We start from the raw sequence: 72,089 nt of genomic DNA, 5'->3' as shown, positions 1-72,089 counted from the left end.
AAGAAATGGCAAAAAGAGATTTGAATTTACATTTTATTGATTTTATTTTCTTTTCCTTTTTTTGCCGGATTTGCCTCCCATAACACCGGTGGGTTTCTTCCATGCAGTGTTCTGATAAATGTTTTTTCTACTATTTTCCCCTTGTGTTGAAAATGAAAAACTACTTTACAGCTGTTTTGTCTGGAATATAAATAAATGAAGGGTACTGTACAGGACATGCAGGGATTAAAAGTTTAAAATGCTGCATTACTGAGCTGGACTGTGTTGTAGCTAATGGACACTATGCAGACTGGAAATAAATTTACCACCATGCTAGTAATATAAACATTACAAACATTACAAAAACCTGATCTATCCTGCCACTGTGACCTTGCACAAGCACAGCAGGGGTGGCAATCTCTAAGCACCTCATGATTTGATTTGATTTCACTTCAGGGTGCCAAGAGGCAATTATCAAAGGTTCTCAGTGCATTCTGAAGTGTTAGATCAACTACTGATGTGGATCATTCTACTACTGAATTGGTTCAAATTCAGAGTTGAAAACAACATTTAAACTGCCTAAATCCTTTTGCTGTGAGTGACTTAATGCCTTAATTATTTCCATTTTATTAAAATAAATGATTGAGCATTTTATTTTTTTATAATACTACCAAAATTGTACTACAATCCCAATTCCAGTGAAGTTGGGACATTGTCCATCCATCCATCCATCCATTTTCCAAGCCGCTTCTCCGTCAGGGTGTTGGGACATTGTGTAAAACATAAATAAAAACAGAATACAATGATTTTCAAATCCTTTTCAACCTATATTCAAATGAGTACACTACAAAGACAAGATATTTAATGTTCAAAAGGATAAACTTTATTGTTTTTGTAACAATAGCTACAATACAATAATACAAAGCTTCAAAACAATAAAGTTTATCCGTTTGAACATTAAATATCTTGTCTTTGTAGTGTACTCATTTGAATATAGGTTGAAAAGGATTTGCAAATCATTGTTTTCTGTTTTTATTTATGTTTTACACAACGTCCAAACGTCATTGGAATTGGGGTTGTAAATGCTTACTTAGCAACCACTTTAGATCATTTTTAGAGGAACTCAAAAACACTAGTCAGTACATGTCTAGGAAACACAGCTTTTAACAGTTATATAGATAAATTCATAAGATTTTTCATTAAAACACAAGTTACTTTATTTGCCAAAAATATGTGATAATTCTTCATGTTACAGACTTTGGGACACATTTACTTCAAAATAATGCACACCATGTGGCAATGAGGGAGGGACAGGGATGCAGTCTCACTTCTTGCTCTAAATGTAGGGGTGTGGCTACAATAAGGCTCCACCTAAAACTCTGTGTTTCGGTAATGACATGAAAACATATAGTTTATTAATGTCTCAGTTCATGCCTTTGGATTAAATAGATCATAACACAATCCTTGTCAATATCAAAAGTCTGAATACTTAATTGTTATTCCAATAAACACACAGATACAAACACACCACACATATACACACGCAATTTCTAAACCAATTATCTTTCTGGGTCACATGTGGTGATGGAGCCTATCCAAGCTATCGTTGAGCAGAAGGCAGGATTCACATTAGACAGGTTGCCAGTCCATCACATGGCTGTTTTTCCAATAGTTATATATAATAACTAAATTTAAAGTAAATTATGAAATGTGCTATATTTTTTCATTAGGTTGAATGGGATTATTGCCAACCTACTGTAAAGCCTGTCCAAACTTGAAAGGGACGCTGTGGAAGACTATATGAGAACTATATATGGAGCATTATATGTTTCTTCCTTACTCTACCATTACAGAGTCAGCTTGGGTAATTACAAAGACATTCATTGAACTGGGAGTGACAGAGCAGCGGACAGTGACATGTCTGAGTGGTAGAGTTCTCTGCACTGGCTAGTAATGCATTAGTCATCAGGCCAGCCCACTCCAGTTCTGCTCTAGGGTGAGGGAGTGAATAAAATTGGTGGAAGGAGTAGAGAGAAAGAGAGAGAGAGAGAGAGAGAGAGAGAGTGATGGGGAGAATAGAAAGTATCATTTATAAGAATATAGAATATATAAGAATAGAATATATAATTCTAACATGGCACACAAAGTCAACACCTTTTGGCAAATAAGACATCTCATGGACATCTTGGCTTAAATCCCTCCATCCCAGGATTCATAGAATAGTCACATGACTCATCTCAACTGAGCTTTACACACGATTACAAGTGGATACAGCTGAATTCAACATAGTTGTGAGATGTCAAAACTTAGTGCAACTAGGAGAAGCTTCAATACAGGCTATTTTTCAATCTGTTTGTGATTCCACAGTTTCTCTGCCACACAAACAACACTTACCCCATTGTTGTAGGCCATGACAGACGTCCCAACAGCAGATGAGTGGAGCAGAAATCCATATGTTTTGAGCTGTTCTCCACATGCAGCTACAGGGACCAGGATGTCTCACAGCAGATATGCTGGGCCATATCAGTAAGCCAGTGGCAGCAGGAACATCAACTCGAGGCCATTAAGGCTACATTACAGCCTGCACAGACAGCAAAATGGTCAGAGCAGGAAACTCATTTTAGCGTTTTGAGGCTATCAAATTAACCAGGGAGTCCACCCCGATTGAGAATAACATCAGCAACAAAAACAAGCTTTGGATTACCACCAAATCAAGTTCTACTGGAAAGAGATGAGCTGACAGGAGTGAGGCAAATCCACTGAGACCTTTCTGAACACAGGGATCAGAAATGCAAGAGGTGATGTAAAGAAATGAGGACTAGATGTCTTGATGTCTCTCCACTCCCTTGAGAATACAAACTAAGGAAGAGGGATATCATTACTAGAATGGCCATTTTGAACTTGAAGCTGTGTGATGGAGGATAACAAACAAGGGGACAATAGGGCATAATCTAATACGGGGTCAAATGTAATGGATGCTTTCTGTAGTTAATCAGGTTAAAGTAGAACATTCCGTCTGCATGTAATTTTAATTTTAATCTTTGATTGCTGTGTTGTGTGTAGGAGTCACAGAACTGACACCTACATTATTTAATCACTCTCTTGGTGGCTACACTGCAAAAAAAAAGTATATTGTCAAATAAAATGATCTTAAGTCTAATTGATAAAACAATTACAAAATGTCTGGAAAAAAGCTAAATAATCATATAATAAGTGCACAACCATCTCAAAATAAGAAATATTAGATATATTGGCCAGAATTAAGATTATTTCACTTGACAAGATATAATTTTTTATAGTGTGTAATGTTTTAAGCACCATTTTTCTCAAATGTAAGGAGCTCACAGTAAGAGCTAGCCATGGCAGGGTTGGTTGAAACATGTAGGTTGCTTGTTTTAAAATGGTTGATGTTCAAAATGGTTCTTAGCTTGGATGTATGGTTCCAGAAAAAACCTTTGATTGGCACAGAACCATTACATCATGTAAAGGCTCTTTAAACCTCAAAATGGTGTTCACATCCACACATCTCATTTATAAAAACAGGCCTTCAACCAACCATTTATTGAAAGGTTCTTTAAGCATCACTGTAAAATAAAAAAATACAATTCTGCACAACACACAACATACAAACAACAACCTAGCAAGATGAGGGTGCCTACACACTATACACTGCAAGGACGGAGCAGTAGATGCATATGCATGATCTTGTCTGTCTACAAGGCCTGTATTCAAATGAAAAGGGGTGGAGTTTGTCCTTTTCAAATCCAGTAGGAAAACCAAATAATTTGGACCAGAAACACAGAAATATGGGTTTTGGCGATGGCCATATACAGAGCCAAGCAGATAATAGTCACGAAGGCAACAAATTTACATAGAACAGGAAAAGTGTATCCTGCCTTCCACCCGAAGACTGCTGGGATAGGCTCCAGCACCCCAACCGCGACCCTGACGGAGAAGCGGCTTAGAATATGGATGGATGGATGGATGGATGGATGGATGGATGGATGGATGGATGGATGGATGGAGGAAAAGAGTACACAGCATCGCTGCTGTGCTCCATCTTGGATTTTCATACGTTTTCTGCCTGAGCCTTTCCATTGGTGGATGTGCCTCCATGTCAGAATCCATCTCAGCAAAAGCTGAAATGGTTTGAACTTTTCTCATGCTTGATGAAGCATCTTTTCATTGCATACAGGCACGTTTCTACTCCAACAGAGCTAACGCAGCATCCTAGCTGAAATACCCTGGGCCAGCTTCTAGTATATAGGCACCCTAACACACAAATAAAAGCTCCTAATAAAAATTCCTCCAAATTTAGGATCACTTACAAAATCCTCATCTGAGTCACACCATCACTAAACCTCCACCAAACACAAACCCTTTTCATAAAACCTTGGAGGATTTGTCTCTTAGCCTGTGGATGGATTTCTTGTATGGTGGGTATCTGTGCTAATTGGTTTTGATTTTCCACAGTGGAGGCTTGACTAATGGCTTCACTTGGGAGACTTTTATATGACGTGTGCTTACTCTTCCCCCTTCACATCCTGTGAGCTTTCATTATTTTTCATCACCATGCTGTCAGAAGGGGGATCTAAATGGTTCCAATGGATCTATTCGCTGTTACTTTAGGGAGTTCCAACATTATTATTTTATGTGTACATCCATACACTTGTACAGGCTTTTCTCTTCTCATGAAAAACTGAATTCCACAGGAGTTCCACAGGAGAGAGGGCAAACAGGAAAGACCATGTCTTCTTAGTGGTAAAAACTGGTTTTATTAAAGCTTTATATATTACAGGTACTAAATGATAGACTTTTGGTACCCTTCTAAAACAATTCATCTTCCTACCGAGGTTTTTACAGTTATCAATAACATAATCATGCATATTAAACCTTAATCACTTATCTAGATGATGGAACATAATGGTGTAAGACACTAACCATTCCATGTCACTCCATATATAGCCTACAGTCATCCTGACCTTCTTCAAGATTACTCCAAATGTGTATCTTGGCTCCACACTGAGGAATGCTTTGGCTTTGTGGCCTGTATCTAAAGCACTCAAACACTTTCAGGGTTCTTCTTGATGCTGGCTTCTTGGCAGAAAGCATTACATGCCATAACCCATCAGATTTAAACACACAGAATCTTTTGTGCACAGGTTCTATTTTCTGATCCCAGCTAATGGCAAGAATAAGCGAGGTGTGAGGATGAGCAAAGCACAACTGCCTGAATCCTCTAAAGTAGTCATTCCGAAGGTCATGCTAGGCAGAGCTTATTCACTGAGATGACTGTCAGTGACACTAAATCTTTCAGATCAGCACAGCTTGATGGCGCACACAAACGTACAGTCTGCACCACCTCCCTATTACTCTCTAGTGTCAGATCAATCTCAAGGTGATTCTTTCAACCGCAGAAATAATGCTGTGCTTTCAAAATCACCCCCAGGTTCTTTCTGTATTCGCTCATTGAAATAATGCGGTTCCATCAGCACAAGCGCACGACTTTGTAATGAGAAACTCAGTGAGAGGAATAAAAAGCTTGTGCCGGCTGCCATTTTTACGCTGATCTGAGAATGACAGTGGAATGTCTTTTAGAATGGGTGAAGAGAAAGACTCAGGCAGAGACTGATCTGAGGTCAGGGTTAAAGGAGGACCCCTATCTAGACCACTCAACTCTTTTTGTCATTTTCTTTGGGCACAGGGCCAGGTCAGTGGATCATCCATATTCCCTTCCATTATTCAGCTAGCCCTCCTGAGCACAGTGGGCTGTTTGTCATGAGCCAAATTACTTCATAAAAGTCAGAGCCCATATTACAGAATCAGAGTAATCAGTACTGTCCCTCTGATCAGCATTTTGAGGCCTGTACACTGCAACAATTATCTGCCAGTATGCTGAGATCATTTTACTTTAATTAAATTACTTAAAACTGGTAAAAATAATTTGAAATAAGCTAAATAATCTTATAAGTACACAAACATCTCAGTATAAGAAATATTAGATATTGTTGTTGTAGGGAGAAAACCTCATATCTCCAAAATTGGTCCATTCATCATGAACTTTACAAACAATGTGAAGGACAACAGGTATTTTCAAATTATGCCAAAAACTGAAAAACGTAAAAAATGGAGATACAAGGTTTTATTCCGTCAACAGCGATATGTTTACTAGAATTAAGATGATTTCACTTAACAAGGTACTGTGTTTTGCAGTGTATAAAATTTTGAACATAATTTTGCTCAAACGTAGGGAACTCACAGTAAGAGCTAGCCATTCTAAAGTACAGCCTCCACACGATGGGGTCAGTTGAAAGATGTAGGTTGCTTGTATTAAAAAGATTGATGGTGCTCCTAAAGATACTCCTAAAGATGCATAAATGGTTCTTAGCTTGGATGTATGGTTCTGGGAAAAACCTTTGGTACAGATCCTTTACATTATGTAGAGGTTCTTTAAAACAAAAATGATGTCCTTGAAAGTGTAAACCTCGTAAATGTAGTCCATTTATCTAATATTTCTCATTTATGTTACAAGATTATTATCAGACTGTTCACCTTATTTCTGCTTGTTTGTTACTTGCTGTAAGTAATGTTATATAAAGATGTATTCTGGGGTCTGGGATGAAAAGGGGGTGGGGGGGAGTCTTTAAATGGGAAATAATAAATGAATCCCCAAGAAAACTTGAAGATAATTTCAAAAATTAACCCTTGAAACAAGCAAACTTATCTGCTAATGGAACAAGACAATGTCTCTAGATAACAGGATTTAAATCAAGTAAAATTGCCCAGAAATAGAGTAATGTGAACACACATCACCCTTTCATTTTAAATTTGGAAATTTCATTTTAAACTCAGGAAAACATACGGCTTGAATACAAGGGTTATCGAGAGACAGGCAGAAACACAGCTGGGAACAATCAGGGGCGGAGTCACAAAACAAGGGGCCGGACTGAAAACCAAAACAAAGAAGCACATGGACAGGACTGGGAAGTAAACAAAAATGAGCACATGGACAGGACAGGGAGGGGCCAATTGTGGCACAAGTTATTTAAGTTCATTTACACATATCATCAGTATCCAAATAAAAGCAAGTATCTCCAAAATAGTATGTTTACAGGAGAAAACAAAAACACTCAAAGTAGGTTAGAGTAAGTTAAAGTAAAGGGATTTCATTCCAAGTGTATTTAGAGCATTTCTATTGGTCCATTTGTCATGAAATTTTCATACAATGTAAAGGACAGCTAGTGTGTTGAAATGATGTAGAAAAATAAAAATAGACAACAAAATTGAGATACATGTTTTTCTGTGGACAGCAATATTATATTAATATAAAAATTACGTAAAGCTCCCAACACTTAATATCAAATCTATCAGTATTTAATTTGTCCTCTCTTACTGTTGTTCAAGCTGGGTCCTTCCAAAAAAGCTGTTTCCATAGGAGTTACTGACATTATGTTCAGTATGTATGTCACATTTACACAAGCCACTCCAAAAAACACCTCAACTACCAGGCAGATTTCTTTCTTGTGTGGCTAAAACTGCTAAAGGAGATATTTCTGAGGAGGTTAGATATATACGATTATATGTTTCCTTAATAGAATGGAAGCTTTAATAGAGGCAGAGTCCCAATATCATTATGAAAATTATTGAACATTTATGATGATTAAGATATATTTTACCATGTATGATTCTGTCAAAACAGTAAAAGAGACACAGGACTGTCCTTTATACCTGACAACCAGTGTTTTGCAATGAGCATCATTGTGTAAGAACCTGGGGTGGTAAAACACATATCACATGTCAATGTGCAAGCAACACTGTAGGTAACACTGTTTTAATCTGCTTTCAGCATGTAATCTGATTAGCATTTAATAAGGTGGAATTAATTAGGCAGTTTATTAATGGTGCACAAATAAATGCTACCAGAATATTACCCATCCATTAGAGGCAGAGATAGAACAGAACAATAGAAAGGAAAAATAGAGAAAGAGAAATAGAAATGTAGTAGAATGAAATTCTGCACCTACTTTCAGTATCTATGTTTTTGTCATTTGTATGTTTTTGATCTTTTTCTGCAACCAACCTATTGCTCTTTCATGCGGGCATGGCTTGCTTATACTGTAGGCCATTTGTCCAATCAAAGGTCAGAGAGATGTGCAACATGCAGAAGTTGTTGCTGCAGATTCAGACACAAATTGTGAATATTCTGGAGGGACAATTTGATGATTGTCTTGCATTTACGATAAGTGAATAGACCACAAATAACATATGTGATGGCCTTTGACATAAGCCTAGTCACATTTATAATGCATGCTAAAACATTTGTGAACAGTGGATGTGCAGCATGTCCTTGTCCTGCACGTAGTGCAAATAAGAAACTATTCCCACTCAGGAAGATTTTTTATGCATGAATGTCATAATTCTTTCAATGTGAGGACCACTTCACTCCCCCAACCATTGCAAAGTGTGAAGCAGTGAGCGCTTGAAACCAACCCCAGATCACTGTTTCATGAGGACCATGGAACAGCTTTCACACTTGCTCCTATATGATGATCTCTTGCAGCCTTGGGACTGTGAACGTACTCTTAGTCTAACTATTTGAAAATAGAAAACTTCTTCTTAGATCAGCTTAAACAGGCACCTGGCCCATTCCAAAGCAAGTGTAAATTCAACCAAGAAACAAATCACATCCCTCAAAACACTTCAGGTGTTGCATTTTTGGCAGATGTTATATATATGTAATGTTGTGTTCAGACGGCAGGGCCATCAAAAAACCAGGATGCAGTTTTCACCATTGATGGCATTTTATTCCAATGTGGGTCTTCATGGACTGAACTGAAAAATGTTTAGCTTAAGATGACAAGCTCCACCTGTCATGTGTCACGTTTCACTAGATAACCATTTTAAAAAGAGAGTGGGCAAAAAGACACTTGCTAAGGTTGTTAATGTTTAAAATAGCTGAGAGGAAGACTGTCCTCACAAAAACAGCAGAATAAGTGTTCGTTTCCTTAGTCTACACCAGGGGTCAAATCAAACCACCTTGGGAGTCACAATATTTTATGTACATTTTACCATCTTGGCTGAACATAAGTCTCAGTGTCCTAGTACAAGCTAATATAAACAAAACTGCAGACTTACTTTGCTCTGCTTTAAGCCTTAGCTCAGCTGTGGCTGCATTTCTCACATCTCCAGCAGGACATTTTTCTTCTTAAGTGGAATAGTTTCTTGTAAAATGTCTCTCAGTGTTCAATTTTTTCTTTTTAGGTTGAACATTCACCAGCTTCTTGATCGAATTTTCCCATTCCACCTTAAATGATTATAATTTTTGCACCATTTAAGATGGAATGAGAAAATTCAAATGAGAAACTGGTAAATGAGAAGCTGGCGTCAGCCTTGTGACTTTTTAGTGTTTGGTTTGACAGCTTCTTGCTGCAGATTAAACGTATCAGAAAACCACCTTAAATTTTTCTCTTTGCCATTTCTTTAGCTACTAGCTAGGCAAGATTGTTATCTGCATTGCTGTGACCAGCAGTCTGAGTGCCGCTACTCAGGGTTAAAAAGTGAATTAGCAGTTATACATTAACTCCAGCGTTTAAGACCATTTATTCCTAAAACTGTGTTACAACGATCGCCAGAGCTTTATTTTACTGCAAAGTAGGATTATTTTTTTACTTTGAAATCTAATACTGCTGTGGAACTACAACAGGGCAGTAAAAGAGCTGCATGTTGCCGACCCCTGGTTTTAGTGTGAAGTGCGATGTGCATTGAATTTTCCACCCTTAACACCACCCATTAAGATCCACTTTGCTCTTTCTGCTTTTGGAAAACTTCTCACAAATGGATTCCTCAAGGTTCAGATGCAGATTGTTAACGGAATATGCTCTGTCTGTCTGAGCATACCTTATGCATCCATCTCTTATGCAGCCACCCTCTGCTGTTTAGCATATGGGGAAAGAAAAAGCCCACTTGGCTGTCACAGCCAACGACAGGCTGGTTTCTTCTTTATCTTCATTCTTTCTCTACATTGAATACTGTATATTAATTGTAAAATCAAACGCTCTATTTAGATTGCCCCTGTGTTATTGTTTTTCATTGCATTGTTTAGAGGAGGATGGGTTACCCTTTTGAGTCCTGACTACCCTTAAGATTCCTTCCTCTTGCTTTGCTTTGCCTGGTACCTGTCAGCCTTGGCTTATTCACTGAGGCTTGGACTTGGATTTTCATTAAAGCTGCGTTGCATTAACACCTGTTGTAAAAAGCACTATATAAATAAACATTAACTTAACTTGAACATTCAGAACTGTTGATGTTAGTTTCTCCTCTGAGTTTAATTCTGTAGCCTCCAGGAGCCCAAACCTCTTAAAATAAAGAACCAGTTGGTTAATCATTCCTTCAACCTGTCTTTATTCACAGACTCACCACAATATAATTTCATGTTTGCAATTACTAATACAAGAGGCAAATATTCTACATATCCATCTTCTTGCAAACCTCTTGTAAGGACACCCCATGCAAAACCACTGTGATTTTCAAGGTTAAAATGTGTTTAAAGCCTTATCACGATGTGATCCAGATATAAGTCACATGAAACGACCAGATGTAAAGAGGATCTCTCAGTTGCTTATCAATAATCGACTTCCTGTTCATCTCACTGCCCACATTATTAAGCTCATAAACATGTCAGTGTGTGTCTCAGCAATTTGATGTCCAGAGGAGTTCTGCGGAAGTGCTACAGCACTTGGGTTTCCCGCTGAAATGGTAATAAAACAGCTGAAATCAGCACCAGATCTGCACAGCAAGAGATAATGAGAACAAACATACAGACACAAACACAGTGTGAATAATGTATGAGCAGGACTGAGGGTAGCACAAACTGACACCCACACTTCTCCAGCATCCTTGAAGATGCCGTAAGACGTAGGTTTATTAAGCGGAATTGAACATCGAACAGAACACGGGAATTGTCTATTGCCCACTCACTCACTCACTCACTCACTCACTCACTCATATACACACCTCTGTCACACACAAATACACACTCCTGCTGTGATTCCATCTGACCGCTGGCCTGTGGTCACTCCACAGCAGCTCCTGACAGAAGCGGTGGAACGTTATCAGCAGGATGGACGTTTCCCACAGTTTCCATCAGCGTCAAGCCATCAGAGAGAAGCGGGAGTGGAGGTGCGGGCGAGGGGAAGGGACGCGAGCTGCTGCAGGAGGAAGACGAGCAGAAACACCATTACCGGAAGAAGATGTGGGGGTGGAGGAGGGACGATGAGATGCAGGCTGACAACACTGCTCCAAGAGGAGGCAAAGTTAGGAAAATATTTCGTCTGAAAATGGTGTACAGATTCCTTCATTTTTATCAAGTAAAGTTACATAAATAAAATCATTGTTGTGTTTTTGTTGTTCATGGAAATTCTTGACATGACCTGCCAGGCCCTAGGTGAGTGACGATGAAACCCGCTCTGTCATATCAACTCATGACAGCACATGACATCTGCCATGACATGTTTATGACATATTTACATCAATGTTTCATAGCAGGATTCAAGTAAAGCTTTTGTCTTAAATGTGACATAACTGTGAAGCTAAGTAGGTTTAGCATTTTTCACCGCCCCACTGTTCAGACATCCTCTTTAAGTACTACATTAAGTAGTTAGCCGATGGTCAACTGATTAAACCCTTAAAATCTCAGACATTATTATGTAGTAAGGCTTATTATTCAGTAACTACATGGATGTCAATGCAAACTGGCTGGCTATTTTTAGGTTATAGAAGTGTGTAATAAAACCTGCCACTGAAGGGGTTAACTGATTACTCCGTTGAAGTGGAACAGGAAATGATAATAAGATAGCTTCAACTTCATCTAATCTCTATTCTCTGTATGAAGCGCAGTGAAAATCAGTAAACTGGGTCTGTAATACCTGAGGAGGGCCACTGGTTTAACAGATACACGCTTAAATGTAACTTTTATAGTTTGTCTGAGCGGTATTGTGCTTCCATGCATGGGTTTATAGATCAAAGTAACTGGCAAAAAATGCTACCAGCCCCCAGGAATTCTCTCTACTCTCTCCACTCTGGCATTCAGTGTTACCAATAATTTTATAGTGGAATTAAATAAGTATAAAATAAATTTTGAAGATGAAATCAAATACACTAGATGGTTCTTCTCAGCTTTTTGGAAAATCATCATGTCATGTCCTGTGGTAAACTAAATTGATCCTAAGCCTTTGTTTGCTGTACACACAGTTTTTCCTCTGAGCATTGCTAGATCTGCTGAATAATGAGGTTATTAAGGAGCCAAAACAGGAATATTGGTACATGCAAGGCAACACTGGTACTCATTAAATTGGCATTATAAGTTAAGTGATACTTTTTTAATCCCACAAACGGGGAAATTCTACCTCCACATTTAACCCATCTGTGAAGTGAAACATCACATACACACTAGTGAATACACACACACTAGGTGGCAGTGAGCACACTTGCCCAGAGTGGGGGGCAGCCCTATTCACGGCGCCTGGGGAGCAATTGGGGGTTAAGTGTCTTGGACACCTCAGTCATGGACTGTCGGCACTGGGGATTGAACCGGCAACCTTCCGGTCACAGGGCCAGTTCCCTAACCTCCAGCCCACGAATGCCCCCCATAAATAAGTAAGCTTTATCAAATGTGCTAGTTTCAGAGTGTTGGCACTTTTAGTACACACACACACACACACACACACACACACTTACACATACAATATCTAAGGCACTTGTCCTCTTAGGTCACAGGAGGGTGTTTTACAAAGAGTAAGACTACTGCTCACCTAATCTGACATATATGTGACACATCTTTGCAGATCAGAGTCAATAAACCAAACAATCAACATACAGGGAGTAGCTTTACTATGAGAGTTCTGTAGTTTATGTACTTCAAATCAGAATTTGGAACAAAATCCAAAAATAAACCGACAAATGCTCTGTTTCAGTGTTTGAGGGATGATCGAGGAAAAGTTAAGACTGTGTGGAAAAGTGAGTTGGGTGTCATCATGAATGAAAAGTGGGACAGATCCTTCTCTGGCTCCCCTGGTGAGGGTTTGGCCCACCGTTAATCGGTGGGTCTGTGCTTAAGGCACAGCCTGAAGGCAACGTCTCAACCCTCATCTCTGTCACATGCACACACACCACACACACAAACATCAGCACTGCGGGGAGACTGCTGTACATGTTATTAAAGGAATAGTTTATGTAAATTAAAGCTAATGTTGCAAACAATAAATGAAAACAAACTATCATCAGTTATCATTATGCAAATGATGTCATGCTAACAGGGGGCTCCTAGGTGTCATTCACTGTTAGCCACATTAGTATGTTTAGCCTTACTAAAAGGCACAATAATCTAAAGTTAAGTGCATGTGTGTGTGAGTGTGTGTGTGCGTGTATGTAGTGTGTATGAGAGAGAGAGAGAGAGAGAGAGAAGAGAGAGAGAGAGAAGAGAGAGAGAGAGAGAGAGAGAGAGAGAGAGAGAGAGAGAGAGAGAGAAGAGAGAGAGAGAGAGAGAGAGAGAGAGAGAGAGAGAGAGAGAGAGAGAGAGAGAGCGCAACAGCACAAAAAACAACACTGAAAAAATCTCTGTTCAATCTTCGCCTCACCACTAAAAGCACAGTGTTTTATCTCAAACTGATTCCATCCACTTTCACTGCAAACAACTTCAGACAAAATTGGTTGAAAATCCATCAAAATGTATGAATAAACACCCAAAACGTACAAGTATCAAAAACAGCTGAAACAGTCAGGATTTAAACCATAATGTTAACACAACTTGTCATTGATTATAAATCATTGGCTACGTTCACAGGCTAAATAAGTGGATGTACATATGTGTTGGTTTCATAATGTCACAAAACAATAACTAGGTTACTATGGAGCCTTATTACAAAGTGTTACCATCCAGGGAATTTAAAACAGGTTGTTTTTACAGCTTAGTTTCCATATTTTCTGGGGAGTAAATGGTACAATTTGAAACTTTTTCAGTATTTATTTACTGCATCAATCTCTTTTATTTAAAAACATTTACATTTTGTTTTCCATGGTATTGGGCTCTTTAAGTAATGTTTGGATTTCCTGTCAAATGGTTTCTAACCTAAGAAACACCTGGCCAAAAAAAATACACATAATTTTAATAATCACTTGCATAATTTGCAGATGTCTCCTGATGTGACACCATCGCATCAATGTTTTTTTGAAGGTAAGTAACATTTTTTGTAAGTGCACTACATATTATTTAATGCAACTGTAATTAAACAATGTAATTCATTCATTTAAAATACTTTTTAAAACCAGCCAAAATAGTGATAAACCAGCTCAAATTCTGACAACCTGCCAAAGCACTTCAACCTGCCCAATCCAAGCAAAGTCCACTCCAAAGTGCACTCCTGTATCTCCCCCATAGTCTCCACTACTTTGCACACATCCTTTAAAGATTTGCTTTGTCTTTATCCCCCACACTCCACCTCCCACACACACACACACATACACACCGCTGCAGCCTGTCCACACTGACTGGCTGCTAAAAGCAGCTCTGACCACACAGTATCTGCATCAGCTCTAACAGCACCCTATTGCTCTCTGTGAGCATGAATTTTTTTTTGTTTCACAGCCATCAAAGCTATGAAGTCTCCGGTTCATCGTTAATTTATAGGAATTAAACAGATTTTTTCTCCATCACAGATGCAGTAATTAGTAACACTAATAATAATGGGCAAGAGGGGTTCATTTTTTATTGTCAAATAAAATCTTCTAAAATCATACTTTCTGCATTTTTGTTGCTTTTTTATCCCCTAGAACAGCTTTCAGGAATAATAATATGCTTCTGCACCAACCATTAGCAGTGAGCCTGCAGGCTGTATTGATTGTTGCTGGTGGAAAGACTGTGAAGTAAGACATTCGCACAGTCAATTAGAGAGAGAGAGAGAGAGAGTCATAATGAGAGAGAGAGAGAGAGAAAGAGAGAGACAGAGAGAGAGAGAAATAATTATATATAATTGTGAACTGAATACAGTGTACATTGTGAACCTCTGAAATCAATTAATGGTATTAATGGGGAGTTTGTTCCCTCTACTCTTCTGGAAAGGCTTTAAACAAGGCAAGGTGAGTTTATTTATGTAGCGCAAAGAAAAATGGTAAATATAGTAACGTGCTTAAGATTTAGAATGAATAAGAATTAAAATAAAGTGCTAAAAAGAAAATTAAATGGAAGTAAAAACTGAGACTTATTAATATTAGCTTATTAAAGGTAATGTAAAAAGAAAGCACATGAGAAGAGTAATGGTTTAAACCTGAATTTAAAAATCTCTGCATTTGGAGCTCAACTAAGATCTTCCGTCAGTTTCAGTTCCATCTCCAGCAGCAGCATAACAGCTAAATGCTGCTTCATCATGTATCCACGGATCTGAGAGACCTGCTCAGTTTCTATTCTTTAAACATATCAGAGATGTGTTCTGGGCCTAAAGCATGCAGTGATTTGTAGCCTAGTAGCAGCACTTTAAAATCTATTCTGTAAGTAACTGGAAGCCATTGTAAAGCTTTTAGAACTGAAGTAATGCAGCCTGTTCTCCTGGTCCTGGTTAAAACTGCAGCAGTCCACCCTGCTGTATTAAAGAATGGATGAAATTGTCAAGATCTCCTCGGAACTACAAATCTTTGATTCTGGCGATATTTTAACATGTTAAAGATGACAATAGTTGTTGGAAGGAGGATTTGATTGCATTTAGTCACAAGAGCATTAGTGATGTTGGATGATCAGTTTGGGATCTTATCATCCCAAAGGTATTGGATGGAGCCCCATCACTCCAGAGAACACAGTTCCACGACTCCACAGCCCAGCACTTCATTTATGCTTCATTTGCCGTTGTGTGTAGTGGGTACTTGGCCAGGTAAGGTGTTATAATGTAATAATGTAGCTGTAGTATTTCAGAGGGCCTATCCTGAAAGGCACCCTAAGCTATGCAGTCCACCTCCAAACCTACACTTTTGTGATGTCACCAACATGTGGACCTAAAGTCCTCTAGGGTGCTAAGTTTAAAAGCACACATTTGGGAGAAATTCACGTGGCGTATTGTGCATGCACCATACTTGTGAAATTATGTTATTGATCATATCCATCTTTTAATGTGCTAATTAGCCTACATACAGTGGCAGTGGCGCAAAAAGGGGGTATGCAGCGTATGCGGTGCATATGGGCGCTGCACTAGAGGGGCGCCAAAACGATGCCGGAAAATTATATCTAGTCTGCATTTTCTGTAAGAGCTGTTTGTTCCAGTAGGATAATACACATCAAAAAACAGCACAGCACTAATCAGGCGCCCATCCACTTCTCAAAGTGGTTGAAAGACAGCAGGTTGGTCAGTTTATACGCTTTATTCACCTACGTCACCTTTGTCTACCAAAACGAGACTGTAGGGTACGAAAGTAGCGCTGGACCACTGGGTTCTAGCAAAGCTGCCTCACTGCTGCGTTCCCAAATGCACTTATTCAAAAATAAAGGAATCTAATAGAGGTCAAACATTCCATAGTTTCCCCAAAGATCCCGTACTTCACCGTGAATAGATTCACACAATCAGAAGAGATCGCCTTTTCAGTTTAAGATGTATGTTACTGTGCTAGCTAAGGCTAGCCATATTAATATTACCCAGCCAGCCAGATGAATGATAGCAGTGAGGCAGCAAGCTAACGTTAAAGCTAAACTTGGTTCTCCAGCTACGACCTGATTAACCCTGAACTGGTTATTTTCTCGGTTTAACTTCAAAACGAGTGACATTAGTCAAGCCATAGCTCTTTATAGTAGCCTGTTTAGCTAGCTAACCTAGCTAGTCAACATTCTAGTTAGTATCCTAACCGTGGTAGCCTGGTCTAAAGCTCAGCTCGCTGGTGTCACTAAATCATCTTAAACTCTTAGTTTCTAGCCACATTCAGACACATTCAGCCTGTAACTGTTTTAGTTGAGTTTTCCTTTACATTTTTATTTATTTTGTCCTTTTATTTATTTAATTTTCTGTTATACCTTTTTATTTATTTTATTCCATACTTTTCGCTTTTACCTTTTTATTTCATTTATTTCTTCCTTTTATTTATTCTGTCTTCTGTTTTACTTAGGCCTGTCACGATAACAAAATTTTCAGAACGATATATTGTCCCAGAAATTATTGCGATAAACGATAATATTGTCATTTTAAAGTGCCATTATAGAATTTTTTCTTGCTTCTGGGCTCCCCAAAGGAGCTTTAAGACGATGTGCCACAATAATAATATAGTAGCATAATAATACAATTACACCATTTTAACGTGAAATTAACTTTTTTATTATTAAGAACAGACATTTGGCTTCCAATATGAAAATATTTTAATATCCCAAATAAATAAAACAAATAAAATACAACCACACTTGGGCTCTGTGGATTCTGAGAAAATTGCACAAAATATTAAACAGGCCTTTATAACAAAATTAACTCTTTAACAAAAAGTGCAAAAGAATGGCATTGCAACATTAAGTAATAACATAAATATTAAAGTAACATTTACATTAATTCAACTTTTTTAAACTCTGAACATAACACAAAGGTACTTGGAGTCTCTCTTATCTGATCATATATGTATATGCTATAAATCACAGTGATACGAATCACAAATTCACAAAAAGTTTATAAATGTTTGATTTTCCACCAGATTTAACAGCAGCATCTCTTTGGCTGTATAGCGAGTTACACTATCTGTGGGTGTGCGCCATTTTGCGCTATCGCGTTTGTATTTACACTGCCGAGCAAAGGCGTCCGTAATAGCCACCTGACGGGAAGACCCCTCTCCAGCTCGGGAAGACCCCTCTCCAGCTGAAGTTTTTGTTTTCAGCTCGGAAAACTGGGCTGGATGGTTGTGCTTTAAATGTGACCTTTTTCAGTCACTTTAAGTTAAGGGGCGGGGTTTGGGGGGGGGGGGGGGGGTGCCGATAATATGTTTGCATCCACCTCAGAAATTATGTAGTTGCACCCCTGTACAGTGGCTCAATATACAAATATAAAGCAGTTCAATCAAGAAATGCCTGAATATATTATTCTCTGCCAAGGTTGTCAGGTGGCTGTATATAAAGTAAATAAATAAATAAACAATAACATACTTTGATTGGCCTTAGTCTTAGTATATGCTAGGCTGCAGCCAAGAAAGGTGAGAGCTTGGTAGGACTGTCCCATGAAGGCTCTTCGATTGTACTCCATATTGTAAAACAGAATAAATCATCAGAAAGGAACAGGTGCACAAAATGCGATTGAGAAAATGCTATTGGTGACATGCAAAACTATTTGGTTTTACTTAAATGCTGTAAAAAATGCAAATGTTCAACTGAACTCAACTGAAAACAGGTGCCTTGTACAGCCTGCATTTTACATCATCTTAAATACAAACACATGAAAAAAGTCATTCTTTATATTTTGTACATTTTATTAATCCTCTTAAACGATGTGTAGCAGTCGGTTTCTGAGTGTGCTGGTACATGTTATCATTTAGAAAACCACCAAATAATAAGTCTTATTATTGCCTCTAATAAAAATGGCAATCAGGACATAAATATTGAATGATTGACAATTGCATCGATTATATCCTTGTTCTGATGCTTGGTATTATGACCTCCATCAGTTGTCAGCAGATATTAAATCAAAACCCGACTGATTCAGCCTGGAAGCTTACACTGGGCCATGTTCCAAAGCACACCTCAAAATCAACACAAAAATTGTTCACTGACCACAGATACAAGGTTTTGCTATGGCGACCCCACTACCCTGACCTAACACCATAGAAAACCTGTGTGATGAACTGAAGAGGAGAGTCCACAAGTATTGTTCTTTGAATCTGACGGATCTTCAGAGGTTCTGCATGGAGGAATGGTCTTAGATCCCTGGGAGTGTGTTCTCTATTCTCAATAAGCACTACAGAACAAGACTTATAGTTGTTATTGTTGCAAACGGAGGCTGAAGGGGTGCTAAGATTTGGCACATATAAATTTGGCCAAAATATTTATTTAATAAATGATTAAACGGATAAGCACTAAAGAATGTTTTTACAGCTGTTTTTGCTCATGTTTATCAGGGAAGTCAATATTTTATTAGATTTGATAAACTATAATGATCCAAGTGATACACACAGACATCAGACAGGCATCAAAGAACACATTCTGCAGTCTGGAGTAAATGAAGTTGTTTGTGATTGGCAATTTGGCTCTGGGTCAAGGCTTTGCTCACGGTTAGTGTGTTAGCTCACATTTATCGCATTCGCTCACATTTAGCATGCCAGCTTGTGGTTAGCTTCTCTGTCAGTCAGTGGAACTAGATCAGGGGCATCACCAGCTGGGTCAGACTGCATATGATGGACCTGACTAACCAAAAGCCTCTGAAATACATTCATTGTGGTTTCTAATTTTGATACTCTGTGTTGTTATGGAAATAAATAATACTGCATCTTTCATGGTACGTTCTGCCTCTCTGCCTGTTGATTCCTTCGTTCACAAGTTCCTGACCAAGGCAGTAATCAGAATAGAACTTCCTTATTTTAGTAGAACACTTTCAGAATACTTATTCACCAATGATATTATATGTTTATGTATAACATTTTAAAAAGAAAGACGATGCTTGTTAAACCACAATCCTTGTTTATTAACTAGGCAAAGACATACTCTGAAGAACAGAGGTGGATTTAGTGAGTCAGGAACTCCAAAAACAGGAATGGGGCCCCCTGAATGTACATTTTTAAAGTAGTTGAGGCTCTGGGCACATTTCTCTACACTTCAAAAAAGTCCTGAAATAATGAAATCATCTTAAATCTAGTCAAAATATCTAAAATATTATATATTATATATATGATATATATATAAGTGTAAGGGGGAGCGAGGAGGTGGACGCACACGCCGAGATAAGCAAGATTTATTATGGGCAAATCCAGGGTCGTGGTCATAACAGTCCAGGGTCATATAGCCGACACGGACAGACATGACAAAAACCAGAATCAACACATCAAACAAAGACCAATACAAAGACCGGCAAGCACAAGGGGCAAACACAGGGCTTAAATACACAGGACAATGAGGGACAGGTGAACACAATCAAGGGCGGAGTTACAAAACGAAAACAAACGCACATGGAGTGGGAGGAGCCAATCGTGACAATAAGATATAAAAATATCTAAAAGTTGTAAGAACATCATGAAATTATTTAACTAATTCTAGACATTCTTTACTCATGTTAAGTAATTTTATTAAATGAAATTATCTCACTATATTGGCATATCATATGCTTTGCTTGTTTTACAAATTACGCTATCTGCCAATATAGTGAAATGATTAGAAATAAAGTAATGAGTAATGAGATTATTTTTCCCAAGAAGTAGTGTGTAATGTAATCCAATTATAGTCTGAGAGAACTTGTGATTCTTTTTTTAATAGATAGACACTGGACCTATCAACACAAACATTAATTCTAGTTTAATGTACAATCTGCTGGGTCTAGATAAGTGTAGATTATTGCTTAAATGCCTTGGACATACCAGCCAACAACATGGAATAGTCCACTATAACCATGACTGAGGGTTGGGGCTTAAAATGACTGAAAATAATTTTATATTAATAAATAAAATAAAAGTAAAAATAAAAGATTATTTTCAGTCATTTTGAGCCCCAACCCTTAATATTGACATTAATCAGATATTACATTACATTGGAACTGAACACTCTCTCAGTAGTGAACATGATCATGAGGGATAAGCTGAGCATCAGTGTTGTATTGGACTTTTGAATGCATTTTGTGGCAAGTTGCATACATGCCATGAACTGAAAATCACATAGCTACCCACATCATAGCCACATTTGCAAATTGTGTGATTGCTTCTGGAAGAATGTTCAAAAATTCTCATAAACACACTCCTACACCTTGTGGAAGGCCTTCCTAGAAGAGTTGAAGCTGTTATAGCTCCAACGGGTGGGCCGACATCATATTAATCCCTATGGATTAAGAATGGGATGTCACTCAAGTTCATATGGGTGTGAAGGCAGACGAGCGAACACTTTTGGAAATATGGTGTATATATGCCACAACATGACAATGCTACTAATAACCATGACAGTCACAAACACGCTGCTACTAACAGTCTGAACAGATCAGGCCAAACTCCACTGTGCCTTTTTACAAGGTCAAGATACAAAGCTCAAAAACAACGGATGATAGTATGTACAAGGTTCTTCATTGGACAGATTACCATGTCTGGTTGAAAGACAAAGTCTATCGTTATAGAACCATAACTGAAATATTTCATGATTATAATTCATGAGCAGTACAATGTGCCTTGGTCCTGGTTTTGGTGATCAATAAATAAGTAATTTATCCAAAACGAACAATGTGATTTTAAGGTTTGGAATGCACAATTATATGAAACTGAATACTGTGTACAAAATTATGTAACTTATATACTTATAAATTATATACTTCTTCTGGATGCTGTACTTTATCCTGAACTGGCTCACTCGTTCTTTCATGTTTGCCTCTCCATCATGCAATTCTTTCAATCCCCTTTTCCATTTGTTCTTTCACTTTTTTGCTGAGCCCCCCATCTCTTTATGTAAGCCTCTATCAGTTGTACACGAGTACACATGATCAAATTTGGGTTATCATGAAAACCGAGGCCTTTAAAACTGAATAGCATCCATAAGTTCAAGAAATGCAACAAATAGTACAGTGATGCAAGCATTGTGGTCTCTTTAACTTCAGCAGACAAAGTTTGCTATTTGTTCTATTTTTTATGCCAGCTATTAATTTAAAGACCTCGTATGACACTGCCTATTTGAAGGAACCTTTGTGTTTTTTGCTTGTTTCTGGCTATTGGTAGTCCTGCACACCTGCTAATATATAATTGAGGCCAATAGTTTAGCTAGAAAGACAGTCATGCAAGGAAAAAGCTCTTACTCCAAGACCAGCATAAAAATGCCAAAGTAAAATTTGAGGTGATCCAGAGGACAAAGACCCAGCCTTTTGGAGAAGTGTTCTCTGGTCAGATGAAAGAAAATTGTAACTGATTGGCCATAATGATCCGTGCTAAAAGAATTCCATAAAGTTAAAACTTGGTCAGCACTACAGTGATACTAAGTGCTTCTCCAAAGTTGTGACAAAATGGCTTAAAGACAACAAAGTGAAAGTATTGGAGTGGCCATCACAAAGCCTGGACCTGATTCTCATAGAAAATTTGTGGACTGAATTAAACAAGCATGTCTGCACAAGAAGGTCCCATATTACCTGAGTCATCTCAGTTCTGTCAGTAGGAATGAGCAAAGCTTTCAGCCAAGTATTATGAGAAACTTGTGGAAGGCTACCCCAAACATTTTATTCAAGCTAAGCAATTAAAAGGAAATGCCACCAAATTCTAATGACATATACATAATTTTTTGACGCACTGAAAATCTGATACAGTGAATAAAATCTGAAATAAATCTGTTGTTGTGAAAAGTTGTGAAAAAAAAATGTTTGAATGTTTTTAGCCAAGGCGTACGTAAAATGTTGGCCTTACCTTTACATATGCACACTGGCAGCCCATTGAGCCTGAACTGAGAACCTTTATTCAGGGGTAACGATGTATTTCCTTCCTGACCACATCATTCTCTCATTGAGAGTCCTTTCCCCAGAGCAACACTGCCCTGGACTGGTATGATGACTAATACATCAGGAGTGAAGGGTGTCTCCCTCTCTGCCTGGGCATCTCTTTCTTTCTGTCTGTGCTGCTGATGTAGATGGATTGGTAAGGCTGAACAGCTCTAATGAGGAGAAATCCAACACCTTCACAACAAAGAACCACAATAACACCCTGCAGGAGGATTAAAGAAACGGTTCAGCTAACAACTTAAATTAACAGTTTTCCCCTTACCCCAAATGTAGTCAGTCATCAGTAATGTAGTCAGTGGTGGAGCTAAGAGGCTAATGTAGGTAACAATTAGTGGAAATTTATAGTCCACCAACTATCATCATGCAAATAGCAAGCCTAACTCTTCATTCGCTAACCTTGACAATTGAGTTAATTCACTTCAAATGGATTTGTTTATGTGGTTTCTGAGAGCGTACAGCATACTGGTATTCATTAAAATGGACAAGAGCAAATTATATAGATAAAAGCCTAGCATCATTCAGCATTAATGCAGAATTTTCTCCTTTTTTTGCACATTTGAAGTATGGAGCAAATTGTGTAAATATGACTATTTCTTCAAGTAAAGAGAAAGAGAAGAGTAAGAAAGAGAGATAGGAAGGTATGATTATGGCCTCATGTTAAAACTAGAGGTGCAGTGAAGAACCAAGTGAGTGCTGCATAGAAAAACATTGTGTTCAAAGTTTAGTGGAATCGTTCATTGGTGAATAAGAGGACTTGGTAAAAATTAAAATTCTGAAACATTCTAAAAAAACTCCAGACTGTTTTAAATTACAGCAGGTGGCTGGAAGATGCTGAACAGAAATGACTTATAAATGACCCTCTTTTTCCAAGAGTGAAAGTCTGACAGAAATTGACGAGGTACCAGAGCGGCGAGAGAACTGCGGACAGAGAAAATGATGGGTAATAAATGTAGGTAAGGAGGTGGGAAAGAAGGTCAGCAGGGTGAAAAGGACTGAACAAAGTGAAAGCAGCAGTGTTAAGTTGCCTTAAGTTACCTTAAGGTGCTCATCAGAGTTCAAATGAGATCTGTGAGAGCTGTACTCGAAAAAGAGAAGAAGACATAGATACAAAGGCGTTAAAGAAATAGTTCTGCAAAAAAATCAAGTCACAGGAGTAAAGTTTGCTTCTTTAGATTTGTACTACAGCAACAAGACTAATGGAAATTGTATTAGTGCAGTTGTTCCTGTACTCTTGTATTTCTAAAGTGTTCATATATACTCTTATGTGAAGTCACAGTATTATCACATTGTGTAATACATCAACATATACAACCAGGCAAATCTCTCTAATGTTCATGCATACTGATACACAGTTTATGAGTTCAGACTGTGCCTTTAACATGGTGGTAGTATGAGGGAAGACCAATTGAGGGAGGGAAGAGAACTCTGAGAACTTGGGCTGGGCTTGGGGAGAACTTGGGCTGCTTCTGCCTGTAGCTAGAAAGCCAGATGATAGCTAGAAGGCCTCATAGCTGTAGTAGGACTGATATAGGACTAAGGAACAGGAAGGAGATAGGGCGGCAGTGGGGACTGCAAATCCTTCGTCATGGGCACGTAGGGTGAGGATGTGAATTTATAGGGCATAATATTGGAAGGAGAAGGGGTTCAGGCATGTTCCTCCCTTCAAACTTCAGTTATAATATAACTACAAAGTGGTACCACTATTCTTCACAAATGTAGAACTGCTTATTAACAAGACCTAAACATCATATCCCTGCAGTTACTGCACTTACACCAGTCATTAAGACTACAAAAACGGCAATAACCAAATATCTATTAACAATTAAAACATCACAAGATACACTAGCCAACTGAAGCAGATAACACCATCATGATTAGAGTAACAAATTAAAAATTTATTCAAATGTGTATTTGCAGTTAGAATAACATGTTAACATATAAACCTGTGAAATGAACTGTAAATGAAAAAATAAAAGCAGATTAACAAAAAAATCACTACAATATTTAGAGAGGCTGCTCAAGACTATACAAAGAAGTAGCTTTTCAAAGTTCCCATTTGCTTTGCAAATGATTACTTATTACGCTAAAAATCAACATTTTAACTTCTTTAACGAAACAATTGTCCCCTTTCTTCTATACAGTGAACTGCTGCTAAAATACATCAATTAAACTATGTCAGTGTCAGGATAAAGTAGGATGAGCTTTAGTTTGTTCTGAATGATGTTCCAAGTTACTAGTGCACCATGAGCAAGCTTACATAAAAGAAGGTTCTATTTAGAACCATGAGTCTATATCGAACCGTTTCATGCGTAAATGGAGATTTGCATGATGATATCATTGTTTAAATTGGTTCTACATAGCACCAAAAAGGGTTCTTCTATTGTTACAAGCTTGACACTGTAACAATAGCAGAACTCTTTTTGGTGGTATAATAAAGCAAGCACCATCATATTCACTCGTTTTACATTTGTTCTAAGTAGACCCATTGCCTTTACTAAAGAAGCCTTGAAGAACCAGGTTTTTAAAGTGTGTAGTAAAAACAAGGGAACTTGTCATAATCCAGTCTGATAAGGACCCTTATTAAAAGTCAACATAGATATGATGTATGGTTGCAAGTGTCTGTTAAGATCTCTCTAAATAAATAAAATCCAGTGTCTATCATGCCTCAGAGATAGAGAGGGCCATCCAGCTTTAGCATAAATTTCACAATGGGTAGTATTATAACTGTCATGAGCAGTAAATCTGAGTGCAGAATGATAAACAGAATCCAAGGGCTTGAGTGCAGAAAGTGAAGCATGAATGAAGCGTCCTTCTACCATCCAAAGAGAAAGTTCCTCTAACAGATAGAGTTTTGTTTTGGCTTCCATTTACCCAAACATTCATTCAGATATTTTCTGGTGTTTCTCCACTGCTCAAAGTTCTAGAACAGCTTTTCCATTGACCACTGGTCCAGTGCAAAAATTTCAGGTTTAGTACCTGCTCAAGATTAGTACTTGAGGGTGCAACACTGCAGCTTAAACCAACAACAACATATCTAATTCTTTACTCTTCCACGTGAATATAGTCACCAGGCACTACAGCATGACCAACACTACACCAGAATCTAAACCACGAGAACATGTGGATGTGTTGATTACTATTTTTAGAATTATTCATTTGTAAAGGGTTCGCTAAGGTAAGCCAGTTAGGAAGTGAACACTTGTATGCTAGCCTCCAACAAATGTTTTTGTACATAAAAGCAGATGTGAGGAGACTGGTGAAGCTAAAGGTTTTCCAGGATAACACAAGAGAGGTAACACATTTTCAGACCTGAGCAAACATCAGCATTTCCAGCTCAGTGAGAGCAAAATACTGACAAACATGTCCAGTCCTCCCTGACAGGTCCGATCTTAGACCTGCTTTGCTGTCTTTCTGCTTCTACATCCACACAAGCAAGTGGCATGTCCTTTCTGCTATCTGCTCCTTTCATGTGTCCAGTCCAGACAGGTCCACTGAAACAAGTGCTGATTCAAAGTGACCAGCTCTGGTCATCTAGCATGTGATGAGTACTGGCAGACCAGTACTCCTTTCGATGTTTATTAGCTGCTCCACCTAAACACAACTGCTCTATAATAGATCATATAGTCTCCCAGAACAAGGGCTCTCAGAAAAGAGAATGAGTATCATAAAGAAAATTAAAAGAGCAGGAAGAGTTGGTTTGTGTGTGTGTGTGTGTGTGTGTGTGTGTGTGTGTGTGTGTGTGTGTGTGTGTGTGTGTGTGTGTGAGAGAGACACAGCAGTGTGTGTGTGTGTGTGTGTGTGTGTGTGTGTGTGTGTGTGTGTGGAGTTGGGCAGTGAAAAGGATTTGCAGTGGTGAAACAAGTCTGTCAATGCAATATGACAAGAGAAGAAACAGACAGAAGGAGCAAGGGAGGTGTCAGAGCAGAAATTAATGACTTCCTTGTAAGCATTGAGTGATGTTTTAGGAAATTCAATAATAGTATCCCACCAGGGGCCTGTCTATTAGACTGCTGAGTGTGTGAATGTTGTGTGTTTGTTTTTATACTTTTTCTGGGCAAAAATATGCCTGGAAAACTAGAGAAAAAATGTTAACCTATGATGTCATGACTGACAAAATAGTCTGAATTTGCAAAGTGATTTAAAAAAAGCTACATGTCTCACTGTTTAAAACCAATACAATAAAAGTATGTATTTATGGTTGGTGAGGATAGATTTATACAATTCTTATTACATATAATTACTCACATGTCACTTATTTGACATTAATACAACTTCCTTTGTTTTCAAGAGACTTACTGGAAATCTGCAAATATATTTTTCCACACTTTCAATATTTGGTCTTACAAGTTGGTTGCATTTTCTGCTTCTCATGATCCAAGCCATCTCAAACACATTCAGTGGTGTTGAGGTTTGGACACCGAGTTGGTCAGTCCATTGTTCTGAGAACACCAGCATTTTCTTTGTTTGTTTAAATTTTTTCTTTTTATTATTTATTTATTACTGAGTCATCCATTGGATTGCCAGATGGGGAAGCTTAGTTTGTCACTCCAGGGAATGTCTCCACTGCTCTAGAGTCCAGTGGTGGTGCTTTACACCACTGCATTCGACACTTTGCATTGCGCTTGGTGCACTTGTAAAGCTTGGATGCACCTACTCGGCCATGGAAACCCATTCCATGAAGATCTCTACACACGGTTCTTGAGCTAATCTGAAGGCCACATGAAGTTTGGAGGTCTGTAGTGATTGACTCTGCAGAAAGTTGGTGACCTCTGTGCACTATGCTCCTCAGCATCCGCTGACCCCGCTCTGTTATTTTATGTGGCCTACCACTTCGTGGCTGAGTTGCTGTCGTTCCCAATCGTTTCCATTTTGTTATAATGCCACTGACAGTTGACTGTGGAATATTTAGTAGTGAGGAAATTTCACGACTTGACTTATTGCACAGGTGGCATCCTATCATGGTACCACGCTGGAATTCACTGAGCTCCTGAGAGCGACCCATTCTTTCATAAATGTTTGTAGAAGCAGTCTGCAGGCCTAAGTGCTTGGTTTTATACACCTGTGAGATTTTATACACCTGTGGAGATTGGAACACCTGAATTCAATTATTTGGATGGGTAAGTGAATAATTTTGGAAATACAGTGTATTATTATTGGCCTTTGACATGAATGGATCAACAGACTTTTTCCAAAGCTTTCTCCTAAAAATCTTGTCACATTAATTTCAATTAAAAGCTAAGAACATGACTTCCTTCTTCCATATAATTACTAATTTGGACAAGGTTCAGTTCTGACAGCAACGTTACGTAGAAAACATGGCACGTTTACATGACTCCACATACTGACACTGTATAAAACAAATCTGTGTGTGTGTGTGTATATGTGTATGTGGGGAGAGAAGTCCTTAACTCAGGAACCCACACACTCTTTCATCTGCTCACCCTCTCACACAACATTTGGCTTCCCTGTGATTTTGGCCAGGCAACGAGGCTTGCTGTTCTTAATTCGGCTTGTCCACCCAGAACACCTCGGGACAACTCTGTGTGTGGCAGAAGTAGAAGCAGCAGCAGCAGTAAGGGGTGTATGTGTGTGGCCCCCTCCCTGTGTCCTGTCTCTGTGGAGCCCCAACGCTCTGCTGCTCTGTTCCTCCACAGTACATCCATTAACAATTAACGCATTGTTTACTTGTCATTTGGCCACCCACTCTCCAAAGGAGGGGCTTGGGGGGAGCTGATTAACAGTGCAGGCTGCACGCGCCACTGTCTGCCAAACTAATCACGTCCGCACGAGTGCCAGCACAGCTTCGGCAAGTATGGAATATGCTCGTTGAAATGAGCAATGAGCTCCACTCCCTGCAAAGTGCCTTATATTTGTACATGTCTTGCGCTGCTTTAATAGCCAAAAGATTGTAATAAGAAAAACAAATATAAATGTGAATGCAAACAGTTACAGAGGTAAAACTAACTACATAATATGAATGTATGACAGCAATAAAAACAATATGGTAAGTGTAATCTGTCCCTCAGCAGAGGGGTGACTGCTCCCTGTTTCTGGAATAAAAACATGCAAGACCAGATGTGGAAGTGCAACGAGGATAGCCGCTTATCCTCCTGGGCTGTGGGGCGTGCTGGAGCCTATCCTAAATGGGCAGAAGGCAGGAACCAACCTACACAGGTTGTCAGTCCATTACAGGGCAGCAGTTTCAGTGACACTTGTAGAGGGGGGAATGTACACAATCCAAAATCCATAAATACAAATGACCAATTAATTCTTTCAAATTATATCAGGGTTGCTTCAAATTTCCTATAAACAGTAAACTCACTACGTATTACTTCTACATTCACTCTCTAAAACCCAAAGACATCTGTACAAACTGGAAAGTACAAAGGAAAGTCCAGTAGTCCTTTTCAGTGCTTTATTTACAAAGAAACAGCCAATCACTGTAAACATCATTCAAAAGAAATGTGACTGTCCCTGCTTTTGAACAAGACCTGGCCAGTTATGCTCTATCAAAATAATGAGACTAATTGGCTTATGCTGTATGAAAATCGAGGAACTGACAGCTAGAAACAGTAGAAACACTTCATAAACAAGAATAACATGTAAACCTTATAGAGCTGCACCTGAATGAAAATCAAGTCTAGTCTGTTCAGTTGATGTTGAGGTTCTCTTTTCTTCCACAGAGGGATCTTCATCCATTGTTGTCATATTAGCGTGATTAGATGCTTCAACAGATAAATTATGGAGTTTACAGATCTTCCCACACTCGCACTGCTAACATTCACAATCACTGTTGTGTTGTGATGCATTTACTATACAGTATGCACAATGCACATGAATGAGTGTTCATGTTATCAGTGAATGCATCGTTTTCTAGTAGGCCTGTTAGACTGATGGAGCAACCAACACAACTTCATCAGGCTAGACTGCTTGCCTGTTGATGGTAGGCAGAGGAACATAAACCAATCCTCAGTTTGTTACTCCAATGTAGAATTAAAAGTAGATCATAAAAAGCAACTCTGGAAGGTCAAAACAGTTGTTCCCTATAGAACTGCAGCAAAACTCACAGCAACTATACAGTACATTCAGCAACTATCAGCCTGAAATCTATTAAGCTCTTTTCTTCAGTTTAACATCATTTTCATCTAAACAACAGTGCTAAAGTATAAATATGAGAAGTAAGCAAAGCAAAACTGAAATTAAGAACTAAATGTCAGTGACTAAAGTGGAAGTGAAGGAAAGCAGTGGCTTAAAAACCTAAGTACAAGTATTATAATCAAAAAATACTTAGAAAAGTACAAACATATCTAAACTGTAAGCACAAGGAGCAAAGTAAATGGGACTAGATGTAAATAAGCAAATGTTACTAACCACCCCTGGCTCTGAGAGCTTGTAGAACCCACTTCAACAACCTAACATCAGGTGCATGCCTCATTGCTGTAATTAAAATGACCAGAACAGATGGCCCAATATAATGGGAAATAATTGGCTCTCGACCTATCAATAACCAGAACAACTGGCATGTCCTAAATCTTGGGTAAATTGCCTAAATATGAAGCTCACTTATTTCAGTTGTACTTTCTATGCCTTCATTTCAGCCAACTCATCTATCGTTTCTTTCATGTCTGACTCATCTGTTACGCTACCAGAACAAAGACCACAATAGTTCAAACTGAACTTCCCAGGAGAAAGAAATGTCTTTCTTAAAATTGTCTCAAAGAAATGAAGCAGATCTCAATATTGTATTAATTAAGGATCACTAATTTCTGAATTCTTTCTCTCTATCCTCACTGAGCACTTTATTAGGAACACCTGTACACCTACTCATTATGCAATCATCGACTCAGCCAATCATGTGGCAGACCAGCTATAGTCCAGCAGCTACAGGTAATATTTAGATCAACCATCAGAATGGAGAAAATAAGGGAATTCAATGCTTTTTACCATGATATCATGATTTAGCATGATTGTTGGTGCCAGACAGGCTGTTTTGAGTTTGAGACAGGCTGTTTCTGTAACTGTAATCTCCTGGGGTTTTCACTCACGACAGCCTCTAGAGTTCACTCAGAATGGTACAATAAAGAAAAAACATCCACTGAGCAGCAGTTCTGCAGAAACGCCTCATTGATGAGGGAGGTATCCCACCAGGGGCCTGTTAGATTGCTGAGTGTGTGAGTGTTGTGAATTTCTTTTCATACATTTTCAGAAAGTGCCCTGACTGGAAAACCAGAGAAATTTCAAAATCCAGTGAGCAGCAGTTCTGTGGACAGAAAAGCCTTGTTAATGAGAGTGGTCAACGGAAAACGTGGTGATCTCAGAATGCACAAAACGTCAAGTCTTGAGACAGCCATATAATATACAATAGCAAAAGACCACTTCAGGTTTCAATTTTATCACCAGAGAACTGAAAGCTGAGGCTGCAGTGGGCACAGGCTCACCAAAACTGAACAGTCAAAGACTGGAAAAACAGAAGCTGGTCTGATGAATCTGATTTCTGCTGAGGAACATTGATAGCATCAGAATTTGGCACCAACATCATAAATCCATGGACACAACCTGCCTTGTGTCAACAGTACAGGCTGGTGGAGGTGGAGTAATGGTGAGGGGAATGTTTTCTTGACACACTTTGGGTCTGCTAATAACAAACATTGTTTGAATGCCACAGCCTATTCGGGTATTGTTTCTGGCCATGTACATCCTTTCATGGCCAAATTTATCATCTTCTAATGGCTACTTCCAGCATGATAATGCACCATGTCACAAAGCAAAAGTCGTCTCAAATTGGTTTCATGAACATAAAGACTTCAGTGGCCTCCCCAGTCACTGGATCTGAATCCAATAGAACACTTTAGGGATGTGGCAGAGCAGGAGATTCACAGCGTGAAAGTGCACCTGAAAAATCTGCATGGACTGAATCTCAGAATCTCAAAGGAATGTTTTCCCATGTCTTGTGGATTCCATGTCAAAGAACTGAGGCTGTTTTGAGAGCAAAGGGAGGCCCTTCCCGGTACTAATACAGTGTTCCTACATACTTGATGACTGAATAGATGTGTATGAATGGATGTTTGTACACAATATGTCAAAGTATCCTACTTTAAGGTCTACCCATTGCTGACACAGGCATTCAGCTGCACACACACAACTTGTATAATCTCCACAGAAAAGCGTTGCCAAAAGAATGGTCATCATGGTCCCCAAAGTCAAGTGTCAGCTACAGAGTGCAAAAGCAGTCACCACAGAAGAGTTAGATCAGTCTGATTAAGTGACTCCAACTTTTTGTAGCAAGTTGTACTCACTTTTCCAGTTAGGTTTTGGGCATAAACCCCCCAGCACTGGGCCACAGAGCAGTGAAACTGTGTTCTCTGGAGTGATGGAGGTTGATCCAATACCTCTGGGATGAGTTGGAGTGATGTTTATAATCCAGAAATAATCATACAACACCAGTACCTGACATCACTAATGCTCTTGTGAATGCACGCTATCAATCTAGGTCTGTAACAAATATTCAATAAAATTTTATAATATTGATAATTGACCTTTTAGAAAACAGAAAAGCAATTCAAATAACTTCACTGTTCTTATTCAGGCACTCACTTCTATGCATCAGTTTTTATCAGTCTGATGGGAAATAAGTGTTTGTTTTTGAAGCTAAATGCTAAAAGTCACTATTGCATGGAGGAGCTGCACATCTAAAGAGAGCAGCTGTCAAGACTTCACTCCTAACCGCCTGTATTAGAGCTCTAATTTGAGGTTGATAATGTCAGCTTTAATCACCCTGGGCCATCAAAATGCTTTTCGTACTGCTCCAGATTTCAAGTTAGCATGCTCTCCAGTTCATTTATTTCCTAGAATAAATGACAGGCAGGAAAGACGAGCAAGCTGTCTGTCTGGATGGAAAAGAAACTTATTAAACCTACCCCAGCGTCAAGACTAAGAATTCATCACATGTTCAAGTGTACAGCGTTTTTTGAGTGGCCTGATGAAAACCTGTCATATAGACATCTCCAGTCCTGGAGGGCCAGCATCCAGCACAGTTTGGTAGTTTCCCTACTCAACTAACTCACTAAACTAGGCCATTAACAGAAAGATGTTTCTTTTTATAGTGGTGAACACTTGAATAAAAAAATATAACAATGACAACAACAACAACAATAATAATAATACATTATTTAATAAACAGATTAATTGTTTCAAAGAAAAGTAACATTTTCCATTCATATTAAAGTAAAACATAGTTTGTGCTACACTTATTCTCAAAGAATATTTAAATATTTAAAATAATATGTGAAAATCAAAATATTAAGTAGTTACAGACCTAAATCAAAATCTTACAGTAATGTCTGAACATCTAGTATGAGCCTATTAACACCCTTGCTTTCAAAAGAAATGCTGGATAAGCTGGTGTCTACATACTGTTGGATATGCAGTATATGTATGTATGTATGTATGTATGTTTACATGGATGGATGGACTTTATTAATCCCCAAAAGTAAATTTAAGTGCTACAGTCAGAGAAAAACATAAAATATACTCACTGGTTAGGACACCTTTGCTTTCAGAATAGCCTGAATTCTTTGTGGTATTGATTTGTTACGACCCCTCACTTTGCTTCGATTGTTAAATTAGTGAAAGCTTTACTAGACTCTGTGAACATCAGGGAAAAGTAAAAGATGAGTGCCTTTTGTTTTATTATCCCTTTTCTCCTGTTTTATGTAGGGAGTTATGGAGGTTTCTTGTATTTTGTGGTGTTTCTTTTTAGGTTAGATTCTTAGTTGTGTTTGTTTGTTATGTTAGGTATAGGCTCATCCCTGAAGTCATCCCCCCTTTAAACTTAGCCTCTTGTCATAACACAAGCTGGTTTACTTAAAAAAGTGGTTAAAAAGTGTCCAGTGTTCAGTCTGGCAATAGGCCTGAGGAGAGGCCAACTCTCATTTTCTGTTATGGCCTGACCCTAGACCAGATTGAAACAGATTCAACAAGGCTTTGGGAAAATTCCTGTTTTGGTCCATGTTGGCATGTTTGCACCCACAGAACTGCTGGATGCTTTTGTTTTTCACACCACTATGTGTAAACTCTAGACTGTTGTGGGTGAAAATCCCGGGAGATCATCAGTTCCTGAAATGCTCAAAACAGCACGTCTGGCACCAACAACTATGCCATGGCCAAAGGCACTTAGATCACATTTCTGCCCCATTCTGATGTTTGATGTGAACATTAACCTAAGCTCTTGACTTGTGTCTGCATGAATTTATGCACTGCTGCCAAGTAATTGGCTGATTGGATAATTGCATGACTGAACAGGTGTACTTAATCTATGCACCTGCTCAGTGTTCCTACTTCTCTCCTTAATATGGTCTTTGATTATGTTCACAGTAATGTTTTAACTACTGTAAATTGCTCTTTGTCAACAGGTGCTTTTCCAGATGCTTTTAAAACTGCCTTGGTAAAGCCTTTTAGAAAAATAGAGCAATTGTAAAACAATTTCAAACCTTACTTTTTAAGTAACATCCTAGAACAAGCTGTTTTCAAACAATTAAATGCGTATCTAATATCAAACAAGCTATGTGAAAGTTTCAATGAGGTTTTCGTTCTCGCCATAGCACAGATTCAGCATTAGTTTATGTTGTGAATGACCTCAGGCACAAAATCCTTCTATTCTGGTCTTATTATATTTTTGTGTAGCTTTTGATATCATTGATCACAAGATTCTAATCCACCATCTTGAATGTGGAGTCGGCCTCTCAGGGACAGTTTTAAACTGGTTTACATCATATTTATTTAATAGACAGGTTCATGGTTTCACTTGGATGTCATTCAACAAAAAATTTAACATTTCTTGTGGAGTCCCACAAGGTTCTGTTTTAGGGGCTTTTCTCTTTGTACACCAAACTTCTAGGTGAAGTCATAAGGAAACATACTATTAATTTTCATAGCTATGTTGACGACATACAATTATACATTTACTTTCCTTCTGATAATCAAGACTCTGTAGACAGACTAACCAACTGTTTTATATATTTCCCAGTGGATGTCACAAAATTTTGTAAAATTATATCATGAAAAACAGAAATACTGATCATTGGTGCAAAAATTCTGAAAAAGAAAAAGCTGCTCTATGAGAAGCTTGGTTCTTTAGCTTCATATACCAAACATGAAATATGAAACCTGGGTGTGATCTTAGACCCTGAACTCTTTTATTCTGCAGGTAAACACAGTTACTAAAGTAACTCTTTATCATTTGAGAAATATCACTAATGTTTGGCCTTTTCTATCTCAAAGTGATGCAGAAAAACTTGTTCATGCATTTGTTACGAGCAGATTTGATTACTATAATCTTCTTACAGGACGTCCTAAGAAAACCAGGCATCCTCTACAACTCAAAATGCAGCAGCGCGTCCTAACAAAGACAAAAAAGATCATATCACTCCCATTTAGAAAGAACTGCACTGACAGATTTTAAAGTTCTGCTACTAGTTTTTAAGGCTCTAAATAACCTAGCACCCACTTACATCACAGAACGTATGTCCATTTACGTCCTAGCACTTGATCTTAGATCTGCAGGTACTGACCTTCTGCAAAAACCTTCCATAAAATACAGGAAACTTGGGGAGACCTCTCTCAGTTCTTAAGCTTCTAAACTGTGGAACTCAATTCCACCTTCTATTAGACAGCAAGCTCACTGCTCACTTTTAGGAAACGTTCAAAATGTATCTCTGAAACTTAGCAATTAAATAAAACTCTGTCTCTTTGTATTCATCTTTTCATTTGATCTGTTATTTTATATGATTTTAATTTGTACTAATAATTTCTTGTATTACTGTTGAGCTTTATCACCTGTCTGTAAAGCATTTTGAGCTGCTGCCAGCATGAGATGTGCTATATAAATAAAGATGATTCATATTATTATAATACAGGTGTTTCTGACAGTGATGCTTTAATTCAGTATGAATGTTCCTTGACTTTTCCCCGTGGACTTGGAAAAAAACTAAATGAAAAAAACCCAGAAAGAGCTAATCAGCTAAGACTGGCGTCCAAATGTTACTTCCTTTGGCTCAGTGCTGCAGTTAGGAGGCTAACGTTGCTAACAAACATGAGAAATGTCATCCAGTCAGATCTTTTTCATAAATTCATCCCCCAAAACTTCTCTTGACCTGCTCCAAATGCATCCAAGCCTTTATTAACGTCACATGGCGTGGTTGACGAGGTTTAAGGCATAGTATGACTTACAGTACTGTAAAAGTAAACAGAACTTGGCAGCCACTTTAGAAAAATACTGCTGTGCCAAATTACACATCTTCTTCAGAGTCCGACTCCCCAGCTCATGCACATACATAACACGCAGGCAGGTCATTTTACAGCATAGCTGTGTCTGAAACTGTGCCCTGTTCACCAGGGCACTATTTTGGGGTTCCACCATGTTGTAGTGGTGCCTGAAAGCATAGTATTCAAACGTTCCCACAATGTACCCCTATGTTGTTTGAAGATTCACCCGCAGTCTCTGTGAGTAGGATTAGCGAGCCCGGCTATAAGTCAGCTCTTCTCATGTGAGCGGTCAAAACGCAGGACGTTTACAGTGTTCATGCACAATAAGGAGCAAACCCGCATGACGTAGCACTACTGACAGAAATCATTTACTACCGTCAAAAACTCAGCTGCCTATGAAAGTGTTCTCCGCGGTGATCTAGATGGTTTAATGTAGTGATTGAGGGGCCATTTTAGACGCAGCACGTCTTACCAGGACTGTGTCTTTATGCCAGCTTTCTCCACAGCTGTCGCTGACCTGGCATGGTGGTGTTCTGCGGATGGCTGTGAACTGAGATTGGCTGGCAGTTTTAATGCTGTTTAATAACATGAACCATTTTTTAAACAAGAACTATTTTTTATATGTGGCTGAAGCAGCTTTAATAAACCGACCGAGTTAAAAATAATTCCTGATGAGAGATGTTTTTGCAGCCCCCTTAGCGCCCCCTTTTGACTCGCCAGGGCACCATGGCCCCGGTCTAAAGTGGCTGCCTGCAGAGTTTAGCCACACTGTGAATTATTGCTCACAGTAAGCCACACTGTGCCTTAAACGACATTGACAAGTCTGTGAGTTGTTCATTAAGGCCTGGATATGGCTTGTGCAGGTTGAGAGAAGTTTTGGGGACGTATTTATAGAAAGGATTTGGGTGACTATTGGCTTCTAGTCTTTGCTTTATAGCTCCATTGCTTTATAGCTCCAGTGCTAAACTAACAAAATAGAAGTGCAAACATACCAGAGCCAGTCAGGTACATCTAGGACAAGTGGGAAAACTGTGTACATTTGATTCTCCTCCAAACTATTTCCTTTTAAGACTTATTACTCAGTCACGTCTGCCCTGTGATGGACTGGTGACCTGTCCAGGGTGTTTCCTGCCTTCCATCCAGTGAGCACAGGGATAGGCTCCAGCTTTTCCCACGTCCCAGGAGGATAAGTGGATTAGGTAATTGGCTGTATGTATGTGTGTGTGTGCTCAGTCCCTACTATGATTATTCCGTAACCACTATCAGACTGATATGTATGTTATTAGAGTGAATTGTGCACCCCACTTTCCGACGGGGTTTAAGTGGTTATTTAGCTATCAGGGAAACACCCCAGCTTTTACTGTAAATACCCACAACTTTGCCGTAAATGAAGTGTGTCGCCTAATGTTCCATGTTTAAAAACTGCACACCCTCACTAACCCTGGCATACATAGACCAGTGAAGCAGTTAATCTCCAACTCAGTCAATCTCTCTCAAACCTCACACGTACGTATACGTACACACGCCAACTCTTCTCTTTATCCTAACGCCTGAAGAAGGGGAAAAAGCAGTCAAGCTTAAGAAAACAATTCCCCACCCCACCCTCAAGGTCAACCCATAGACTATCCACTGTGTGAATATGCAGAGAGGGAGAGAGAGGGAGAGAGAGAGATTTGCTAGATGGAGTGAATGTAACATGCATAGTGCATTCCACACCATTACAGTGGTGTGTAAAAGGATTGTTGCTTCCACTACAAAGCACACCAAGGTCATGCAAACAGATGTGTGGCATACGCTCTATTACACAACACTTATCCAGTCTTAGCTATACAGCGCAGATTTCCATTAGTGCAAAACATGCCAAAACAAGCCAACCGGTCACGCTGTCCAAAATAACTAGTCTTTAAATGCCAGCTCCTGCTAGATTTGCCCTCTCCTCAAGAGAACGTGTTGCCCACCAGGTCTGGAATTTTATTGCTCGATGATGATGATGATGATGCTGCCTTTTCAGTCTCAGCTACATAATGGTTAGCTAGCTTCATCAAGCAATTTGTCATATAAACGTGTTCTCTCTGTATGTCATGCCGCGCAGTGGTTTCCTCTTTGGCTTTCTGCTAAAAACTGTGATAGAGCACACATTAATTATAAGGAGGATGATTATGGTGATGATTTGTCCCCCAAAGGAATGCTCAAGTAAATAATAGGAAAATTATTTGTACGCCATGCCTGTTTTAGCCAAGATAAGCATGAGAAAATGTTTACGTGGCGGAAATTTGTAAAGCGTAGAAAAACAATCCATTTTAATGCAAGAGGCTTAACAGCTGGAGGACACATGCTGTTAAAATAATAATCATAATAATACACTTTGCTAGCCTTGAAACAGGCTAAGATGCAAGGTTGTGGAGGCAGAATGGGCAAATGTCTTTCTCTCAGTGTATTATGGTCGAAATCTTTTGTGAAGCAGGGCCCTGTCTCATGAAGCACGTTCAAACCAAGACAAGGCTCCTGATTAAACTGCAGCTACAAATAAATAAATAAATAAAATCAAACAAATACAAGAACTGGAGGGGTCAATTAGAGGATGCAAGGCGGGGTCCTGTCAGCATTATGCAAAATTCATCATGCATCTCATAATTGGAGATGAAACAGCAACTCAGCGGTGAGACCCAGGCGGCATTTCCAGACTAGTGGTTGTACTAGTGCACAGCTCAGCCTATTTGCCTTACAGTCCCAGGACAGATTGTTGAAGGTTGCGGTGTTTTTGACTGAACACTAACCAGCAAAAGTTGTCTTTCTGTTCTGCTTCTAAAGTCGGTTACACGCATGAGGACATTTTCTATTGTTGAATTATTTCAACTACTTGCTATCCAAAGAAATACAAGTATCTCTGCAGTAGTAGCTTTTCAGCAGAGGGCAAAAACATTCTTCACTTTCAAAAAGTTAATGCAGATTTTATTCCAACTGAATAAAATTTTCAACATGTCTATTGGTGCATTCATCAAACATGGAGAACAATGGCCAGATTCAAATGATATAGAAAAATAAAAATCGAGAAAAAAAACGGAAATTCAATTCACATGTAGGTCGACTAACTAACTAAAACAGCACTGGTTGGCCCAAACAGCCACTTACTCCCATGTGGAATAGTGGAGATTAGAGCAGAGGCTGTGAGCTCTGATGGAAGTCAGAAAATCTGCACTCGTTCTGATCTTACCAGTCTACAGCCAGCATTCTTAGACCTAATCATGAGTTTAGGTACTGCCAAGAATCACCAAGCTGATCACAGAGCAGAGGACACAGACAAAACGGGGAAACTCTAGCCACAGCCTTGAGAGTAAAGATGTTGTCTGTAATGGATTGGATCAGCCTGGAATTGCTCCCAGCACTCTTGAGCCACATAATCAAGCTGCAGAATGCTGATTACCTGGATACAAGCAGCAGAACAGAATAAAAATGTGCCCAGTGTTGTTGAACACAGGACAAAACTCAATCAAACTGAGGTCTAAGGTTATACCATCAGCATTTTCCTTGTGTATGCACGACAGCTGTTTGCTGGATTCTGATGAATTGGTTACAAGAACCTGGACTGTCAGCACAACAGATAAATACTTGATACTTGAAACCATTTCATAAAAATGTTGAAGTGATCACTGAAAGAAACCCGTCAAACAGATCTTTGAGACCTCAAGTATGAGCACGAATGCCACCGCCGAAGGTCATGGGCTAAGAACTTCATTTGCAAACAGGTTGCCCTCTTGTGGTTAGTTCCTGGAACTGCAATCTAGGAACAGCTGAGCACATACAAAGCTTTCCTTCAATTTTTTTTTTGAGAAAAACCTGTTTGAGAAATTATTGAAATTAGACCAACCACCATAAACTTAAGAAACATTAATATTTTAATCAAATGCCACCAATTAAAAATAGCATTTATACAGCTTTCCAAAAATGCATCCAACGCACAACATGGTTGGTAAAATACTGCAGAGGAAAAAAAAATACAACATATATTATGTACCATATATGTATATATACTGTAATATTTACAGACATACGTATACATGGTTTAATAACATGGTTTAATATCGAATTTAAGAACATTATTCAAAGTCTTCTGAAACAACCTTGGAGAAGTTTCTGTAACATGCATTTTAGTCACGCTGAGGTTACACTTTTTTTTTGGTTCAAAACCTCTCTAAAAAGTCTATTTACAATCCTTCTCACAAAATCTTAAAACATGCTCGTTTTGTAAACACATACACAACAGAACAGACTTTTATTTTAAAACAGGATGGATATACAATATTAAATACAAATATTTACATGGTTTATAGATTAAAGATTTCCGCTTTGGCTCACTTCAGAAACATCTCCAGCTTCTCCAGGCTCACAGGAGGCATGAGAGCAACTTCAAAGAAAACCCTGCCAGAAAAACAAATTGGATATTTAAAAACAAGAGAAAAAGATCCAAACTGGCATGTCAACTGTCATCTGAGGCACTGAAATATGAATGAACTGCTGAAAAATTCCAGACATCTGCAGGAGGCAGAGAATAGTTAATTATGAATGAAACTCTGTGAGGAAACATCATTGAGAAACATCACATCATGATCACAGCCATGTCAACTCAGTTTGAGAGGTTTTAAGATTTAAGAGGTTATCATACAAATGCCAAAGTCATTACCAAACATACTGCAAGGAATGCGTTAAAACTTGACACTTTGTCTGAATAGACATGGTCTAAATGTGCTTAAGGACATAAAAGAACATAAAAAGCATAAACACAAAGCCCTAATTCTAGTGATAAACTAGTCTGCTTGCTTGTAGAAAACACCCAGAACATTTATAGCTTTACTAACTTATAGCAAGCAAAACATTTTATTCCACATTTTATTCCGGCATGTTTCAAGCAAGTTTACTTACTAAAAACTGATTTATGATGCAAAAATCTAACTAATGGATCCTACTTCTAACAAATGTAGCCACTTCAACACAAGCACTTTTACAGAGGAGTTTGATGATAAAACAGGCAAGTGCTTTACCTGCATGAGACCTCAAGTACCACAAAATTACGGTGAGGGCTCAAGCATGAACAGAAGCCAACACATTACTAGGAAAGACAATGACTTCTTGATTATGGCTGGTGAAATGCCTCATTTCTGTTATGCTTTTGTTTCCATGGTTGAGTTTTCAGCTTTCATAAGTGAAAAACATTATGGTGCTGTATTATATGTATTACTCTTGAGGCATCTGCGATAAACAGCAAAAAATCTGCCCCTCAAGTATGCATGGCTGATACGGCACAGAAGTGAAGCAGCATGGCCGGGCCAATTAGAGCATTTCTGTAAGGCTTCTGATTTTAGTCCAATTTTCAGTTTTTGCATGTGAAAAAACTTGACAGACATTTTGCACATGATTCAGGATCAAAGAACATGTTAGGCATTCATACTGAAGACATCCCATCCAGTTTAACAGGACCTGCATAACCAAACTGAATGTGTGCCTCATGGTGAAATACCATTTAAGGGCTTCAAGTTTGAATGACAAAACCTCAACATTACTGGTTTGCTGGTAACAGACTGGGTTTAAAGTGTATATATAGACAATGAACATCAGACTCCAGTCCTCATGGGCCACAGTTCTGCAGAATTCAGTGTTGCACCTTATTAAACAAGGGATGCACCAATACAGGAAATTTTGGGCTGATGCTTACACTCAATATTTTTCTATTCACTCATGTGCTGAGGCTAATACATAACCATTTATTAAATGTAGAAATTGGAGCTACATCTACCTGGATTACTCACATATGTGTATTAGGCTCCAAAGACTATAAATAAACTGCGAACAGAAGCCCAGTGTCACCTCTTTCATAACACAAACACATCATATATCTGTCTGAATTATCAGTCTGAACCGTCAGCCAAATCTGTCCCAATGTTGATCATTTTTTATGGAATTATGTGCCAATGGCGATATGATTCTGAAATCGCTGTGCATCCCTATTAAAAACAGACCTGATTCAACTTATCAGCTAATTAGCAACGTTTTGAGATGAATTCACAGCGTTAGACAAGGGAAAACACTACTCATCAGTTGTGGCCCTCTAACAACTTTGTATTTTAAGAATTTTTTTTTTACAATCTAGTGCAGATTTTTAAATAATAGCTCTGCATTTTATACCAATTTACAGCAGTATTTTGCTGAAATTGCTGCACATTGACAGACAGAATTCAGACATGCTTTGAATAGAATGGGCTCAAACATAGTGTGTTGCATCTGATTTGCATCATCACATTTCAGCACCTACTGTTGAAAATCGCCATGCTAAAAGTAGACTTATGATCAGCATAGCTTTCAGCTACATTCTGCTATAAGGGCTTTGACAGACAGTAGTCTACCACAATGATGGAACAGATTTTTGATGCTGAGCAGCCTAATGCACATCCACACAAAGGAAAAAAGGTACAGTAACTGCATCTCATATTCTGGAAACATGGTGGGATAGTCATGGATACTGATGATCAATAATCAGACTAAAGTCTACTAAACATTACATTCATGATAATATATGCACACAATGGCCTACAACTTGCCTCACTGCTGATAAGTGAGGAACGTAACTGAAAAGTAACTGGTTTGCAGAAATCGGAAATGTTCCCGTCTGTCCCTTTTGTCTTTTATGAGATAATTGAGGGGTGAGAGGACACATTCTCTCTCATACAGTGCGTGTTTACTAAAAAGGTGACAAAAGAAGTGGTGCAAGCTATAAAGGAAAAACAAAACTCACTGACAAGTATGGGTTATGGGTTTATAGCATAACCTGGACTGCAGGTTCAATTACTTACACACAAAGCTATTCAAACAGTTTAGTGTCAACTTCTCACATCATGTAGATGGTATTTATATTGTCTGAAAGCTTTTATTTGTTAACACATACTATTTTAACAGCTTCACACCCTGATGACATAAGAACTGTCTCTACAGCCTTACACAATGTGAATGAATAAAACAGGAAGATAGTTTCCTATTGGTCTTTCTAAAATCTAAACATATTCACTTACAGTTCTGCTATTGTTTCTGATTAATGGTCTGGTAAAGACACATCTTAAAACTCACCTATTTTAGAAGTATAAACAAGCTCATGAGCAAACACATTGTCTACAAAGCGAACACACAAATACTTGCGGTATTTAAATCGTGACACCTCGATGGATTAACCAAGCACTTGAGTACCTGAATGCCTGTGTACATCCGTAGTTGAGACACATGAAAACGGAGAACACAATTTCATTTTTCTTAAAGTTTCATTTTAACTCTTTCACCCAATGCATAACTAATTAACCAGATGACACGTCAACTGCCAAGTAGTTAAAAATAGGGTTATATAGTTCAGGTCAGACAGTCTGTACCAACTAGCATATGTTTAGGTCCTACCAAAGTTTAAAATGTTAAGTGTTACTAAAACACAAATATGTTCAATTTCAGAAGCAGCTTGTGGGGCCCAATCAGTATGAAAAAACTATTTTGAGGGCATTAAGGCTTAGCAGATGAAAACACTGACATTCTCTGGAAGAGTCAGGATGTGCTTGAATTATCCCAAAAACGGAAATAAACTACAAAAAAAAAAAAAAAAAAAAAAAAAAAGGCACCAGCAATAAATAAATAAATAAATTAATCTGACTGAGCAGGCTTACTTGTGAGAGTACTTGCTCCGGACGGTGGCAAGCTTACTGTCAGGGGTGCTGCTCAGCATGTGCTGGAGTTCTCGGGCCACGGGCGCCAGATCTTCTGCACTGTAGCCTGAATGGAATTGCAGGCATGGGTTCTAAAAGGGAGAGCAAATTTTGTGATATTACCAAACAATTTCTATTGCCATCCAACAGTCTTTGCCCTTTACACTAAACATTATTTAAGCTTTGTTTATAAATACTGCAATCAAGGCTTTTTGGGCCACTTTCGATGTCTTTACAACCAAATTGGGCGATGACCGATTACTGGGTTGATTTTTCTGTACACGTTCTGAAAGGGACAGCAGGTTTGTGATTTATTACCAAATAGTGTTTGTTGTCATCAAATAGCCTATCATTTTGCTATTACACATTACATACAATTTTTAGTAGTTTAGTTGTAGTTGGTCTTTTACCTTGACTTTTTGCAGGCTAAATGTACACACTGATATGAAAATTATATATGAATATGTATGCACCTCTCACTTTGCTCATGGACATTATGCTTGTGGACACAAATACTGCTTACAAAAGAAAATATTTCTACATGGAATACGGCAATTTAATGTAACACTCAATATATAAACAAACAAGACACTAAAAAAAACTCAATAGAAAATGTTAGCACAGGCTGTGCTAGGAGGTGGAGATAACTACAGTGGCGGGGGGACCTCAGGACAGCTATATGGAAGAGCGGTGCTGCGCATGAATTACAGAATATACTATAAATTATATACAACCCCAATTCCAATGAAGTTGAGACGTTGTGTAAAAAATAAAAACACTACGATGATTTGCAAATCCTTTTCAACTTATATTCAACTGAATACACTACAAAGATATTTAATGTTCAAACAGGTAAACTTTGTTTTTTGCAAATATTCACTCATTTTGAATTTGATGCCTACAACACGTTTCAAAGAAGTTGGGACAGGGGCAACAAAAGACTGGGAAAGTTGAGGAATGCTCAAAAACACCTGTTTGGAACATTCCACAGGTGATCAGGTTAACTGGAAACAGGTGAGTGTCATGATTGGGTATAAAGGGAGCATCCCTGAAAGGCTCAGTCGTTCACAAGCAAGGATGCAGAGAGGTTCACCACTTTGTGAACAATTGCGTGAGCAAATAGTCCAACAGTTTATGAACAACGTTTCTCAACGTGCAATTGCAAGGAATTTAGGGATTTCATCATCTACAGTCCATATCATCATCAAAAGATTCAGAGAATCTGGAGAAATCTCTGCAAGTAAGCAGCAAGGCAGAAAACCAACACTGAATGCCCGTGACCTTCGATCCCTCAGGCGGCACTGCATTAAAAACCAACATCATTCTGTAATGAATATCACCACATGGGCTCAGGAACACTTCAGAAAACCATTGTCAGTGAACACAGTTCGTCGCTCCGTCTACAAGTGCAAGTTAAAACTCTGCCATGCAAAGCGAAAGCCATATATCAACAACACCCAGAAACGCCGCCGGCTTCTCTGGGCCCGAGCTCATCTGAGATGGAAAAGGACTGTCTGGATTGTTATCAGTGCAAAGTTCAAAAGCCAGCATCTCTGATGGTGTGGGGGTGTGTTAGTGCCCATGGCATGGGTAACTTGCACATCTGTGAAGGCACCATTAATGCTGAAAGGTACATACAGGTTTTGGAGCAACATATGCTGCCATCCAAGCAACGTCTTTTTCAGGGACGTCCTGCTCATTTCAGCAAGACAATGCCAAGCCACATTCTGCACGTGTTACAACAGCGTGGCTTCATAGTAAAACGGGTACTAGACCGGCCTGCCTGCAGTCCAGACCTGTCTCCCATTGAAAATGTGTGGCGCATTATGAAGCGCAAAATACGACAACGGAGACCCCGGACTGTTGAGCAACTGAAGTTGTACATCAAGCAAGAATGGGAAAGAATTCCGCCTACAAAGCTTCAACAATTAGTGTCCTCAGTCCCCAAACACTTACTGAGTGTTGTTAAAAGGAAAGGTGATGTAACATAGTGGTAAACATGCCCCTGTCCCAACTTCTTTGGAACGTGCTGCAGGCATAAAATTCAAAATGAGTGAATATTTGCAAAAAACAATAAAGTTTATCCGTTTTAACATTAAATATCTTGTCTTTGTAGTGTTTTCAATTGAATATAGGTTGAAAAGGATTTGCAAACGACAGTATTGTTTTTATGTATGTTTTACACAACGTCCCAACTTCATTGTAATTGAGGTTGTATATATTAAAATGCCGCCTGTAATTTCAAGTTATTTTAGCAACCAAAGTAGCAACAGCTAAAAATAAATAAATAAACAAACATTTATTTATTTATAATATATACAGCATATAGCGAGGACAGTTGATAAGATCATTGGGGTCTCTCCATCATGGACATCTACACCACACGCTGCATCCGCAAAGCCACCAGCATTGTGGACGACCCCATTCATCCCTCACACTTTTTTCACTGCTGCTGTCTGACAGAAGGTCAGCATCCATGTCACCACTGCCAGACTCTGCAACAGCTTTGTTTCGCAATCAGGTTTTAAAACTCACAAGGATTGATCTGAAAGCCCCCCCTCACACCTTTTGATGCTCTACTTGCACTATCTGGAACATTTGTTTGCACACTATGTCTGCACTTTGTACTTTTTGTTCCTTGTTGCACCGTGTTGTTCCTGGAGAAACATAATTTCACTCCACTGTGTACTTGTACACAGATAGAATGACAAAAGCCTCTTGAATTGAAATAAATGAATGTGGTCTTGGCTTTATGTACACATGAATTACATTATAAAATCGCATAACAGATTCACAGAATTAATCTGAATAAACTGGCTGATTGCCAATTCACGTGTTAGGAGCAAAAGCCGGCTGATTCCAACTCGACAAAGAAGAAGAAAAAAAAAAAAAAAAAAAAAAAGAGGGGTTAGTCTGTGTGCGCTCATATATGTATGAGCTAATAAAATTATCTTTTGGTGCTGATCTTCTGCTTTGACCTCTACTTCAAATCTGAAAGCTCACAGCACACAAGCAATTTACTAAAGACACACACACACACACACACACACACACACACACACACTTCACTGAAATGTTATAGCTGTTGCCATAAGAAAAGAAGAAGCAGTTAAACAGTCATTACCCGGTATCCCTGCAAGTGTGTCTCAGTGCTAGAGGAATCTGGAATTACCGTACATTACAGCTTCATGAGGGTTAATAGAAAAGACTTTTCATTAGGGTCCATTTCTAATTCAGTTCTACATCAGTACACAATGCCTCTCAGCACAGACTGCTGATTAACACCAAACACCACCTTTCTGTAGGAATACAACAGCAGCATAAACAGTTTGTGTAGCATTAAGGTGCATGTTTTGAATAGGAGACTTAAGATGTGATAAACTGAGTCTGAGATTTGAGTGAGTGGGTGAGGGACCGAGCATGTATGTGTAGGAGCACAAACTCACCCATCCCCCCAGGTCCTTGGTAACCAGAGCTATGAGCAGGCAAGCAGAGGCCAGCAGAGACGCTCGGACTGGGACGAACTGCATCTCCAGCAGACTGAGCTCACAGACGAACCGTGCCAGAGTCAATGTGTCCATGCCTGCATTAACACACTACACACAGGAGAAGCATGTATTAAATGAGCTACTTCTATAATTAGCTACTGTTGTTCATCCTGTGTTAACTATTGTTAACTGCTATGTTTGCTATTATAAGTAGCTACATTTGGCTACTGTTATAATTAGCTACTGCTGTTTGTACAGCGACTTTGCCAGCTATCAAGCATAATAACTTATACGGCTCAAGTTTTAGTTATGCCAACCTTACACTAGAAGACTATGACAAGACTTTTGAAAGATTAAGTCTGACATCTTTTCACATCTAGAGACAATGTCACAGCTTTTAGTCACATGACTGATGACCCTGATTTTGCAAAGATTGGGAATCTTGCAGGGTCACTATTTACAAGACTACAACTATATTTGAGATTAATTCCCATCATGCACCTGGTGAAACTGTACAAGAAAAAAAAAAAAAAAAAAAAAACACCTTTTCCTTCTCCACTCTGTGGTGGTACAAATGGGAAGATACCTTGGCTGAGCGTGTAAAGATCTGGGGCTCAGCTCAGTTCACTGTAGAACTGTATAATCTGGCAGATCATCACCAAGAATTTTTTAATTAACCTGTGAAATGTGCAGTTATTTTTTTACTTAAAGATTTGTACAACAAAATATGCAGCGATTCAGCATTGTTGACTGGATGTTACGAACTAAAACAAAAACAAAACAAAGAAAGACAAGAAAAAAAGTAACAAAAAGCAAAATTTAAAAAAAGGATTGACTTGAAATAAAAAAAAAAAAAAAAAAAGCCAGTATACATTTTTAGGTTAATATGATTATTATTTAAAGTGGAGCAGATTTGGCTTTTTTTTCCTCTACAACAGTGAAAACACTTGAAAAGTCATTTAGTGTAAGATCAGCATTTGTTTTAAAGAAATGTGATCTGTAACTTGTTAAAATTTTGGTTAGATTAGATGACAACTTCAGCTCAATTAGCTATTGCATTGGGCAACATACTTGCTACCTACACCTCTTCCAAGTTATTTGACCCGTTTGCTTTAAATACCTCATTTATTGCATGTAGCAATTCATTCTGTTCATCAAAATGAAAAATTGCCAGATTGAATCTGCGACAAATTAAAGATTAACGAAGAGGTCTGAAAAACTCCCATCAAATCTGTCCCAAGTTTAATTTATGATTTCAGGCTTTACAGCAGGACTTGCAGCAGCTCAGACACTCCATATTTTAGTGCGTTCTTTTTCTCCATACATACTTTAACAGCGAGGATTCACCCTGTTTTTTTCCTTAATAATAATAATAATAATAATAATAATAATAATAATAATAATAATTATAAATAATAACGATCCTACATTTGTGAATAATCTAGATTCCCAAACTTATTACAACGCAAAATGATTAGTCAGCACCAGTAATATAACTCTCTATAGCCAGAGTTTTGTTTGTTTGGTCTTGGCTACTGCAGAAACATGGCAGTGCAACATATTGGAAGAGGACCCACTCCTTTGTAGATACTCCTTTGATATGAAGGGCTCATTATAAGCTAATAAAAACACAATGATTTATAGTTGAAGCCAAAAAAATGTTTTGTAGACTGTATTCCATTTCTGCTAAAAGACCCCCTTAAATCTAACACTCTGGTCCTTTAATGTTGGTGGTCCTAATTTAATCAGCTTTGTGTTTTTTTCTCTGGCTGAACTTTCACGTCTTCAAGTCTTAAGTCTGAATTGAGTAACAGTTAAGGGTGAACACAAGTCTGTCAAAAACTCCTCGTCCATCATCCCTCCTTACCCAGACACCAAGGCTCAATCTCATTTCTTCTTTTACCCCTTCGTCTTGTTTTCGAGTGTCACCTTAACCCCTTGAAACTGAATTACAAGGGGTAGTGGTTGAAATCTTGCCTTATGAAATGGAACGAATCTCAAAGAGGGGGACAATTATTCATTATCACCCAACTAATTCTTCAGTAATACGAAAGTGAGATTCAGCAGCTTCTTGTTTGAATTCCCATTCCACCTTAAATGGTGCATCAGTTACATTCTGGCGCATCAGACATCTGAACTGCTGAAACATTTCAGGTGGAACGGGAAAATTTTCTAACTAGCTACCGAGACATTAGCATGCTATTAGCGATTTTCTTGTGCTTGTTATAAAGAAAAGGACCATGATATATTGGAACGACATTAAACTAAGACAATATAATTTTTATTGTATTTTTTACTCGTAAGATCTTTACAAGCACTGCTCTACTCCAACTCTGCTCTCTCACACCTTAGTTTTCATCACTTTCTCAAACAGTTGTTTTGAGCAGTGAGAAAGGAGCCCTACTTTTTTTTTTTTTCAATGGGAAGTGATCCATATGAAGTGAAAAAAACGTGCTTCATAAGAAGACATTTGCTTTTCATATTTCCACTCATAGATGAGGAACACATGTCAAAACTGGGAAAGGGCTGTATTCAGTCAGAAAAGCTGTTTTATTCATTTACTGAATCCATTACCCATTCACTTGCATATTGTCAATGAGGAAGATGTTGAATCTCATTTCATTAAGAGGATGTGACTGTGTATAGGTTTTAAACATACGCCTACATCTACTGCATAACTGGGCTCTGTCACCAAGACTCAAATTCGACTGGCAGTGATGCCACAGTCATCTGTGGGTGGGAGTTTGTGAGAGTACAGCTGGCTGTGCTGTTATTGTGTGGGCAGAATGATTTTGCTCCTCTCTCACTGTGAATACACAGCATTGCTAGTTAATCAAGGGTGTCTGTTAGCTCATGAATGCAAAATGCAGCAATGTGTTCAGCCTTTCTCTGAGCAATCGCCTACACGTGTCATGGAGAAAGCATGTCAGCCCTTGACCTGACAGAAGAGTGGGCTAGAAATCTGCTTTGACTAAAATTTGTAGAACAAGTAAAAATTTTAAAAAGTTGCAAAATGTCCTGCGAATAACTAAAAACCAAATGCTATAACTGCAGCCATGCAGTATTAAGTAGGTTTCACATTATTGTGGGTTGTGAGCCTGCCTTGGCAATTTATTTGAACAGAGACATTTCTTTTTGACATACAGCATGCAACCTCAGGAACAAACAAAATTTTTAAAACGTTGATCCAGCTGGTTGCTGAACTTCAAAAGAGCAGCCAATCACAGCCTGCTGCCATTTCACCAAAGAATACTGCAAAAAGCATAGTTTGTATTTCAGATTTTCTTACAGTCATCAGTTAAAACATATCAGAACCAGTCAACGTTTAGGATGTACACTCAGTGCTCATCAAGTCAACTTACCATGTGGGTGCACTTGGTAGTTCTGACACTTAAAATTTGCATTCCATCTGTTTCTCTGCATTACTTGACTTCGTTTATCAATGGAATTTGGGTATTGGATCATTCTCAGTGCTAAGTGGACCTGATCAAATGGACAGTGAGCCAGCAAATGTACCTATAAACTGGCCAGACAGTGTAAGATAAAGTCTCATATGGGTCACCTAAAATACTGGAACTACTTAATTTTCTGAAATAAAGCAAATATCCCTTTACAGATTTGTGCCGTTGACGCTTATTTAATGATTGAACCATCTTCATTACACAGACCCAACAGTCACTGTTTCAGAATCCAGCTGACATACAGTAGATGCTACATGCTAATACTAACGAATATGCAACTCTAGCTGTGCATTATAAAAGGCTGTGCATGCTCTCCATTTATTTTTAGATCCGTTTACTCACCTTCGCGTAGCGGCGTAGAAAGCGATAGGCAACAGGAATGTTTATGTCAAAGTTCAGCGCTTGCAGAATATTTGCTTCCATGGTAATGAGCTGTGAGCGTTTGTATGCATCATCGCAGATATACAGGAAGTCGTCAACACAAGGGGGGAGCCGCTCCTGAAAAAGAACAAACCCACATCCAAAATTAGTACCAAACAATCCCCAAATGCATATAGATTTTCCATTAGGTAAGGGCACTTCAGAAGTCTGCCATCCAGTCTGGTGACCTAAAAGAAGAGCCTTAGTGTTTCCAAGGGAATTTTAACAGAGCAGGAGGGAAAAGGTTAAAGATTCACTGCTAATGTATTTTCGACTGACCCAAACATTAATTAAATTAAGTGACCCTTATTAGTCCCAGAGCAGGGGAATTTCACCTCTGCATTTAACCCATCCGTGAAGTGAAACACCACATACACACTAGTGAGCACACACACACACACACACACACACACACACACACACACACACACACACACACACACACACACACACACACACACACACACACACTAGGGGGCAGTGAGCACACTTGCCCGGAGCGGAGGGCAGCCCAATCCGCAGCGCCCGGGGAGAAGTTGGGGGTTAGGTGTCTTGCTCAAGGACACCTCAGTCATGTGCTGTCGGCTCTTGGGATCAAACCGGCGACCTTCCAGTCACGAGGTTGGTTCCCTAACCTCCAGCCCATGACTGCCCCATTATGTTATAAGCCAGATGTAAGGCAATGCTCTGAACACATGAAGCTATAGGTACCACTGCTGGCAGAAAAAAAAAAGGTTACCAGCAGTAAAAGAGGGCAGTACTTCTGTTGAAGTAAAGAAAAGCTTTCGGCAAAAGGCAGTGGTTCAACAACATAGGCATTGAAAGACTGTTTTCATGGTTGTTCTAACAGTGTTGAGTAATGGTAGTTTATTAATTTACTAGCTTTACAACTAATTCTAATATTTTTGGCATGTAATGCTGATAGATTCTGTGTTTATGCTTTATTTTTATTTTTTTTATATTTTCACTCTTGTGAAGAACATGCAGCTCTACTTAACTCCACACAAACCTGTGCAACTATACACACTGTTGCATTGCTTTGACATTACAACCAGTGTTACACACTCAGTAAGCATAGCTAGCAAACAAGATGGCTAATCAGTCAATTCAGCCACTTCAGGCTCATATTTTCATAGCTGCAAAAAATTAATTAAAAAAAAGATACAATTAAATCATTAATCACAATTATGCATAACAATTAATCATCAGCTAAAAAACTGATTGTGACAGCCTTATACATCCCGTTGGAAAGACTGCCTATTTAAAAGCAAACAAACAAATATTTTTAAAAAGTTGGCAAAGGATTTTAATCACCTACCAGATTACTTGGCAAGTAAGTAAAAAAGTTCATTTCAGGTATACAGGCACAATTTTCCAATATTCAACACACGGGTTTTGGCAAACATGACATGATAATATGGAATCTGTTCATATCTTGGAATCTGTTTATTATAAAAAAAAGCTCAGCTTACTGGGCACTGAGCAGGTATCGGTGATGTGCTGTACACTGATCAATGCATGTATGGGTGTATCTCGCATTTCGAGTCGAAGGTATGAGTGAAGCGAACAATAAATAAATAAATAAATAAATAAATAAATAAATAAAGCGAGCATATGTGCATCTCTCACCTCAAACTTGCAGGCAAGCAGCATGGCCGTGGAACCAATCAGCTGTAAAGATTCTCTGCTGGCCTGAGCCACAGCCAGGTAATGATCTGTCATCTTCACTGCCAAGTAAAGGGTCTCATGGTTCAACTCAAAATTCTCCTGCAAAAAAAGGAAGAGAGACATGAGCAGGATTTCCATTTAACTTTGCATACATTTCAGAAATGTCAGTAAAAGAAAATTGCCCAGTGTACACATTGGAAGAACATTATCTTTAATTAGCTTTTGGTAGAGCTGTTTTGGCAGCACTCTGTCAATTGTACATAGCTGCAACCCCAATAGTTCAGAGATGCCAGGGAGAGCAGAGAGCAGTAACTTTAATAAGGGCTGCAGTTACTGTTCCACTTAACCGCTCAAAAAAAAAAAAAAAAAAAAAAAACCCCATACACCTCCATTATTGTTTCTCCTTTTCTCTTTTATCGATACACCAACTTCTCCATCTCATCTACGTGTAAAAACATTTTGGAGATTTTCCACACAGATTTTTAGTGAGCATTTTTTATTTATTTTTTAAAAAAAGGGAATGAAACGCCCAAAACTATAGGCAGATCAGAGCATTTAAGAATGAAATATTTTCAAAACGTTCCGTTTGAACTTTTCTGAAATGTACTACAGTATGTTGGACAGACTGTAGATTAACAGTTTAATACCCAGCACCCCACATGAGAACAGATCAGCATTATACCAACATATCGCAGTAATTCAACATCCAGCACTAACCTGCACCTCTACCAGCCAGTCTACTAGAATTGCCCTCATGCTCTGGTTCAGATTCAGCTGTCTGTCCATGTAATCATGCAATACAAACTTCTCCTGGAAAAGGTTTCAGACATACAAGACAAGATATGGTTATTTTTGATAAGCTGATGTTTGTTTTGCACCACACAAAAAAAACCCTTGGGTTCATTAAAAAATAAATAAAATATAACTTTCGATATAAATATCTGCTCTCGAGTTCACTAATTTCATATGATTAACTTAAAAATTCACTTTTTTAAAAATACTACTTAGACATACCTTTGGACATAATTATTTTACAAATAAATGTTTGTATATGAATGCTTGTTATTTGACATAATAAAAATAATTATTCAGTCGCTGTAGATGCATGTAAGAGTAGTACAACACTACTGACCACAGTGTCAGCAGTTATTTTCTCATTTGAAGAAGTAAGATCAATACAATAACTCACTTCTCTGTTCTTCAGGTAGTCAAAAATGTCTTTGGCATATTCTGGTGTCTGGGTGCAGTCATTTGAAGGATCAGAGTCTATGTCAAACTCTGGGGGTATCTGGGGAAAAATGTAAATAAAAGACTCATATGTAAATCTACAATTTGGAATCTCTCTGAACTTCTCAGACAATTACAAAAGTTCATTGAAAAGCCTGTATCCCTGACATTACCTGTGGAGGTAGCAAATGTGGGGGAAGGGGGGCTTTAGAAAGGGGCTCCTCCGGTTTCTCTGCCGGGGATGCCCTCTTCTGCGCCTCTTCAGACTGACCCTCAGAAGTGACCATGGCCAACCTGGAGAGAAAGTCAAAGGTTAGGCCGCAGACTATCTAGGAACACAGTACATTAAGTAATCACTGCTACTTAGGACACATAGTAAGAAAGTGAGTAAACAAACAAACAAAACAGTTATATAAATAAATTATGTCCATATAATTCAATATACTAAAGAGAGACAGACAATTACTTATTCAGGTTGGCTTCATTCTTGGCAGCCACTGAGGTGGTCTTCTGCACCTTCTTCACTGGACCTTTTTTCTTGATAGGATTGCTAATCTCAATCTTGTGAGCCTAAAGTGCAAGGACAACTTTGTATGTTATGATGTTCACGTTAACACTTCAGTTCTTACAAAGGCAAGTTGATTATAGCCAAGACCCTTGCTTAAAACACTGCTTCATTTATTGGCAGCACAACACAAAGAAAACAGATTACAACAGCAAACAAGTGTTCAAACATGTTCAAATGGTGTTAGACTACAGTTAATGTGCCCATCATGACGATTAACATATGAATGCACCTCTGCAGGAAACCCAGGTTCACCAGGATCCACCTCAAGACAGTGATTATGTATAATAGATGTTCTTTCTGTGTCAGTGATTAAAAGAAAAAAGCAAAAACAGATACCAAACCACCCACAAACTGTAGCATTTCCCCTGTACCAGCTGAAACTGCTGTGTTAGTGTGCATATGAGCAACCTTGTACAAATTCTATATTTCATTACTGTAAAAATGATTAAAGAGATTCACATGTCTGTAAAACTCAGACATCTTTGGTTTTAACCGATTAACAATCCAGGTTTACTTCATACAAAGGCATATTATTCAGTAACTACAGGGACTTCAATGCAAAGTAACGGATCACTAGGTAATAAAACTTTGGGCCTGTCGTTTGGCCCATGGCTTGTTAAAGGGTTAAACAAACAAGTATTATAGTGAACTGGCGCACAATCCGCACTTACGCTCCTCTCACTGTCCACAGCACCAAACTGAAGAGTCAAAAAACACTGAGACACAGCCTAGTCAAGCAGATGAATACAAATGAGGCTTGCATACAGTGCACACTGGCAAAGCGTTTACATTAGACTATCAGACTTACATTAGTGATGTCGATAAATGCAGTCCTCTTCCTAGGAGCCCCTTGAGGAGGAGATGTAGATCGCTTGGCCTGAGAGGCATCGTCCTGGCACACAGGCAGGTTTTAGGTTGTTTATATGCATATAATCATCACAGGAGAAAACAATGTTTCTACTGTAATAAAGAATACTTGCTTACCTGATTCTCGGAGCTCTTAACATGCAGCTTTGGGATCTTGCTGACCATTGGTTTCTTTCCTCTCGAAAACGGCATTTTCTTTCCTTCTTTCTTTCTCCTTATAATTAAATGACAGACCTTAGTTAACCATCAACTTGATTTATTATGCCAGTTTGCTGGATTTTGGGAGAAAGATTAGCATATATCATAAAAGTTAACATATCGGCAGCCATACACATACTGGTAAGTTAACTTGGTGGTTGGTTAGTGTAGTGGTTAACACCTCTGCCTTGTAGACTGGGGTTCAATCCCCCACCAGGGCAAGCACCCTACACTATACCAATAAGAGTCCTTGGGCCTACCTGTGTAAAAATGATAAAATTGTAAGTCGCTCTGGATAAGAGCGTCAGCAAAATGCCATAAATGTAAATGTAAACTTGCCAACAGACAAAAAACAGAGAAAATATATTATTAGAAATATAATCTAATATTTTATTAACTTTGATCAAAATATTGTCTCACGTATAGTTTAACTATTTTGTCTGACACATGAATAACATTTTACCTAGGTAAATAAAATGTAAAGCTTTTCCTGTACGTCTCAAACATTTCAGTGACCAGTGCAGTAAGAATCATGATGATTCTGATCTGTCCCCGAAACTTATTACAGTTTAATGTTATGTTAAGTTTTTCCTTTCTCTTAAGGGCGGACGTATGAGAATACAAACTCAGTAAATAAAAAAAAGTCACGGGTCCTTCTCCGGCACAGTACTGACACATGCGTTAACGTTATTTTCTCTGAAACAAAGCAAAGCTGATCTTAAGAAAGTCAGTTTTCCTACATCAGGCATGTCTCACTAGCTAACTTAGCCTGCCTGAGTTAAACAACCAACCTGGCCACGCTTCCTCAACCGGAGCCACTCACAACAAGCGACTCAAAACAAACGTTGGTAGCTAGTTAACCTAGCTAGCTAACTCAAACAATTCGCCACAAACCAGCACCCGGTTAACTTACAGCCAGCGCGGAGTAGACAGGCTGCATTAAACGGGACATATACACACATTAATCAAAGAAGAGCGTCTTATTCGCCAGTTTCTTGTTTGAATTCTCCCGTTCCACCTTAAATGGTGCAACAGTTGCATTCTGATGCCGGCACCAGAAGTAACTGCCGCACCATTTAAGGTGGAACGGGGGAATTCAAACAAGAATAATCGTAAATTAAGACTTAACGTTACATCCACGCAAAGTCGCTCAGATACGTTAGGCTGGCTAACAGCGGCTAACCTAACTAAGCTAGCTCTACTACGGAGGAAGGAAGTTCAGCCCTGCCGTTAAGACAACACAAAGAGTCGGAGACTTACCGCCGTGCGATGAATACACACTCGATATACGACTTCTCGGGAGAGTCCTATCAGCCAGTGAACGTGAACATAGACCCAAACTAACGATTTATATCCACAAACGCGCTGGAAAAGCTTCTTCTCGTAACGCCGCACACTCGCAGCAGCGTGCATCCAAAAACCGCACGCATCCGCTGATTGGACGAGATCTGCAACCAGTGAACCAATCAGTGCCAGGCTAGGATGCCGTTGCTAGGGGCGTGGTTACTAGAATTTTCAAAAGCCCTAGTAACCAATAGATAAAAACGCACGGTGTCTCTGACTCTCACTGTCCCTCCGAGGCCGTCCGAGTTATTATCATTACTACAGAGCATCACAACATGACTGATCCCACAACTGTGTGTCACTAGTGTTCCACTGGCGTTACATTTATAAAATATGTATGCACAGCTAAGGAAAATACGTTCTGAATGTATTTTATGTTTTAAAACCTTTGTAAATGTTTCAGATAAACAACGTTAACTACAAAAAGCTCTTAGAAAGCAGTATTTTTGCATGTCCCAGTCCACTATAAGTACAGTTTACCCTGAAAGTCACACGTTCAACATGTAGTTGTTCATCCAAATTCCCAAAAGATCACAGGAAGGAGAAAAGTTAGTTCTCTCATTCTCACATTTCTTTCATTTGCATGATATCATGCTGCTGACTGATGATGTCACTCACAAGTGTTTGTACACACAAGTACGACCTTATTATCCAAATTATACACTAAAAGTAAAAAAAAAAAAGAAAATTTAAAACATGCCAGAAAATAATTAAAGTGTCCTTAATGTACTAATATCATTAGCGCGGATGCCAGTTAACCATATTTTGTGCATTTGGTGATTTTATGCTAAAAAATTCAACCTGTTCCGTTTAACCCTGTTAATCATTTAAGCCAATGTCAGTAAATGCATAAAAAAGGAGGGTGTTTTTGAAAGAAACAAACAAATATGAAAGTAAAAACATAAATAACATAAAAGAAAAGACACTACACACAAAAGGCAACATTAAAACTGAGAAAATAATGAAAAACATGGAGCCCAACTAATAAATACAATCTATGTATTTAACAAACAGGAAAATAGTGTGTTAACTGGAGTTTAATAATAACCACTAATAAATCAAAAATCATTTTTATGTTCAGACTACAGTAATAGGACATAGTTACAGAGACTTCAGATGCACAGATGGTGTAAACTGGTTTAAAAGGTAGTTTTAATTTTCCTTGTTTCATAATGAATTGGTTAATTTATGTAGGCTGTAAAAACGGCTACATCCAGGCAATGTTATAACCCTATTTCTAGAAATTAGTTGGCCTATGGTGACGCTTGGGATATAAAAAATATATGCAAATATAGCCTTTTAATACACTTTGAATGGAAGGCCAGCATTCCCCAGGAAGCCACTTACCAAAAATCATAAATATCACATCATATTCTGAACTTTCTTTACCTCAAGAGAATCAGACTTTCTGTACTGAGTATTTAATAAGTGAGTCACTGGCACTACTTATAATGGTCTCAATAGGAAGCTGTTGGAGACATTTCTCAGTTTCTTTTTTCTAATCATTTGTAAATGTGTAATGTGATGATATTAAGAAACTGCTTGGAAGATTGTACTGACTGGAAAATTTTGAGTGGGGTGGGGGTTCGGAATGCTGTGTAAAGACAAAGCTAAAACATGGCCCCATTTAGGCTGTCTTAGATGCCTTCATGTTGTCAAAATCCACATTAACAATCACTAAAATGATAAGCATGCAGGAGAAGACCAGAAGACTTTTAATATTTTATATAAGTAAAGTAAGTGTAAAGAGATTTCATTCTAAGTATTTATGGAGCATTTCACTTGTTCCGATCATCATGAAATATTCGTGCAGTGTAAATGCCAGCTGCTGAGATGTAGAAGCTTCAACATCATAAAAAGTGATATTTTGGTATGAAACAGAAACTTACTGAGTCAGAATTGTTCGCAGTGGTGGTCACAGGAGACAGACGTCTGAAGAGTTTAATGCCTCTAATTCAGATAATATTTTGGCTTAAATGTATCTTGGTTTTAAAATCCATTCATACTTATTTCAGGTTTACCACTATTTCACCATCATCAACATTACATATAAGATCTCAGAAGACACATGTAGATTCACTGGTCATTTTGGGCCGCAAATAAAAAAGGCTATTATTACATTGTAATCATCGTGATTTCTGGTTCCCATCGCCAAAGAAACCAGAGTCAGTAGGCTTTACACATCAAACCGCTCTGACTATTCACACATTAGTGATTGAATTATGCAGAATTTTCGAAAAATCATTGAAAGGCCCCTGTAAGTTAATGTTCATTTACTACTTGTTTTGAGGTCCAGATTTTTCTCCTGATCTCGCTTTCAGTTATCACTCCAAGATCCCTCTGTAAGGTTCTGGAGTGCTGTAACTCCAGTTGATTTTGTGGCAGAATATGTAACTTTATTATCTCAAATATCTGACCTGTGTCCTTCCTGCCTAAACAATAATCATCCTCCCTCCCTCTCTCTCCCTCTCTGTGTCTCTGTCTCTCTCTCTTGTATTTCCTCTCTTCATTCTTTCTTGCCCTGAAGCCTGAGCTCAGTTATTCTCTGTTCTTATTCTTTTTTGGACTAGAACACTCATGCAGGGTAGAGCACTCAAGCAGTGTTTGTGAGAAATTAAGTTTTGTTTGTTTGTTTTCAGGCAGAAGATACACAACCTTCTATCTTTGCATTCTAGATTAATCTTCTTTCTCGCTGTCTCACACTCTCTGTTCACATACGAACACATGCGCGCACACACTCACACACACACACACACACACACACACACACACACACACACACACACACACACACACACACACACACAGGAAGTAAATTCTGGCTCATAAACCCACTGTAGCCCCATCATTTTCACTTCCGCTCAGCCTTACTGCAACACCATACTCAACTTTTCGGACTCTGTGAAGGTATGAAGCAGTTTTATTACTCGTCATCTTCACTTTCTCCTTCTACGAACTCTTTTTACTAATCAGATTTTTTAATTCTCACTCCCAACTTCTGTCTGTCTCCTTTTATTTCTTAATTCTAAGCCTCTGAACTTCAGTAGGCCTTGACTCTCTATATCTGTTACACTTGCATTTTCAAGGAGGGAACTTTAGTTTTTATCTCAAACTTTATCTCTAAACTTCTAAACTTCCTAACTTCATTATGTCAGTGGATTAGATCAGACAGTCTGCATGCAAAGCTAGTTTTTGTGACGTTTCACAGATTCTTTGGGGAACGTTCAAACATCCCTCCACTCCCCCTTCCACAGTCCTTTAGATCAGTAATCTCCGCATCTCTGCGTCTTTATTACACAAAATCCTTCAAGCTGTCCTCGCAATATATCTTTTCTGAAGACAAAACCACTTTCTTCTGTCCCAGATCCACTTCACATTCTTTGACCATTCCATCTCTTATTTCTCCCAATCATTTTTCTTTATTTTGACACAAGAGGAAAGGGCGGACATGATTCAGGTTTTGCTCCCACCCTTATAAACTTTATATGTGTGCCTCGAGACAACATTAGTGTTGAAGAACAAAGAAAAACAGAGAGAGAAGGCAACACAAGAACACACTGCCACATCCCTGATATCATAATTTTTGGCAGTCAGGAGCGTTATATTGCTTTGGAAGAACACAGACACATGTGTATTTTGTTACTCTTTGGAACATCTCAATCGCACAGGGCTTATTCAGGACCTTTTTCACATTTTTTATTCCACTTCTGCCAAATAAATCAACCCGTAATAATTTGTACAAGCAAACAACTGAATCAGAACTTGTTGTGCCGTTATGCCTCACACCAGATTTCAAAATGAGGTCACATCAGCTGTCAGGTCCATCTGAGTGTACATGATCAACCATTACATTAAAACCAGACTGTAATTCACTCGTTGTCTTGCATACCTTGTTAATTTCCTTTTATCCTGTTCCTCAATTGTCAGGACCCTCACAGGACCACCACAGAACAGGTATCATTTGTGTGGTGGATCATCATTGACACCACTGACGTGGTGGTGCTGTGTTAACATGTGTTGTGCTGATCTGAGTGGATCAGACACAGCAGTGCTGCTGGAGCTCTCAAACACCTCAGTGTCACTGCTGGATTGAGAATAGTCCACCAACCAGAAACATCCAGCCAACAGTGTCCTGTAGCAACAAATGAGCACAACACACATTAACACACCACCACATCACTGTCACTGCAGAGCTGAGAATGAGCAGTATGCAGAGAAACAGATGGACTACAGTCTGTAATTGCAGAACTACAATGTGCACCTATATAGTATGTGGAGCAGATCAAATGGACAATGAGTGTAGAAACGAGGATTTGTTTTTAATGGTTTTAATATTATGGCTGATCAGTGATCTACATGCTAGAAGAAAAGAAAACTTAAATCTAGGGCCTCTTCTTAAACCACACAACCAGGCCATGCAAGAGCTGCAGTTCATATTATCTTGTTTCTGGTTTACTGCAGTTTCCATTCACCCCTCCACCTCCCGCCAGGTTTGTCTGTAACCTGTAAACATTCCACTAGAACTACAACACTGTGAAAAATGTAGCACATCTCTGGAATCCAAAATAAATATGTAATATTGAAACTAGTTTGGATTTTAAAAGTGTGCCATCAAATTCCGTTTTCACCAGCTTCCCTTTCACAGTCCCTATTAACAGAAAGCTAGCTTAGATGATCTCAAATCAGCAACAAAAGGAAACGTCTGTTGCCATTAAAACCCCTTTCTTTCCTGTCAGTCACATGACCAAGTTTTTGCAACTATGCCAACTCATCCGGTGATCAATTATGGTTTCGCGTGCTGCTAATAGCTTCCCTGCTGTGCTGATCTATAATCAGTTTTGCAGTGTTTTTTTTTTAAAGATTAAGAATGAGGTTAAAGTAAAAACTTTACAGTCTTTTTATGTTGAACTGTCACAATACAGTGTAATGTGCAAAGTTTTTAGGCAGCCAAGAAAATTTGTTGAAAAATATTTCTCTTGACAGTAAATATGCTGTTGCCAGTAAAACACTAAATAACATTAGAATACATTCACATAAACACAAGACTTGCTTCTAAAGTTACTATTATTATTATTAATAATAATAATAATAATTTGGTTTTAAATTTATTAACGTCTTTGTTATTAGAAGACACTAGCAATAAAAAGGTTTGATTCCTGGACTTCTTGGTACACTCCAGCCATTGCATGCATTTGTTGAATTCCATCACTAGCTCACATGATTTAAAGGAGAATTCCACTAAATTTTCAAAACAAATTGCATAATCAAATTGCTAAGATGCAAACAAAGTTGTTCAGGGTGGTCTGATGTGTGATGCAGCATTCTATAGAAAATTGCAGAAGAATTGTACATGTCAGTAGTAATAGGAACCAGGTCTAAGCCATTAAACCCCTTAAAATCACAGTCTCAGTACATACTAAGACTTACTACTCAGGGACTAGATTGCAAACTGACTGAGCTAGTCTTAGGTTATAGAATGTGTAATAAAACTTTGTAAGGGTTAAGGCCTCTAAAAGCTACATCATGGAACATTATTAATGCCTGTAACATTTACACTAGTTTTGAGAAATGCTTTTGGCCTAAAGCTTATTTTTAAAGAGTACATTCATAGTGGAGAGGTACATGTACTGTAGGGTGTTGTAAGGCAAAATTCTTATTTTTTTAAGATTCCCCTTTATTTCATCATTATCAATATTCCATCCATCCGTCCATCCATCCTCCACCACTTATCCGAGCCCGGGTCGTGGGGGCAGCAGTCTAAGCAAAGAGGCCCAGGCCTCCCTCTCCCCCGCCACTTTCTCCAGCTCTTCCGGAGGGATACCGAGGCGTTCCCAAGATAATTGTGAGATATAATCCCTCCAATATGTCCTGGGTCTTCCTGGGGTCTCCTCCCTGTCAGACATGTCTGGAACACCTTCCTAGGGAGGCATCCAGAGGCCATCCTTACCAGACATCCGAACCATCTCAACTGGCTTCTCTCAATGTGGTGGAGCCTCTCCCCAATCGCCAAGCTTCTCACCCTATCTCTAAGGGAGAGCCCAGTGACCCTGCAGAGAAAGCTAATTTTGGCCACTTGTATCCACAATCTCGTTCTTTCGGTCACTACCCAAAGCTCTTGACCATAGATAAGAGTCGGAACGTAGATTGACTAGTAAACTGACAGCTTCACCTTCTAGCTCAGCTCTCTCTTCACCATGACGGACCGGTATAGGGGCTGCGTTACTGTAGATGCTGCACCAATCCGCCTGTCAACCTCTTGCTCCATCCTTCCTTCACTTGTGAACAAAATCCCAAGATATTTAAACTCCTCCACTTGGGGCAAGAATTCACTCCCTAACTGGACAGAGCATTCCACCCTTTTCCAACTGAGGACCCTGGTCTCAGATTTAGAGGTGCTGATTTTCATCCCAGCTGCTTCACACGGCAGCAAACTGGTCCAGAGAGAGCTGGAGGTCCCGGCCTGAAGATGCCAACAGGACCACATCATCTGCAAAAAGCAGACGTGAAATCCTGAGGCCACCATACTGGACACCCTCCGCCACTTGGCTGTTCCGAGAAATTCTGTCCATAGAAGTTATGAACAGAATCGGTGACAACGGACAGCCCTGGTCCAACCCTGACTGGAAACCAATCCAACTTACTGCTGGCTATATGAACCTAGCTCCTGCTCCATTTGTACAGGGACTGGAGCATTCCCCACAGGATCCCCCGAGGAATGTGGTCGAATGCCTTCTCCAAATCCACAAAACACATGTAGACTGGTTGGGCAACTCCCATGCACCCTTCAGGACCCTGGTGAGGATTAAAAGTTGGTCCAGTTTTCCATGACCTGGGCGAAACCTGCATTGTTCCTCTTGTAGCTGAGATTCAACTATCAGTTGGACCCTCTTCTCCAGTACCCCTGCATAGACCTTACCGGGTAGGCTGAGAAGTGTGATCCCCAATAGTTGGAACACACCCTCCAGTCCCCTTTCTTAAAAAGTGGGACCACCACCCTGGTCTGCCATTCCAGGGGACCACCCCAGATGTCCATGCGATGTTGCAGAGGCGTGTCAGCCAAGACAGACCTACAACACCCAGAGCCCTCAGGAATTCCGGATGGATCTCATCCACCCCCAGTGCTCTGCCACCAAGGAGTTTTCCAACCACCTTGGCTACCTCAGCCCGAGTGATGGACGGACCCTTGCTTGGATCTCCAAGCTCTGCCTCCTCTAGGGAAGGATCGTTGGTGGGACTGAGAAGATCCTTGAAGTATTCCTTCCACCCTCTAATGACATCCCCAGTTGAAGTCAGCAGCGGTTAGCCCCCCCAACAGTGTTGGTTGGGAACCACTTTACTCTCCTGAGGCGCTTGACGGTTTGCCAGAACCTTCCCGGTGCCTGTCGATAGTCTTTCTCCATGGCCTCATCAAACTCCTCCCACACCCAAGTTTTTGCCTCAGCAAGTGCCGCAACCTGCTTGGCCCTTCAGTATCAATCTTTTGCCTCCAGAGTCCCACGAGCCAACCAGGCCCGATAGGACTCCTTCTTGATGGCTTCCTTTACCCGAGGTGTCCACCAACGGGTTCAGGGATTGTCGCCACAACAGGCACCTATGAAGATCTTTCTGGTAGGTTCCTCTGCCAGACGTTCCCAACAAACTCTCAAAACTTGTTTGGGTCTGCCAGGTCTGTCCGGTATTTTCACCCGCCATCTGATCCAACTCACCACTATGTGGTGATTGGTTGACAGCTCCGCTCCTCTCTTCTCCTGGGTGTCCAAAACAAATGGTCGCAAATCTGATGACACAACTACGAAGTTGATCAATGAACTGCAGCCTAAGGTGTCCTGATGCCATGTGCACTTATGCACACCTTGTTGTTCGAACATGGTGTTTTGTTATGGACAGACTGTGGCGGGCACAGAACTCCAATAACAAAACACCACTCGGGTTCAGATCGGCGAGTCTGTTCCTCCCAATCACGCCCTTCCAGGTCTCACTGTCATTGCCCACGTGAGCTTTGAAGTCACCCAGCAAGACAATGGAATCCCCACAGGAGGCACTTTCCAGTACCCCCTCCAGGGTCTCCAAGAAGGCCGGGTACTCAGAACTGCCGTTCGGTGCATAAGTACAGACAACAGTCAGAACCCATTCTCCGACTCAAAGGCGCAGGGAAATAACCCTCTTGTCCATCGGAGAAAACCCCTATGTACAGGCGCTGAGCCAGGGAGCTATGACTAAGCACACTCCTGCCTGTCACCTCTCACTCTGGACAACTCCAGAATGGAATAAAGACCAACCCCTCTCGAGAGAGTCTGTTCCAGAGCTCCTGCCATGTGTTGAGGTGAGCCTAACTATACCTAGTTGGTATCTCTCAGCCTCATACACTAGCTTGGGCTTTTTCCCTGCCAGATAGGTCACATTCCATGTTCCAGGAGCCAGTTCAGTAGCCAAGGATCAGAACGCCAAGGCTTGTGCCTTTGGCCGCCACCCGATCCACGTTGCACCGGACCCCCATAAGCACCTCTCCCACGGGTGGTGGGTCCATGGGAGAGTGGTCCCATGTTGCTCTTTCGGGCTGAGCCGAGACCCATGGGTAAAGGCCCAGCCACCAGGCACTCGCGGAGGAGCCCCTCCCCTAGGCCTGGCTCCAGGTTGAGGCCCTGGTAACCCTAATCCTGGCAAGGGAAACTGGGTCCTGGTATTGTTCTTCATATGGGGTTTTTGGATCACCCTTTGTCTGGCCCATTACCTAGGACCTGTTTGCCTTGGGAGACCCTACCAGGAGCTTTCGACCCTGACAACATAGCTCCTGGGATCATGTAGGCACGCAAATCTCTCCACCACAGTAAGGTGGTGATCCAAGGAGAGGCTTTATCAATATTATGATTGTTGTAGATATCATAACCCCTAAATTCTGCCACTACTACACATATAAAGATAAAGATACTGTAGAATGGCACATTTCACACCAAGCCACTCTGAACATCTTTGTATACATCTGATTTAATTATGCTGAAATTAAAAATTGGATGGTAACTGTAAATGCTGGACTTAAGAGAAGTTTGCAAATCATAGGTGACGTTAATGTTAGTGTTATTTCAAACTATTAAATGCTTCTTGAGAAGATAATTGGCCTTACATATTATGACATTACTGTACAGTATTACACAAGACACAAATAGCAGACTCATTTCTTATTAATAAAAATTATAATGGCCCTTCAAGTTCATAAGGATGAATTCAAATCAATACATAACAGAATACATAATTCTATTTTCCCTGTGTGTGAGTTTATTTGTAGGTCTATTTGAAACTCCAGACCTCCATTTTAACATTAAAATATTTATAGCAACATGTTTTAATCTGTATTATTGTTTGAATAGATGACTGATGAGTGGTTGACCAGCAGACTGAAACTATGCCAGCTGACCACTGACCCAAAGACTGACACATCGAATGTATGGGTAAGAGTTAAGATTTTTAAATACCAAATAGCCTGCACATTTTATGAGAAAAAAATCAAGAATATACAGTGATGTGCAAAAGTTTGGGCACCCTGAAAGTGTTTTTTTTTTTTAAGTAAAAAAAACTTTACACATCCTCTACAAAAACACATTTCAGCACAGTTTAATGCAAAATTGCTGTTCATTTGTTGAATTTAACGTAAAAATATAAATAAATATAAGAAAAAATATGGCCTGCACAAAAGTTATAACACTATATGTTTTGTTTTTTTATCCACTTTGTTTAACTACATAAAAATGTGCCCTAAAATTAATAGAAAATTGCATATTTAAGTTATTAACCCTACAGGATGTGTGAACTTGTTTTCACATAGAACATCAACAAAACATGTCTTTTGAGTAGGGATGTTCTTTTGTAAATGATTGTATATCATTGCTACCAGCACAAAACCTTTGTGTATTTGGTGTTTTTTTTTTCCACATGACCAGCTGCCTTTCACAGTGTGAACTTTTCATAATGATTGTACCAACAAAAATAGTCCAGACTTACTTGGAATTAAATCTTGTTACATCACTTACATAAAAATGTACAGATAGAAGGTGCTGTTCCTGATCATGATTGTTTTCCTTTTCCTGGTTTCAGTTTCCTTACAGCCAAAATGGTTGGTAGGTGATTACTTCAGTTGATTTTTAGCCCCTTATTCATCTCAAGCTTATATTTTGTGGCCTAAATGAACACATAAAACAGACATAGCATAGTCTAGTGCTTTCTGCTAGCTTGGTTTCTGTGAGTTTCAACATAAATCACTTTATTTGGCCAAATTGATAGACTAGATTTGTAAATGAAAAATCAGTTGCCTAATTCAATGACTTGAAGAAAAAAATAAAGTGTTACATTGAAACCAAGAGACAACTGGCTATGTAGCACAATAATTCATGCATAATTATACCATGTAGGAGGTGTAGCTGCTGCATTCAAATTCAGTGCGAGTGTACTTACCTGCCTCACTGTCGATTGCCAGTCATGCTTGGATTTGGGAAAGCAACTGAATAATTTATAAATTAAACATCTTATTCTTCTAGGATCCAGTGGAAATGAAGCTTAATACCCAGTCATACCCTCAACCCAATTATGACCAATCATCTATTTTCTTCACACTGGAGGCATATAGTAGTGCCTTGGATGACTTGCGGCATGGGAGATGTGATCAGAAAAAGGAATCAAGGTGTCAACATCTAGAATCCAAGCCAGCACAGACTGAACAGGCACATAACATTCAAGAATTTGCTGATATGTTATCAAGAGACATACTGGATACATTGGTGAGGAGAAGAGGTATCCAATCCAATAAAGACGGAATGATGATCCACCCTGATAAAATATGTAACATCACTGATCACTCTGATGTGACCAAGTGGACAATTAGCAATCAGGAAAAGCTAGCTCAGAGGTTAGCATTTGAGATCTATGGCAGTGCATTGGAAGAGGTAGCCAGGCATAGTGGCCTCACGGGTGGCAAGTCTGTAGAATTGTCAGATGTTCTTCAAGAACAGACAGAGGAGAAAGATGGCATTAGTGATCTCCACAGTCAACCATGTTCTTCCATGCACTGCTGTGACCAGGAACAGCCTGATATGGAAGTAGATCCCAAGCCAGAAGGAAATGAAAGCACACACAACCGTGAAAGAACTTTTCATGAGCCACGTTCTGCAGTCCGTCAGTCTGATTTTACTATATACTCTAGTGCACTGAATGATATGGCCAATATGGGCTCCCTCGACTACCCTGATGCCCCTCCAACCACTCCATTACTCCCTGAGATGATGAAGAGTCGTGCTAGCTTCTCCAGGAAGCTGAAAGGAGGACTAGCAAAAGAGTTCCTCCCCTCAACCCCTCCTCCAACCCCTAAAGATCAACAGACCCTATCAGGGGACAAAATCACAGAAACTGCAGCAGACAAATCAGAGTTTATGGTCCGCTTGATGCGATCCCTGTCACTAGCATGCTCACAGCATGGAGACTTGGATGAGGAACAGGATGGAATTGGAGCAGATGATGGAAGCAGGTTTCAAAATGTGATTTCCACATTGTCAGACTATGCAGCCCAGATGTCTGCAGATATCATCAACTGCATTACCATGGCCCAACCAAGCACCAATATAAATCGAGAAACACCTGTCAGAGGTGTGCAGCTCATGGCCAACCATTTGGCAGAAGAGATCATTATAATTTCCATAGCAGAGGTGATGGAGAACAAGAGTCTGGGCAGAAAAGGGGAGCAAGACAGTCACCTGGCATACTCAGTTGACGAAATGGCATCATGTTTGGAGACCAGCACACAGAAGACAACCCAAGCATTATGTGACACTTTACTGGCAAGGTCAAGTCCAGATGTCTCTGATATGGAGGCACTGAGAGCCTTAGCTGGCAGGCTAATTGCAAGCACTCTGGCTCAGGCTTTCTCTAAGTTGGGAAGAGGTACATTACAACATGCCACAAGTCAACAGCTTCTGGGAGAAACATCAGAACCAAGGCCATCTGAAGAACGAAGAGTTCATGACCATAATTTGTGTCTGAACACCACAAAGTCTAAACAAACCACATCCATTGAATGCTCTAATGGAGAATTGGTGCATGACTACAGCATGCTTTATTCCAGAACTGAGGCTTTAATAGATGAATACTGTTTAGCTGAAAGGATTGCCCATGAAGTGCTTGAGTGCTCCATAAAAGAAGCCTCCAACTCTCTCTTCAGCTGCCGTCAACTGGCTGTTGATTCAGAGGGGCTCCATTCACCAGTAACGTCTCTGGAAAGCACAGAACAAGCTGTTCTGAGGGGCTTCATTTCTGATGAGCTGTGTCAAGATATAAAAGAGTTACAATGTGTCCTGATCTGGGCTGCAGCATCCCATGCTGGAATCTCAGTGTTACAGCTAGTTGTGCCTGACAACCATGTTCGACAACAGGTATGGAAGATTTCAGCTTTCATCTTAGCCTTTTTAACCTCTTGAACCCTAGACTCTTAAAATGATGATGTTCTTTGAAGCAATGCCATAGAAGAACCACTTTTAGTTCCCTAGAGAACCTTTCATTGGATGTTTCTGTAGTGAGATATGTCAGTGTGAGGAACCTTTTTTTAAATGTTCAAGGTACCACTGCCTTATGTGAAAGTTTTTTCTCTGACCTTTGCATCCATACTAAAAACCATTTAAGAGTGTTTGTTTATTATTCCATAATTAATCTAAAGATTCAGTAGCTATTATTAGCCTATTCCGTAAGTTAAAGGTGGTTATGAGAGTGAAGTGCCCACATACATGTCTTTAGAGTTTAAGAACAGGGAAGCATGTGGGAATTCAGGGTCAATCCAGATATGTGTTATTTTCATGTACTTGACTGTGGATGTTGAACATAAACATTTATAAATGTGGAAATTGTGATTAAATCCACCTGGATTACCATTACATAAAACATGTTAATTGATGTCTAAAGAATAATTCATCTTTGCATACATTGATAGATTTGTAGAAGTTTCACTAATAGAGACAGTTCACAAAAAATAAAAATAACATCTGGAGTACCATCCTTGCTCTTGTTGAATATATTAACAAAACATGTGTTTCACCACAGCTTGGCAGCCTCTCTCTAAAAGCTCAGTTTCATGGCTGGACGGTGGGAAACCTGATGACATCTCTCCTCCAGTACTGTGAAGATCTGCAGACTGCCAGCAGGGGGCACCACAAGAGCGACAGGTCTCTCATGGGGCACCTACTGCCCTGAATGGGCTAACTTTAGCCTGCTACAGACAGACTTTTGGACTACAACAAAAAGTGTGGAACAGTTTGTGCTACATTTTGTAGTAGAGTCTTCTCCGGTGTAAGAAGAGATGCTCAGAATATCAATCACAAATACTTACAGATGGTCATCAGATGTCAAATGCTTATAGTTGAACACCATTCAGGGCTGAGATGTTCATGGATTACTCTGTGATGTTGTAACAGAGATGACTGACACAGACTAGTTAAAACGCATCTGAAACCTGCACATGAGAACTTAAGGCTGTGTTGCCAAACAGCGATCTTAGGAGCAAAGCCAAAGGAGAACTACCTTTGGTTTCCTAAACAATCTGTCAGTAGATGTTTTTCTGTAAATTAGGTGCACAAGTGCAAAAGTTTAAAGACCATCCACATAAAGTAAATGTTCTACATCAAATAAAGTTTTCCCTAGTACCATACAACTAAGCCAAGATCCATTCTTTTTAAGAATTTACAACTGAATCAATCAATCAGCATGCTTGTTGGTGTAGAATGAGATCCAGAAACAATCTTCCTAACCAGGCTATAACTTTGACCATTATAGCAAGACAATTGCAGAGCCAGGCTCAGCTTAGTGCACCACCCATCTGGACACAACTGGGAGGAAACAAGAGCCAAGCGCCAATAACATGATGAACATCTGCTCAAACTTGTGGCCGCCCACGTAACCCTCACCTTAGATTAAAAAAGAATGACAGAACAAGGATATGGTGCAGATGGTTATTTGGCTCTGAGTGATTTGAATTTCACAGATTTTTTATTTATTATTGAGGACACATAAGGAAGCAGTCTGACTGTTCCTGATCAGCCTCTTCCAAACCAAACTGTTATCGCGACTATAAGAAGCAAAACTGATCTCAGATCAGGTTATTATGTGTAGCCCCATTAACACATATTTGGATATAAGGCCTTTGCATTATGTGAGTGAATGTTGTTCTATACAACTATAATAAAGAAATACGGTTAAGACGGGCAATAAAAAACGCAATGCTGAAATGTTGTTTGATGCCATCATGTTCATCGTCGTGATTGAAACGGCTGTTATGAAGAGCAACGCTTTGGAGACTGTAAAAGTAGACTTTTTACAGCATCCCATTAATACTCCCTGAGCACAGATACCTAACATGGCAGGAATGTGCTTTAGTGAACTCTTGCCTCCCACTCTCTCCCACTCTTGGCGACCATGGCCTAAGCGTAACAGCAACTACACACACTCATACTCAGAGGTGCTGACATCGCAGCTGTGGTCCAGAGAAGACACAATGGGTTTCAGTCCAGCCCTGTTACAGCATCTGGAGAAGTATTTGTTTCCAGTGTCTAAGGGAGTTCCACTGCCACAAAAGAGAAGGGGCAAAAAAATAGTGAGAAACAAGGGCTGCAATAAGACCGCAGAGGGACAGGAGGAGACCAAGAGAGAGGGATAGGGTGATTACAACACAGCTAAGACGTATGGAGCTGATTGGATCGCAGGGGTTCTGGAAAATCTCCCAGCTCCTATCCCTCCGCTTCTCCTCAGGGCTGAAACACATGCATTTATATTTCTCCTGCAAGAGCCAGAAATATGCACAGAGTTCCCTAAACTGGTGCAGGCCTCGTGGCACGGACCTTAGTATAATGCATACATTCACTCACAGCAACAATTAATCAGGGCTTTTAGTATACTGCCACACTTCATTCGGGTCAGTGATGATGAAGAACAAGCTATTGTATTTATGTAATTATACAGGTGATGGAAAAGAGCCCAAAAGAACATATAAGGTGAAAATAAATATTAGCAAATGAGAGAAGATGCTTTCAGTATGTGCGCTGGTGAATACGGGGTGTTCTGTAAGTTAGCTTTGATTCTGAGAAAGTTACCTTAGTTATATGCGAAGCACCTCATGGACCCATAGTCATGTAAAGAAGTATGAAAAGTTTAGGCTTTTTCAACATATTTGGAGACACAGA

The 72,089-nt window shown here is 39.3% G+C and overlaps 2 protein-coding genes across 3 annotated transcripts; one reads left to right on the top strand and one right to left on the bottom strand.

Annotated features, from left to right (window-relative positions):
* Window positions 1–39,971: 39,971 nt before the first annotated feature.
* Window positions 39,972–56,959, bottom strand: ccnb3 (cyclin B3). 2 transcript variants are annotated; one of them, XM_017681462.1, is made up of 13 exons: window positions 56,800–56,959; window positions 55,459–55,555; window positions 55,283–55,366; window positions 55,146–55,202; window positions 54,373–54,476; window positions 54,080–54,200; window positions 53,869–53,967; window positions 53,397–53,489; window positions 52,641–52,778; window positions 50,934–51,089; window positions 47,089–47,238; window positions 43,604–43,734; window positions 39,972–40,328 (listed from the first exon to the last, which is right to left on the bottom strand). In XM_017681462.1, the coding sequence occupies exons 2-13, from the start codon at window positions 55,531–55,533 to the stop codon at window positions 40,262–40,264; spliced, it is 1,275 nt and encodes a 424-aa protein (XP_017536951.1). In that variant the 5' UTR covers window positions 55,534–55,555; window positions 56,800–56,959; the 3' UTR covers window positions 39,972–40,261. The 2 variants fall into 2 exon arrangements, with proteins under 2 accessions (XP_017536951.1, XP_017536952.1); XM_017681463.1 differs by lacking the exon at window positions 55,146–55,202.
* A 2,778-nt stretch (window positions 56,960–59,737) lies between these two features.
* si:dkey-171c9.3 lies at window positions 59,738–70,561 on the top strand. The gene is made up of 4 exons (XM_017681478.1): window positions 59,738–59,790; window positions 66,249–66,329; window positions 67,413–69,296; window positions 69,958–70,561. The coding sequence occupies exons 2-4, from the start codon at window positions 66,249–66,251 to the stop codon at window positions 70,105–70,107; spliced, it is 2,115 nt and encodes a 704-aa protein (XP_017536967.1). The 5' UTR covers window positions 59,738–59,790; the 3' UTR covers window positions 70,108–70,561.
* The last annotated feature ends 1,528 nt before the right edge of the window (window positions 70,562–72,089 follow it).

This window comes from Pygocentrus nattereri, chromosome 2 (genome assembly GCF_015220715.1).
Source record: "Pygocentrus nattereri isolate fPygNat1 chromosome 2, fPygNat1.pri, whole genome shotgun sequence".
Lineage (NCBI taxonomy): Eukaryota > Metazoa > Chordata > Actinopteri > Characiformes > Serrasalmidae > Pygocentrus > Pygocentrus nattereri.
Note: the sequence above shows the minus strand (reverse complement) of the source record. Positions and strands in the feature narration are given on the sequence as shown.

Coding starts and splice junctions, on each gene's coding strand:
- ccnb3 (XM_017681462.1), bottom strand. CDS start 55,533: ATGCCGTTTTCGAGAGGAAAGAAACCAATGGTCAGCAAGATCCCAAAG. Junction 43,735..47,088: donor CCAAGGACCTGGGGGGATGG/GTGAGTTTGTGC, acceptor TCTCCCTTTTAG/AACCCATGCCTGCAATTCCA. Junction 40,329..43,603: donor CGGAGCAAGTACTCTCACAA/GTAAGCCTGCTC, acceptor TTTTTCTGGCAG/GGTTTTCTTTGAAGTTGCTC.
- si:dkey-171c9.3 (XM_017681478.1), top strand. CDS start 66,249: ATGACTGATGAGTGGTTGACCAGCAGACTGAAACTATGCCAGCTGACC. Junction 66,330..67,412: donor CTGACACATCGAATGTATGG/GTAAGAGTTAAG, acceptor TTATTCTTCTAG/GATCCAGTGGAAATGAAGCT. Junction 69,297..69,957: donor ACAACCATGTTCGACAACAG/GTATGGAAGATT, acceptor GTTTCACCACAG/CTTGGCAGCCTCTCTCTAAA.